This window comes from Coregonus lavaretus (assembly GCF_964263955.1).
Source record: "Coregonus lavaretus genome assembly, chromosome: 40".
Taxonomy (NCBI): Eukaryota; Metazoa; Chordata; class Actinopteri; order Salmoniformes; family Salmonidae; genus Coregonus; species Coregonus lavaretus.
In genome coordinates, this window is record NC_140027.1 from 4917849 (window position 1) to 4988763 (window position 70915).

The 70915-nt window shown below is 44.0% G+C and overlaps 4 protein-coding genes across 8 annotated transcripts; 3 read left to right on the plus strand and 1 right to left on the minus strand.

Annotated features, from left to right (window-relative positions):
* The first annotated feature begins 4395 nt into the window (after positions 1-4395).
* On the plus strand, positions 4396-20473 carry LOC311113601 (keratin, type I cytoskeletal 13-like). Of its 3 annotated transcripts, XM_084156855.1 has the most exons (9): positions 4396-4770; positions 5120-5217; positions 16479-17239; positions 17797-17879; positions 18206-18362; positions 18600-18761; positions 18901-19026; positions 19329-19549; positions 19851-20473. In XM_084156855.1, exons 3-9 carry the CDS (start codon positions 16694-16696, stop codon positions 20017-20019), a joined length of 1464 nt encoding a protein of 487 aa, XP_084012981.1. In that variant the 5' UTR covers positions 4396-4770; positions 5120-5217; positions 16479-16693; the 3' UTR covers positions 20020-20473. The 3 variants fall into 3 exon arrangements, with proteins under 3 accessions (XP_084012981.1, XP_084012980.1, XP_084012982.1); XM_084156854.1 differs by lacking the exon at positions 5120-5217; XM_084156856.1 differs by lacking the exon at positions 5120-5217 and having other exon boundaries at positions 16614-17239.
* Positions 20474-22933: 2460 nt separating this feature from the next.
* LOC311113603 (keratin, type I cytoskeletal 13-like) lies at positions 22934-28408 on the plus strand. Of its 2 annotated transcripts, XM_084156859.1 has the most exons (8): positions 22934-23817; positions 24256-25037; positions 25570-25652; positions 25968-26124; positions 26362-26523; positions 26663-26788; positions 27091-27311; positions 27613-28408. In XM_084156859.1, exons 2-8 carry the CDS (start codon positions 24486-24488, stop codon positions 27761-27763), a joined length of 1452 nt encoding a protein of 483 aa, XP_084012985.1. In that variant the 5' UTR covers positions 22934-23817; positions 24256-24485; the 3' UTR covers positions 27764-28408. The 2 variants fall into 2 exon arrangements, with proteins under 2 accessions (XP_084012985.1, XP_084012986.1); XM_084156860.1 differs by lacking the exon at positions 22934-23817 and having other exon boundaries at positions 24168-25037.
* A 29640-nt stretch (positions 28409-58048) lies between these two features.
* Positions 58049-61840, plus strand: LOC311113600 (keratin, type I cytoskeletal 13-like). Of its 2 annotated transcripts, XM_084156853.1 has the most exons (8): positions 58049-58379; positions 58419-58648; positions 59182-59264; positions 59592-59748; positions 59986-60147; positions 60287-60412; positions 60739-60959; positions 61261-61840. In XM_084156853.1, the coding sequence occupies exons 1-8, from the start codon at positions 58097-58099 to the stop codon at positions 61430-61432; spliced, it is 1434 nt and encodes a 477-aa protein (XP_084012979.1). In that variant the 5' UTR covers positions 58049-58096; the 3' UTR covers positions 61433-61840. The 2 variants fall into 2 exon arrangements, with proteins under 2 accessions (XP_084012979.1, XP_084012978.1); XM_084156852.1 differs by having other exon boundaries at positions 58049-58648.
* A 502-nt stretch (positions 61841-62342) lies between these two features.
* LOC311113606 (keratin, type I cytoskeletal 50 kDa-like) lies at positions 62343-66995 on the minus strand. The gene is made up of 7 exons (XM_084156863.1): positions 66557-66995; positions 65949-66031; positions 65227-65383; positions 64141-64302; positions 63710-63835; positions 62665-62896; positions 62343-62462 (listed from the first exon to the last, which is right to left on the minus strand). Exons 1-7 carry the CDS (start codon positions 66908-66910, stop codon positions 62386-62388), a joined length of 1191 nt encoding a protein of 396 aa, XP_084012989.1. The 5' UTR covers positions 66911-66995; the 3' UTR covers positions 62343-62385.
* Between the last annotated feature and the right edge of the window lie 3920 nt (positions 66996-70915).

The window sequence follows — 70915 nt, forward strand, 5'->3', positions numbered from 1 at the left end:
ATTCCAGGGTTTTTCTTTATTTTTACTATTTTCTGCATTGTACAGTCGTGGTCAAAAGTTTCGAGAATGACACAAGTATTGGTCTTCACAAAGTTTGCTGCTTCAGTGTTTTTAGATATTTTTGGTACTGAAGTATAATTACAAGCATTCCATACGTGTCAAAGGCTTTTATTGACAATTACATTAAGTTTATGCAAAGAGTCAATATTTGCAGTGTTGACCCTTCTTTTTCAAGACCTCTGCAATCCGCCCTGGCATGCTGTCAATTAACTTCTGGGCCACAACCTGACTGATGGCAGCCCATTCTTGCATAATCAATGCTTGGAGTTTGTCAGAATCTGTGGGTTTTTGTTTGTCCACCCGCCTCTTGAGGATTGACCACAAGTTCTCAATGGGATTAAGGTCTGGGGAGTTTCCTGGCCATGGACCCCGAGCCACTTAGTTACCACTTTTGCCTTATGGCAAGGTGCTCCATGATGCTGAAAAAGGCATTGTTCGTTACCAAACTGTTCTTGGATGGTTGAGAGAAGTTGCTGTCGGAGGATGTGTTGGTACCATTCTTTATTCATGGCTGTGTTCTTATGCAAAATTGTGAGTGAGCCCACTCCCTTGGCTGAGAAGCAACCCCACACATGAATGGTCTCAGGATGCTTTACTGTTGGCATGACACAGGACTGACGGTAGCGCTCACCTTGTCTTCTCCGGACAAGCTTTTTTCTGGATGCCCCAAACAATCGGAAAGGGGATTCATCAGAGAAAATGACTTTAACCCAGTCCTCAGCAGTCCAATCCCTGTACCTTTTGCAGAATATCAGTCTGTCCCTGATGTTTTTCCTGGAGAGAAGTTGCTTCCTCGCTCCCCTTCTTGACACCAGGCCATCCTCCAAAAGTCTTTGCCTCACTGTGCGTGCAGATGCACTCACACCTGCCTGCTGCCATTCCTGCGCAAGCTCTGCACTGGTGGTGCCCCGATCCCGCAGCTGAATCAACTTTAGGAGACAGTCCTGGCGCTTGCTGGACTTTCTTGGGCGCCCTGAAGCCTTCTTCACAACAATTGAACATCTCTCCTTGAAGTTCTTGATGATCCGATAAATGGTTATTTTAGGTGCAATCTTACTAGCAGCAATATCCTTGCCTGTGTAGCACTTTTTGTGCAAAGCAATGATGACGGCACGTGTTTCCTTGCAGGTAACTATGGTTAACAGAGGAAGAACAATGATTTCAAGCACCACCCTCCTTTTAAAGCTTCCAGTCTGTTACTCTAACTCAATCAGCATGACAGAGTGATCTCCAGCCTTGTCCTCGTCAACACTCTCACCTGTGTTAACGAGAGAATAACTGACATGATGTCAGCTGGTCCTTTTGTGGCAGGGCTGAAATGCAGTGGAAATGTTTTTTTTTGGATTAAGTTCATTTTCATGGCAAAGAGGGACTTTGCAATTAATTGCAATTAATCTGATCACTCTTCTTAACATTCTGGAGTATATGCAAATTGCCATCATAAAAACTGAGGCAGCAGACTTTGTGAAAATTAATATTTGTATCATTCTGAAAACTTTTGACCATGACTTTAGAATAATAGTGAAGATATCAAAACTATGAAATAACACATATGGAATCATGTAGTAACCAAAAAAGTGTTAAACAAATGAAAATATATTTTATATTTGAGATTCTTCAAATAGCCACCTTTTGCCTTGATGACAGCTTTGCACAATCTTGGCATTCTCTCAACCAGCTTCACCTGGAATGCATTTCCAACAGTCTTGAAGGAGTTCCCACATATGCTGAGCACTTGTTGGCTGCTTTTCCTTCACTCTGCGGTGCGACTCATCCCAAACCATCTCAATTGGGTTGATGTCGGGGGATTGTGGAGGCCAGGTCATCTGATGCAGCACTCCATCACTCTCCTTCTTGGTCAAATAGCCCTTACACAGCCTGGAGGTGTTTTTTGTCATTGTCCTGTTGAAAAACAAATGATAGTCCCATTAAGCCCAAACCAGATGGGATGGCGTATTGCTGCAGAATGCTGTGGTAGGCATGCTGGTTAAGTGTGCCTTGAATTCTAAATAAATCACAGACAGTGTCACCAGCAAAGCACCCCCACACCATAACACTTCCTCCAATACACATACGGAGATCATCCGTTCACCCACACTGTGTCTCACAAAGCCACGGCGGCTGGAACCAAAAATCTCCAATTTGGACTCCAGACCAAAGGACAAATTTCCACCGGTCTCATGTCCATTGCTCGTGTTTCTTGGCCCAAGCAAGTCTCTTCTTCTTATTGGTGTCCTTTTAGTAGTGGTTTCTTTGCAGCAATTCGACCATGAAGGCCTGATTCACACAGTCTCCTCTGAACAGTTGATGTTGAGATGTGTCTGTTACTTGAACTCTGTGAAACATTTATTTGGACTGCAATTTCTAAGGCTGGTAACTCTAATGAACTTATCCTCTGCAGCAGAAGTAACTCTGGGTCTTCCATTGCTGTGGCGGTCCTCATGAGAGCCAGTTTCATCATAGCGCTTGATGGTTTTTGCGACTGCAATTGAAGAAACTTTTAAAATTCTTGAAATGTTCAGTTTTGACTGACCTTCATGTCTTAAAGTAATGATGGACTGTTGTTTCTGTTTGCTTATTTGAGCTGTTCTTGACATAATATGGAATTGGTATTTTACCAAATAGGGCTATCCTCTGTATACCCCCGCTATCTTGTCACAACACAACTTATTCAATCAAGCGTGTTAAGAAGGAAAGAAATTCCACATATTAACTTTTATGAAGACACACCTGTTAATTGAAATGCATTCCAGGTGACTACCTCATGAAGCTGGTTGAGAGAATGCCAAGAGTGTGCAAATCTGTCATCAAGGCAAAGGGTGGCTATTTGAAGAATCTCAAATATAAAATATATTTTGATTTGTTTAACACTTTTTTGGTTACTACATGATTCCACATGTGTTATTTCATAGTTTTGATGTCTTCACTATTATTCTACAATGTAAAAAATAGTAAAAATAAAGAAAAACCCTTGAATGAGTAGGTGTGTCCAAACATTTGACTGATAGTGTATTTTAATACTTTTTTTATTGTGATTTATCAGGGGGTGCTGTAGCACCCACAGGACCCCTCCTTCCCACGGCAATGTCGCAAACCTCTACACACAGCCTACATCGTTGTCAATGTCACAATATTAACTAACGTCATAGTCAACATACTGTAGCTACTAGAGCTAACGTGTTAGTTAACCCGCTACAATCACACAGTACAGTGTTCAGCAAGCAGTTTAGCAGTTACACCGGCGGGCCCCAGTGGCAATACATTAATAAAACCGAAAGCTTACCTTGACTTGGAAGAGTTCCAGTGTTCAGCAAGCAGTTTAGCAGTTACACCGGCTGGCCCCAGTGGCAATAAATTAATAAAACCGAAAGCTTACCTTGACTTGGAAGAGTTCCAGTGTTGGATAGCCTTAGCCAGCTGGCTAACATAAATAGCTTTCCTCTCTGTTTTAGCTGGGTGTTTGAGTCGGCTAAACTAGCTAGCTGCATTAACTAAATATCTCTTTCTCTCTCTCCTGCTGCTTTACCTTAATTTTTGAAGAAAATAATTTGTTCAAAATTGTTCAACTATTGTCTTTCTCTCTCTGAGTCAACTACTCACCACACTTTATGCACTGCAGTTTTTGCTATCTATAGCTTATGTTTTCAGTACTAGATTAATTATCTGATCATTTGATTGGGTGGACAACATGTCAGTTATAGGTTGGTGGAAGTCCTCCAGAAGTAGTCATAATTACTGTGTAAGTCTACGGAAGGGGGTGAGAACCATGAGCCTCCTTGGTTCTGTATTGAAGTATATGTACCCAGAGGAGGGTGGAAAAAGCTGTCCTCCGGCTACACCATGGTGCTACCCCAGAGAGTGCTGTTGCTGCTACTGTAGACCTTCATCGCAAAACAGTGTGTTTTAATCAGTTATTTGGTGATTTAAATATATTTAGTATAGTTTTATCTAAAAAGGATAACTATTTTAATGTTTCATTATCTTTATCTTAATGACATTCACTGAGAAGGATGGTCCTCCCCTTCCTCCTATGAGGAGTCTCCACTGGTGTGTTCTCATTGTATTTATAGGATGACGACTTTGGCTCAATACTAGTTTGAGTTACAGGAGAATATTAAACATGCCCAGTTGAAAACCAAAATACAGTATATTCAGATCCTCCCCTTAAGCTTTTAAGTGAACATTTGAATCTTGATTTCATTAATTTAAAGTACAATTCCTCCCCACTGTCACGCCCTGGCTCTGGGGACACTGTTATGTTGAGCCAGGGTGTGTAGATCATGTGTTTTGTTTGTATGGGTGCTATTTCTATGTTGGCCAGAGTGGCTCCCAATCAGAGGCAACGAGTGTCAGGTGTTGCTGGGTGTCTCTGATTGGGAGCCATATTTAAACAGTCTGTTTTTCATTCGTGTTTGTGGGATTTTGTTTCTAGTCTGTTTATGGTAGACTGTGAACTGTCACGTATCGGTTGTTGTTTTGATCGTGTCTCTTAATAAAGAGTATGTTTGCCTGCAACGCTGCGCCTTGGTCCTCATCTGTTCCTGACGATCGTGACACCCACTTCACTTTCTATTGTATCTCTGCAAGTAGAAACAACAGTAGATCTGGGTGTGGATTTGCTGTTCAAGTGTTCAACCTCATGTGGGCGCACTGAAGAGCAGGGTGTGTCCTTGTGACTGACTGACGGACTGGCTGATGATCGGAACACAAGTAAGATGTTAACTTTCATAAAAATTGTTTTTTTTATGTGACGTGCATACACCTAGGGCTGTTGCGGTGACCGTATTACCGCATGAGTCATCACCGCAGTAAAAATCTTTGACTGCTGAGTCACGGTAATCTCCTCTTATGCATTCTGGACATGTGTTATTAGTACCCAACTTGCTAATGGTCATCAGGTCACTAATTACCTGTACTCAGAGCTCTATTGTTAGAGGGACAATAGTATTGTCCCTCTAACCATTCTGACATCAATGCAAATGCATTGAAAATCACATTAAATAATCAAAACAGTATCATGCTTTTAAAACTCCCCTCCCTGTGATTGATCAATTGGAAGAAAGAAGTTCAACAGCAGGTTGAAACTGAGGGGAAAACATGGTCATTGTGGACGTTGTTTCAAAGCTTAACACAACAAAATGGACAGTGCTTTCCAAGGTAATGATTAATTCAATACACCCATATGCATATTAGAGCTAATGCATAGGCCTATATATGAGCTGAAGCTCGAAAAATTCCCTGAATTAAAATATTGATTGTGCCATTATACAATACATAGCATACAACATATTACACAAGGCAGAAAAACATTACAAAAAAAATCTGATTTAAGATATATTTGGTACATAATTGGTCTAGCCTAAATTAAACAAATTCAGAGTTAGCCTACAATTATAGAGAATTTGTATTTGATTTTGAATAGCCTAGTACTGGAGCATTTAATTAACAGGCTGACATATTACCTTTTAGCTACAGAATATCTCACCACCATGCGTTTCCATCTCCTTCCCGCTCTCCTTCATTCCTTTCTCCAGCTCGCAGAGTGAAGGGCTGTCAACAGTTTAATTAAATATGTTTCACTGTGAAAACATGTTACTATCGTTGTTCCGGAACAGATTTCACTTGGTTTCCCAAATTAAGTAACAGGGTTGGAGAGCATATGGCATACAGAGTTTGGGCGGAATATCACCTGTTGCATGGCGAAATAACTGGTCTAGCCTACCAAACATGAGTGAAAGGAACTGGTGGGAAAGTAGCCTCCATTCTCTATTTGAGTGCAAATGGATGACATGTCTTTTTCCTCTTGCCCCTGTTCCTGCCCATTTGATAATGGGTTATTCTAAATCGAAACAAATGTTACATATTAGTAAAGACCAGATTACATTGAGAATAGTCTGATGGGTGAAAATAGGATCACTTGATGAGAGAACAGCGTGTGCAGCCAGAGGCAAGGAACAGAGCGCAAGTTTTTTTGCTACTTTCTCAAATCATCAATAGCCTATAGTCGCATCATGTAGCCCATATATATTTTGTTTTCTAAGGCATTCTATGGTTTATATAATTCACAATTAAAGTTGCCAAATAACTCTAGATCTAGCATATAGAACCTGTTTCAAATGGTCCCTTTTACACTCAACATGGCTGTCTTTATCATGGCTGTCTTTATCATGGCTGTCTTTATCATGACTGTCTGTATCTTGACTGTATCTTGACTGTCTGTATCTTGACTGTCTGTATCTTGACTGTCTGTATCTTGACTGTCTGTATCTTGACTGTCTTTATCTTGACTGTCTTTATCATAAAAGACATTACACCTCAAGTGTCATTATACAAACAGAAAGATATATGGAAGTCAATGTTCAACCATATAAAAAGTCCTGTCGGTGTTCCAGCAGTGGTACATTCTAATAAATTATACAATTTATGACCTAATGTGGCACCAAAGCAAACAATATTAGTGGGAAGATCTGTGTGTTCTAGATTTGTTTTAGTCTATATTTTGTACTCTGTAGAAAGTTGATCCGAAACCCTTATGCTAAGCTTTATTGTATGTTAATCTGAAAGACTAATGTTTCTATTCTGTCTTTACTGCTGAAGCGTTACAGATTGAGTAATAGAAATGTAAAGGTAATTTCCGATTGTGCCGACATATGCAGCGTTTATGTCACGCCCTGGCTCTGGGGACTATGTTATGTTGAGCCAGGGTATGTAGTCTATGTTTGTATATCTATGTGGGCCTGAGTGACTCCCAATCAGAGGCAACGAGTGTCAGCTGGTTGTCTCTGATTGGGAGCCATATTTAACTATCGGTCTTTTCACTTTGTGTTGTGGTTTCTTGTTCTCATTTTGGTTGGTGTATGTAACCAGAGACATCACGTTTTCGTCAGTTATTTTGATCGGGTGATCAGTCTAATAAATACTATGTTCACTTTCAACGCTGCGCCTTGGTCCTCCTCATTAGACGATCGTGACAGTTTACCGTGAATGCAATCTCTGATAACGCCGGAACATTGCCTTTAAATTTAAATCACGCTGTAACGCTGAACTTCCACAATACAGATTGAATAGAGCTCTAACTCCCTCCTTTATGATTTGAATTTAGATTTCTATTCACATTCACAGTGCTATGTAGTTCTGTTTGCACACAACAGCATGTGATGCATCATTCCATTGCATCCAGATTATTTAGCTTACATCAACTGCATTTGTGTGATACCATGTGCAAAATTATGAGGTACTGTAAGCAACACCATAATTAAAACGATTTATATACTAATAACTGCCAATAGTACCGTTGTGTGTAATCAACCGCCCATTTAATACTTCTGAATGTGACTCATTGAACTAATGTGACTCATTGCTATAAAAGCTATAACATAACCCTGAATACAGTAATTGGTAGTAATACCTTTGACAGTACTTTAATGAATTGAAAGAAAACCTACATACAGTACATAGAGTGGGAACCATTACAGCTGCACTATAACTTAGACTCAGAGCAAACACTGTTACTCTTTAAAAACATGTATTCTATTTGACCTACATACAGCTGCAGAACAAAGGTGCCTCTATGGGCTTATAGTCAGGTACTTTCTGGGTCAGGTAGGGTGTGGCCAGGCAAGCCAATAGCTGTGGGGCATATGCAGACGAAGCAGAAACCAGTCCTGACCTGACACACATAACACAATGGAACAGATACACGGCTGTGGAACCAATGCTGGCAGTGAGTCTTAGTAGCTTTAAACTCTATAGAACCTGAGTGGGTAGAGTGTGAGAGTTACAGAATGTGTGAGAGAAACAGGCTTTAACTACACAATACAGCCCTGATGCCCCTCTGACAGATTGAATAAAAGGTGTGGTCCTACCAGGAAGGAACAGGGTAGTTTAGTTAAATTTACACAATACACAACATCAGTTGGCATTGGAGTTAGAGGGTTGTACAGTTAATGTTGCCAGATATGACTGTTGGAGAATTGAGAGACTCATACAAGGCTTGAAAAGTAGAGTGCTCTACTCACAGTGGTGCACAGCCATAAATCATGATGCAGACCACATAGGGTGCCCGCCGTAATTATTGGGACAGTGAATCATTTTTTATTATTTTGGCTCTATACTCCAAAAGGTTGGATTTGAAATCAAATGACTATGAGGTTAAAGTGCAGACTGTCAGCTTTAATTTGAGGGTATTTTCATCCATATTGGATGAACCGTTTAGAGCTCGTGACTCTACAAATATGTGCATTTGCTTTTTGTTTTGGTTGTGTTTCAGATTATTTTGTGTCCAATAGAAATGAATGGTAAATAATGTATTGTGTCATTTTGGAGTCACTTTTATTGTAAATAAGAATATAATATGTTTCTAAGCACTTCTACATTAATGGATAATCCTAAATGAATTGTGACTAATGATGAGTGAGAAAGTTAGGCACACAAATATCAACTCTCTCTCTCACTCATCATTCAATCAATCAAATGTATTTCTAAAGCCCTTTTTACATCAGCAGGTGTCACAAAGTGCTTATACAGAAACCCAGCCTAAAACCCCAAACAGCAAGCAATACAGATGTAGAAGCACGTGGCTAGGAAAAACTCCCTAGAAAGGCAGGAACCTAGGAAGAAACCTAGAGAGGAACCAGGCTCTGAGGGGTGGCCAGGCCTCTTCAGGCTGTGCCGGGTGCAGATTATAAGAGTACAAGGCCAGATCGTTCTTCAAGATGTTCATAGGTGACCAGCAGGGACAAATAACAATCACAGTGGTTGTAGAGGGTGCAACAGGTTAGCACCTCAGGAGTAAATGTCAGTTGGCTTTTCATAACCAAGCATTCAGAGTTCGAGACAGCAGGTGCGGTAGAGAGAGAGAGAGAGAGAGAGAGAGAGAGAGACAGCGAGAGAGGGAGAGTCGAAGAATGCAGGTCCGGGACAAGGTAGCACGTCTAGTGAACAGGTCAGGGTTCCATAGACGCAGGCAGAACAGTTGAAATTGGAGCAGCAGCACGACCAGGTGGACTGGGGACAGCCAGGAGTCATCAGGCCAGGTAGTCCTGAGGCATGGTCCTAGGGCTCAGGTCCTCCAGGAGGGGAGGGAGAGAGAGAGAATTAGAGGGAGCATACTTAAGTTCACACAGGACACCAGATAAGACAAGAGAATTTCACCAGATAGGACAGACTGACCCTAGCCCCCCAGTACTTAGACTATTGCAGCATAGATACTGGAGGCTAAGACAGGCGGAGTCGGCGGACGCTGTGGCCCCATCCAATGATACCCCCGGACAGGGCCAACCAGGCAGGATATAACCCCACCCACTTTGCAGAAGCACAGCCCCAACACCACTAGAGGGATATCAACAGACCACCAACTTACTACCCTGAGACAAGGCTGAGTATAGCCCACGAAGAGTTCCTACACAGCACGAGCCCGAGGGAGTTCAAGACCGGACAGGAAGATCAAGTCAGTGACTCAACCCACTCAAGTCAAGTATACTGTAGCGCAAAAAAGCCTGGCACGACGTGACGCACCCCTCCTAGGGATGGCATGGGAGAGCACTAGTAAGCCAGTGACTCAGCCCCCGTAATAGGGTCAGAGGCAGAGAATCCCAGTGGAGACAGGGGAGCCGGCCAGGCAGATACAGCAAGGGTGGTTTGTCATTCCAGTGCCTTGCTGTTCCCCTTCGCACCCCTGGGCCAGACTACACTCAATCATAGGACCTACTGAAGAGATGAGTCTTCAGTAAAGACTTAAAGGTCAAGACCGAGTCTGCATCTCTCACATGGATAGGCAGACCATTCCATAAAAATTGAGCTCTTAGAAATTCTAGGGACAATAAGGAGGCCTGCGTCTTGTGACCGTAGCGTACATATAGGTATGTACGGCGGACCAAATTCAGAGATAGGTAGGAGCAAGTCCATGTAATGCTTTGTAGATTAGCAGTAACGCCCTAGCCTTAAAAGGAAGCCAGTGTAAAGACGCTAACACTGGAGTAATATGATCACATTTTTGGTTCCAGTCAAGATTCTAGCAGCTATATTTAGCACTAACTGAAGTTTATTTAGTGCTTTATCTGGGTAGCTGGAGTGTAGAGCATTGCAGTAGTCGAATTTAGAAGTGACAAAAGCATGGATTATTTTTTCTGCATAATTTTGGGACAAAACGTTTCCTATTTTTGCAATGTTACGCAGATGGAAAAATGCTGCCCTTGAAATAAAAATAAAAAGAGAGATCAGTGTCCAGAATAATGCAGAGGTCCTTCAGTTTTATTTGAGACGACTGTACAACCAGATTAATTGTCAGATCAAACAGCAGATCTCTTTATTTCTTGGGACCTAGAACTAGCAACTCTGTTTTGTCCGAGTTTAAAAGTGAAACATTTGCCACCATCCACTTCCTTATGTCTGAAACACAGGCTTCCAAGGTAGGCAATTTTGGGGCTTCTCCATGTTTCTTCGAAATGTACAGCTGTGTGTCGTCCACATAGCACTGAAAGTTGACCATGTGTTTCCAAATGACATCACCAAGAGGAAGAATATATAATGAAAACAATAGTGGTCCTAAAACGGAACCAATGAGGAACACCGAAACGTACAATTGATTTGTCAGAGGACAAACCATCCACCGAGACAAACTGATATCTTTCCGACAGATAAGATCTAAACCAGGCAAGAACTTGTCCGTGTAGACCAATTAGGGTTTCCAATCTCTCCAAAAGAATGTGGTGATCGATGGTGTCAAAAGCGCCACTAAGGTTAAGGAGCACGAGGACGGATGCAGAGCCTTGGTCTGACGCCATTAAAAGGTAATTTACAACCTTCCCGAGTGCAGTCTCAGTACTATGAGGGGTCTAAAACCAGACTGGAGCATTTTGTATACATTATTTGTCTTCAGTAAGGCAGTGAGTTGCTGCGCAACAGCTTTTTCTTACATTTTTTAGAGGAATGGGAGATTCGAACAATAGTCTTTTACATTTTCTGGGTCAACGTTTGGCTTTTTCAGGAGATGTTTTTTACTGCCACTTTTAGTGAGTTTGGTACACATCCGGAGGATAGGGAGCCGTTTATTATGTTCAACATAGGAGTGCCAAGCACAGGAAGTAGCTCTTTCAGTAGTTTAGTTGGAATAGGGTCCAGTAGGCAGCTGGAAGTTTTAGAGGCCATGACTATTTTCGTGAACGTGTCGAGAGATACAGGATTAAAAAACTTGAGTGTGTCCATTGATCCTAGGTCCTGGCAGTTTTGTGCAGACTCAGGACAACTGAGGTTTGGAGAAATACGCAGATTCAAAGAGGAGTCTGTAATTTGCTTTCTAATGGTCATGATCTTTTCGTAAAAGAAGTTGGTGAAGTGAAGGCCATCCTCTGTTGGGGAATGCTGCTTTTTAGTTAGCTTTGCAACAGTATCAAAAATACATTTTGGATTGTTTTTATTCTTCTCAATTAGGTTGGAAAAGTAGACTGATTGAGCAGCAGTGAGGGCTCTTCGATATTGTACGGTACTGCCTTTCCAAGCTAGTCGGAAGACTTCCAGTTTGGTGGAGCGCCATTTCCGTTCCAATTTTCTGGAAGCTTACTTCAGGGCTCGGGTATTTTCTGTATACCAGGGTGCTAATTTCTTGTGACAAAGGTTTTCTGTTTTTAGAGATGCGACTGCATCTAGGGTATTACTCAAGGTTCAATTTAGATCCTCGGTTAGGTAGTTAACTGATAGTCCAGCATCCTTGGGTAGGTGGAGTCTGGAAGGTTAATCCTTGGTTGAGGTCTGAGCATATTATTTTTTTGTGATTGCAAACGTAATAAGATGGTGGTCCGATAGTCCAGGATTATGAGGAAAAACATTTAGATCCACAATATTTATTCCACGGGACAAAACTAGATCCAGGGTATGACTGTGGCAATGTGTAGGTCCGGAGACATGTTGGACAAAACCCACTGAGTCGATAATGACTCCGAAATACTTTTGGAGTGGGTCTGTGGACTTTTCCATGTGAATATTGAAGTCACCAAAAATTTGAATATTATCTGCCATGACTACAAGGTCCGATAGGAATTCAGGGAACTCAGTGAGGAACGCTGTATATGGGCCAGAAGGTCTGTAAACAGTAGCTATAAAAAGTGATTGAGTAGGCTGCATAGATTTCATGACTAGAAGCTCAAAAGACAAAAATGCAGTCATTTTTGTTTTTGTAAATTGAAATTTGCTGTCATAAATGTTAGCACCTCATTAACACTTCATTATTCATCATTATTCACAATTCATTCAGGATTACCTGTAATCATGGTAGCATCCACATTAATGTAGAAGTGTTTAGAAGCATATTCTATTCTTATTTACAATACAATGACTCCAAAATGACACAATACATTATTTACCAGTACTTTTGGTCCCCTAAAATGGAGGGAATATGTACAAAAAGTGCTGTAATTTCTAAACGGTTCACCCGTCTGCACTTTAACCTCATAGTCATTGTTTGATTTCCAAAATGTTGGAGTATAGAGCCAAAAGAAAACTTGCTTCACTGTCTCAATAATTACAGAGGGCACTGTATATGATAGATGATATAGTAATTCATGCATTCAGATGAATTGCTTTTATCTGAATTGATTGCATTGGCCTGGCACACCTTGTGTGAACATGTTAATGCAGACTGCACCCTTCTGATTTAGCATTGCTCATAAAAGCCCATAATTTTACAATGATAGTAAAACAGATTAGATTGGAATCTATTTCAACTGGATTGTGGTCTAGAAATAATTGCTTTAGCATGTCTTCGTTTTGACATACAGTATGTGTTCATGCAAAGGGTATGTTTGTGTCTACAATGGGGACTTTGTGTGTCTAAAGAACCAGTTACGGAATGCCAGTGGACATGGGTTGAGTTTCGGGTCAATCTAGAGACTGACAGCAGCTCCATGTTGTGCTTTTTTGCTTGGCTCAGCTCTGTGTGACTGGGTTGTATGCAGCTACAAACAACCAGGACATGTTAAGAATGGTAAAAGGGTGAGGCTGAGGTGAGGAGGTATATTTTAGTTAACACACAAACAAACTATTGCATGCTCTATTTATATAAAATGTAACTAAAACTACGGACAGCATGCCACTAGCTGAATATCAGTGTAAAGTACATTCTAGTAGGAGGAAGAATGATAAAGCTATTGTTTTACTTTTAAAAGGCTTGTGAAATGATGTTTGTCTTCCTAGTCAGTTTGAGTTTATATAGTTTTATGGGTGATTGCACAGTGGGCACATCCTGCAATCCAAACTGAGAGGTGGGCGTACACCATTGTTCTATTTAACCCTTATTCTACCAAGCGAATTGACTGAGAAGAGAACACATTCTTATTTATAGCAACAACATGGGGAAGAGTTGCAGGGGAGAAGAAAGAGTCGATTGGAAAGCTGGAATGATTAGATGGCCATTATGACAGTAGGAGGTCCAGATTGGGAATTTAGCTAGGACACAATCTTAGTACACTAGATTGTGTGGTCTGTCTTTTTGTAGGGAAGAGGACAGGCAGAGGTCACTTTATATAGTTCATGCTTCAGACGTTTTCTCCTTGGGGTTACTGCATGTTCATTCCTGTCAAACGTGCACATTCTTTGCTAAATGCAAAGAAGGAGAGACAGACATAAATTGTGATAAATACTGAAATTCATACATTGCAGTCATTGTCAGGGCATGAGATAGACACTCCTGTGGTTTTATCTGGGTGTAGATCTATCCTTTGAAGAGGAAAGCTGCAGGAAGATAAAGTATCTCTCTCGCTCTCTCTCTCTCTCTCTCTCTCTCTCGCTCTCTCTCTCTCTCGCTCTCTCTCTCTCTCTCTCTCGCTCTCTCTCTCGCTCTCTCTCTCTCTCTCTCTCGCTCTCTCTCTCTCTCTCTCTCGCTCTCTCTCTCTCTCTCTCTCTCTCGCTCTCTCTCTCTCTCGCTCTCTCTCTCTCTCTCGCTCTCTCTCTCTCTCTCTCGCTCTCTCTCTCCTGCACAATGAAGGTATAGTTATGAGAGTATTTTGCACAATGTTATGTCATAGCATCTGTTATTCTAAGTGATTGCACAACAATAGAACAATTGAGATATACACATTATATACAAATGTTTGACTACTGCAAATGTTCAACTTTTGTGACCAGAGGCAAAAACCACTCCTCGCATGATTTTACTCATCTGAGTAAGAAAGTGGGGACTAGAGGGATAAGAGTGGGACATAGCTATGCCATTTACCCGCCCCCCTTCTCATTGGTCAGAAGCAGAATTAGGTTCAATGAGTTTCTATGGCTAAACCCTGAGTTGCGTTTCAGACACACTGGTAATACGTAGAGTATATGGCGAAAAGGCTGAAGTTTTGTCAAGAAGAGAGGAAATCACTCATATGAGTGAGAAGGAGTATCAGGTAGATGACCTCAGTTATTTTCTCACTCATTCATTTATAACTTACATATCAGCAACTTGGACTGATACATCTCATCTGCCATGTAACTAATACCAGCCTATATTTACATTTAAGTCATTTAGCAGACACTCCTATCCAGAGCGACTTACAGTTAGTGTGTGCATACATTTTTTCACACTGGCCCCCTGTGGGAATCAAACCCACAACCCTGGCGTTGCAAGCGCCATGCTCTACCAACTGAGCTACACGGGACATGTGCCAAGAGAAAGTCTAAAAAAGGATTACATTGGATTTTATTCCTACCAATCTACATAACCTACTCCACAAGTGAAAGAAAATTTACAGAACATTTTGTGTCTTCACACCCCAGAGTTAATATTTGGTGGAAGCACCTTTGGCAGCAATTACAGCTGTGAATAATTTGGAATAAGATTCTACAAACTTTAGACAACTCTTAGGGCAACGTTTATCCATTGTTTTTGGACTGAGACTGGAGCACTCAGGAACACTCAACACCTCTTGGAAAGCCATTCTGGAGGATCTTTGGCATTAAAATATGTGTAATTGTCCCTCTGAAAAAGACAACTTTTTACCTAGGCATTGCACCTTTCATATTAAATGTGATCCTGACAAACTCCCCAGTCCCTGCCGGTGACAAGCATACCCATAACATGATACTCCCATCACAATGCTTGAAAATACAGAGGGTTTCAACCTGTGTTGTGTTGTCAGGATCAAAATAAATATGAAGGGAGCAACGCCCAGGTGAAAAGTTAGATTTAGATTCAGTCTTCTGAAAACCTAACCGTTGGATAGTTTTATTTTTCAGCGGGACAATTGCAATTTTTCTTTCACTTTTAAAAAGTAGATTAGCTTGTGTATATCCATAGAATAAATATAATTTGATCCACATTTAGATTACATTTTAAGGCAGCAAAATGTGAAGACTGTGCAAGGGGTGTGTAGACTTTTACTAGGCACTGTAACTACAATGGTTAAATGTCACTTTTAGATGTTGACATATTCTAATAAGACCATGTTGACTGAGAGTTAGCTAGCCATTGTGCTTTCAAACATCTTCACCAATGTCACAATATTTAATTATACTGCAAATCATTAACATAACTTGCATTGGCTTGAACAAATCTCTCACAAAATGTGAGACTCTGGAGCGTGACAACAAAAATCTGCAAGACATGTTCTGGATATATGGAAATATGCAAACAAGCAATAGCTTGTTCTTGCACATTGCAGATGCCAAGTACCCTGCCAAGGTGTTAAGGGGAAAGAACAGTACTTTAATCCCTTCTGGGATGGGTTTTCATGGGGTACAATGCACGGTGTAATGACTCATCCCATGGGTGCTATAAAGTGGTAAAAGCAAGGAAAAACTACTCCTACTATTTTGTCAGTCCTGCAGACTCCTACATGACATGGAAAATGCATAAAGTTGAGTGAAACTTATGACAATGGTACCTTAGTCTGTTCATAAAATCACAAAAACTATGAAGCAACAATGGACTGTTGCATTTAAGGAAAAGGACAGGAGATTTTCTTGCGAGAAATCAGTGTGTGAGACAAAGACAGGTCTGTTCGGGGAGAATGTTGTATGTGTGTCAAGCGAAAGATCATATTGTACCGTGAAGTTTCAATTTACTGCTTGCATCTTTGCAACTTGTTTCTTGGTAAGATAACATCCATAGGTAAATAGCCATTCAGTGTGTCAATCTATATGCTCAGGAAACATGGCGAAGCTCACCAGTCACAGCATGTCAAAGTTATACTGTGTGTTGACTGATTGACTGACCTACCTTGGGCTAATAGAAGAAGGCGTGTCCACTCTTTAAACCAGACGCTTTCATGGGAGAGGAATTCCTGTTTATGGGTGTGTGCACTTTTATATGTTTGTGTGAATGACTGCACGCACCCTGCAGGCAGAAACCATATATAGAATGAGATGGGTGGGACTGTAGTTGCGCAACGATAGTTTATTTTCAATACATATCAATCTATCCTCTTCCATCTCCTTCTGCATCCTAGTGTCTGTCCGCAGGGTGTCAAAGTGGGTGGAGGAGTCCTGTCCTACATGAGGTAACACCTCCCTGTATTCCTCCCTTCTGCCTCTCCCACCCATGTCCTCCTCCCACCCTCCCTCCCTCCTTCTGCCCTGTGCAGCATAAAAAGGGAACAGTGGCTGGGCCGTGCACCACATTCTCTCTCCTCATCCCAGGCAGGCAGACTCCCTCTCAGCAGCCATGTCCTTCTCCAGATCTAGCATGTCCTACAGCAGCAGTGGTGGTGGAGGCGGAGGTGGCACCATGTCCATGAGGTCTGGAGGTGGTGGTGGAATGGGCATGGGCTCCTCCCGCTTCTCCTCGATGGGTGGTGGTGGCGGTGGAGGAGGCCGTGTCACTGCCATGAGGGCCGGCAGTGTGTATGGAGGTGCAGGAGGATCTGGGGTGCGCATCTCTAGCTCCTCGTTCGGTTCCGGTGGCGGCGGTGGTGGTGGTGGTTATGGTTTCGGAATGGGAGGGGGTGGCGGCGGCGGTGGTTATGGTTTCGGCATGGGAGGGGGTGGTGGTGGCGGCGGTGGAGCCGACTTTAATGTGTCGGCCAACGAGAAGGCCACAATGCAGAACCTGAACGACCGCCTGTCCACCTACTTGGAGAAGGTGCGCTTGCTGGAGGCGGCCAACAGCGAGCTGGAGCTGAAGATCCGTCAGTTCATGGAGAGCAAGACCTCCCCCAGCGCTCGCGACTACTCTGGCTTCTACGCTACTATCGCCGACCTGCAGGACAAGGTATGTGACATGTCTCCTAAATGGCAAGAGCACTCAATGATGACATCACAGCATGTCAAAACAATGGTAATGTCTGCAGAGTGACAATGTTATGCTTTGTTAGAGATGGAGTACAGATACATGGTGAACACATGTTATCAGCTTGTTTTTCCAACAAGTTACTGAGAGTTAAATATGGCTATTGGAAAATGCTAAGTTACATACATTTGTTATAATTGATTCAACCAATATATGGCACCAAACAAATGCAAAGACAATATGCATATTTGCAGCTGAAGCATTGAAAATAAAGCAGATCATGGAAGCTATTCCATACTATTTTTTTAACAGCCCCAAGGCGACTGCAAAAGGTAAAAAAAAAATATTTGTGCCATGCTTTACAATGATCATAAAGACGACAGGTTCCCTGTAATGCTTCTATGAGCTATAATTTACAGTGCAGCTGAAACTCAGAACTCAGTGATTACAGTGTGGTTTCACAGTTTGTGCGTACTGCATTTGTGTGAAATTCCATGCATGCTCCATCCTGAAATGTTTTGCCATCCTCCACATCTCAGATCCAAGCTGCCACACGCTTGAACGGAAGCATCTATCTCAGTATCGACAACGCAAAGCTCGCTGCAGATGACTTCAGAACCAAGTAAGTATATCCAACACCATCCACATATACAGTACACTGCTGGTGCATTCCATAAACCAAATGGAATACTTCCAAATCTGTAAACACCCTAAAACTGTTTTCTTTAATTTAATTTTCTATTGAATCTATAAAAAAGGAAAGAAAATTACATTACCCTTCACTTCCATCATAACCACACCCTCCCAACAGACATATCAGAAGCCTGGTGTTACTTTCTGTTATTTTCCCAAAATTAAATGGAATACTAGAATCTATAAACCCTCTGCTTTTCTCACAGAGGAACACATTCAGGCAGTTCGTTGACCTATGCTCTCTCCATCTCTCAGGTTTGAGAACGAGCTGGCCATGCGTCAGTCGGTGGAGGCGGACATCGCCGGGCTGAAGAGGATGCTGGACGAGCTGACCCTGGCCAGATCTGACCTGGAGATGCAGATCGAGGGGCTGAAGGAGGAGCTCATCTATCTCAAAAAGAACCATGAGGAGGTGTGTGTGGGCTGATGGAACATATACATACAGTCCCTTAATGTATTACATCTATTGACCATGTCAACCTGCTATGGGTCTTCGTTAGAACAACATTGCTGGCTTTCAAGCACATCTGTATCAAACAATGGTGTTCACATTTATAATGAAGACCGAGGGCAGGTCAAGTTGTTACCATCAGGCAGAGGTTAGTCACTTCTTAATAGTTTAAACTCACCTCTATGTGTTTCTCCACAGGAGCTGCTGGCCATGAGGACGCAGATGACTGGACAGATCAACGTGGAGGTGGACGCAGCACCACAGGAGGACCTGAGCAGAGTCATGGCTGAGATCCGTGAGCAGTACGAGGCCGTTAGTGCCAAGAACCAGCGCGACCTGGAGTCCTGGTTCCAGACCAAGGTAGAACCTCTAGAACCTCTAAACTATATTCATGGTGTAGATGTTCCTTTAGTTCTAGTTGGTAACATTGTCACATTCTATCATGAGTTGAAATGTTGTTTTGTTCCTGTGATGACTGACCAATTATTGTGTTTTACAGACGGAGACGTTGAACAAGGAGGTGGCGTCCAGCACAGAGGTTCTCCAGACCTCTAAGTCAGAGATCTCAGAGATCCGTCGCACACTGCAGGGCCTGGAGATCGAACTGCAGTCACAGCTCAGCATGGTGAGCCTTAATTACTAACATCTGACCAAGGACCACATTTTAGGGGACATTACTTACATACCCTTTCTGCAACTTTCTTCAGTAATAAACATTTATTATCAAGTGTCTCACTTTCACCTGGTCTCATCCACTATCACTCAAGTTGTTATAGCCAGGCACCACTACATTACTATAGCTAACCTCTACCTGTCTACACATTCAATTACTAGAGCTAACCTTTTCAGTATGACAGTAAACATTCCAAATTCCAAACCTACTCCCACTGTTTTTGACCCATCTTCTCTATCTCTCCCGGCCAATAGAAAGGCTCCCTGGAGAACACGCTGGCGGAGACGGAGGGTCGTTACTCCATGCAGCTGGGACGCCTCCAGAGCCAAGTGACCAGTCTGGAGGAGCAGCTAATGTCTCTCCGCAGCGACATGGAACGCCAGGGCCAGGAGTACAAGATGCTGCTGGACATCAAGACACGCCTGGAGATGGAGATCGCTGAGTACAGGAGGCTGCTGGACGGAGAGGCTAGCGGGTAAGGCAGGATGCGATTGGACAGAGGGAGGCCAATAAGACAGACAGGGATGTGGGAGGAGAGTGTTACATCTTTGTGGGTTGGGAAGAGGGGTGACATGGGACCTTGAAAGAAGTGAAAATGAATTGATTCTTCCTTCAACGTTTGCCTTTAAAAACAATGTTCATTTGAATTTGACCTTAGTATGAGCCATGGTTACTTTTGACATGAATCTACAGCTATGTGACCTTTAATAGATACGTATTATGATCATAGATCATAGATGCTAACTATGCTAACCATGGGTTTCCCTTCCTCACAGTCTTGGCCTCAGCTCCTCGAAATCCGGCCACAGCTCCTCTAGCTCCGGCCTCAGCTCCTCCAAATCCGGCCACAGCACCTCCTCCACCACACGCAAGGTGGTGATTGTCACAGAGGAAATGGTGGACGGCAAGGTTGTCTCCTCAAGTGAAACCAAACACACCTCTTAAGGTCCCACACACACAGCGAGCACTGCAGCAAGCAACAGGTTAACCCCATAGAAATATAATTACTAGAATGGGTATAGGAAATGAGAGGCCAGCACATGGAAAATTACTGCTCTCCAGTGCTCTATTCATGCAACCTAAAATACAACGTTTCAACTTATACAAAGTCTTTGTCAGATGAAAAATCCCTATCTTTGTTATCTGTGTTATTTGTTTAGGCCAGCTCTGGTTTACTCTCGTTTAGGGTGCATACCAACCTCCTATTCTTTGTAGAATTGCTAAAGCCCCTCAGACAACCATCATGGAACATTGACTTGAATGAGGATTTCTTTTCTGGTAATTCTATTTCTATGGTTAACACCTCCAGAACAACACGTTCTACTACATCTGGATGGAACACTAACAACACACCCAATTGTGAATGCAATAAAGATGCTCTGACTTGCTGACACCGTCATTCTGTCTTCTGTGTCTTTCAACTTGATTTATCTGATTTGGCGTGCTCCCATACATCTGACTATCATATAGGTTGTTATGTTTTGCATATGAGGCCAATTCTATGGTCTTGAGAAATCATGTGTCAGTATGATCTTGAATAGTGTAATTTATGACATTAACTTGTACAGAGTTTAATACTTTGCAAAAAAATTGAAATGTTAATAGTAGAAATTTGAATGTAAGTTGTCAGCAAAATGATCTAATTCTATCTCTGAGTTTTGTAATTCAGAGTTATGTACTGTATTGAGAGTGTTTGTGGAGGCAACTTTAGAGCTGGACACCATGTTTTGGTGGAAAGATGTAGATTTGAAAACAATTCATTTGAAATTAGATGACACAATGTATCTGCTATGACATCGATACTCAGTTTCATATAGTCAGTCTATTATAAAGCATGGATATCTCTGAAACAAGTGAAACCACACAGTCCATTCTCATTCAACCACTTCATCTTTATTGATGGTTCTGTTGGCAAAGTATTACTTGATCTCATCCACATCAACATTCTGGGTGGTCTCCATCATAACTTCCATGTAGGTGTATGGAAGTAGGTGAGGAGCACGAGCCTCCTAGGTTTTGTATTGAAATCGATGTAGCCAGAGGAGGACGGAAAATTGCTGTCCTTCGGCTACACCATGGTGCTACCCTAGAGGGTCCTGTTGAGACTACTGTAGACCTTCATTGCGAAAGTGTGTTTTAGGTCATCAGGCATTTGGTGACGTGAGTATATTTGGTATAGTTTTATCTAAAAAGCATAACTTTTGAATTTTTTATTATTTTGTATTTTTCTGAAATTCACTGAGTAGGGTGGTCCTCCTCTTCCTGCTCTGAGGAGCCTCCACTGTTACACAACATCAGTAGGCATTAGAGTTAGAGGATCACGTTGCCAGATATGACTGTAAGAGACTTAGGGAAATTGAGAAACTCATACAAGGTCTGGAAAGTAGAGCACTGTACTCACAGTGGTGCACAGCGATAAATCAAGATGTATGTGGACACCTGCACATCAAACACCTCGTTCCACAATCATGGGCATTAATATGGAGTTGGTCCCCCCTTTGCTACTAAAACAGCCTCTACTCTACTCTTCTTAGAAGGCTTTCCACTAGATGTTGGAACATTGCTGAGGGTACAAGCTTCCATTCAGCCACAAGAACATTAGTGAGGTCGGGCACTGATGTTGGGCGATTAGGCCTGGCTCGCAGTCGGCATTCCAATTCATCCCAAAGGTTTTAGATAGAATCCCAAAAGTGTTCGATAGAATGTCATTGTATGCTGTAGCGTTACAATTTCCCTTCACTGGAACTAAGGGGCCTATCCCGAACCATGAAAAACAGCCCCAGACCATTATTCCTCCTCCACCAAACTTTACAGTTGGCACTAGGCATTCGGGCAGGTAGTGTTCTCCTGGCATCCGCCAAACCCAGATTCGTCCGTCTGACTGCCAGATGGTGAAGCGTAATTCATCACTCCAGAGAACACGTTTCCACTACTCCAGAGTCCAATGGCGGCGAGCTTTACACCACTCCAGCCGACGCTTGGCATTGCACATGGTGATCTTAGGCTTGTGTGTGGCTGCTCGGTCATGGAAACCCATTTCATAAAGCTCCCGACTAACAGTTTTTGTGCTGACGTTGCTTCCAGAGGCAGTTTGGAACTCGGTAATGAGTGTTGCAACTGAGGGTCCCGTTCTGTGAGCTTGTGTGGCCTACCACTTCACGGCTGAGCCATTGTTGCTCCTAGACATTTCCACTTCACAATAACAGCACTTACAGTTGACCGGGGCAGCTCTAGCAGGGCAGAAATTTGACGAACTGACTTGTTGGCAAGGTGGCATCCTATGACGGTGGCACGTTGAAAGTCACTGAGCTCTTCAGTAAGGCCATTCTACTGCCAATGTTTGTCTATGGAGATTGCATAGCTGTGTGCTCGATTTTATACACCTGTCAGCAACGGGTGTGGTTGAAATAGCCAAATCCACTAATTTGAAGGCGTGTCAACATACTTTTGATCATGTAGTGTATGATAGATTATATAGTGATTCATGCATTCAGATGAATTGCTTTTATCTAAATTGATTGCATTGGCCTGTCACCTTGTTTGTGTAAACAAGCCAGTGCAGATTGACTGACTGACTGCACCCTTCTGATTTAGCATTGCTCGGAAATGCCCATAATTTCACAATCATAGTAAGACACAGATGATAGCACTTTGCATTTGAATCCATTTCAACTAGATTGTGGTCTAGAAATTACTGCTTCAGCATGTGTTCTTTTAGACATATTTGTTCATGCGAAGGGGGTCTGTTTGTTTCTACGGTGGGACATTGTGTGTCTGGAAGAACCAGTTACAAAATGCCAATGGACAGGGGTTGAGTTCTGTGTGAATCTAGTGACCCTCAGTGGCTCTATGTGCTGTTGTGCTTGGCTCGGCTCTCTGTGACTGGGTTTTGTACAGCCACAAACAACCAGGAAATATGTTATGAATGATAAAAGGGCGAGGCTAGGGTGAGGAGGTACATTTTAGTTTCTACAAACTTTAGACAACTCTTAGGGCAACATTTATCCATTGTTTTTGGACTGAGACTGAACCGCTTAGGAATACTCAATACCTATTGGAAAGGTTCACCCTGTGAACATTCACCCTGTGTTATGTTGTCAGGATCAAAATAAACATGAATGGAGTAACGACCAGGTAAAATGTTAGAGGAAAACATGCCTCAGCAAAATGTGAAGACTGTGCAAGGGGTGTGTAGACATTCACTAGGCACTGTAACTGCAATGGTTAAATGTCACTTTTAGATGTTGACAAAATGTTGACTGGGATCTAGCTAGCTCTAGTGCTTCCAAACATCTTCACCAATGTCACAATAATACTTTCTACTGCAAATCATTAACATAAGGACGTGTCGCATTGGCTTGATCAAATGTAAATCAACTTTTCAATGTTCAAAACGTGGGACTACAATGGCAACCTCTGGAGAGTGAACAGAAAAATCAGCAAGAAATGCTGTGCTTATCTGGAAATATGCAGATGCCAAGTACCCTGCCAAGGTATTAAAGGAAAATAACTGTACTTTAATCCAATCTGGGGTGAGTTTTCCTGGGGTACAATGCCCGGAGTAATGACTCATCCCATGGGTGCTGTAAAGTGGTAAAAGGGAGGAAAAACAACGTTTGTCGGTCCTGCAGACTCCTACAGTAGATGGAACTTGCATAAAGATGGAACTTGCAGTCGACTGTTGCGGTGAAAGAAAGCACAGGACACTTTCTTGCGAGATATCAATGTGTGAGACAAAGACAGGTATGTTTGGGGAAAATGTTGTCTGGGTGTCAAGCCAAATATCATATTTTACCATGACGTTTCTTTGCAACTTGTTGTCTTGGTAACATAACAGGTACAGGTAAATAGCCATTCAGTGTGTCAATCAATATGCTCAGGAAACATGGCAAAGCTCACCTGTCACAGCATGTCAAAGTTATACTGTGTGTTGACTGATTGACTGACCTACCTTGGGCTAATAGAAGACGCTGTTATGGGAGAAGAATTCCAACTGTTTATGGGTGTGTGCACTTTTATATGTTTGTGTGAATGCTTGCAAGCACCCTGCAGGCAGACGCCATATATAGAGTGAGATGGGGGAGAGTGGAGCTGCACAACACTAGTATATTTTCAATATTTGCATATCAAGACATAAAGTAAATATCTATCTATCCTCTTCCATCTCCTTCTGCATTCTAGCGTCTGCCAACAGGGTGTCAAAGTGGGTGGAGGAGCCCTGTCCTACATGAGGTAATACCTCCCTGTATTCCTCCCTTCTCTATTCCTCCCTTCTGCCTCTCCCACCCATGTCCTCCTCCCACCCTCCCTCCCTCCTTCTGCCCTGTGCAGCATAAAAAGGGAACAGTGGCTGGGCCGTGCACCACATTCTCTCTCCTCATCCCAGGCAGGCAGACTCCCTCTCAGCAGCCATGTCCTTCTCCAGATCTAGCATGTCCTACAGCAGCAGTGGTGGTGGAGGCGGAGGTGGCACCATGTCCATGAGGTCTGGAGGTGGTGGTGGAATGGGTATGGGCATGGGCTCCTCCCGCTTCTCCTCGATGGGTGGTGGTGGCGGTGGAGGAGGCCGTGTCACTGCCATGAGGGCCGGCAGTGTGTATGGAGGTGCAGGAGGATCTGGGGTGCGCATCTCTAGCTCCTCGTTCGGTTCCGGTGGCGGCGGTGGTGGTGGTGGTTATGGTTTCGGAATGGGAGGGGGTGGCGGCGGCGGTGGTTATGGTTTCGGCATGGGAGGGGGTGGTGGTGGCGGCGGTGGAGCCGACTTTAATGTGTCGGCCAACGAGAAGGCCACAATGCAGAACCTGAACGACCGCCTGTCCACCTACTTGGAGAAGGTGCGCTTGCTGGAGGCGGCCAACAGCGAGCTGGAGCTGAAGATCCGTCAGTTCATGGAGAGCAAGACCTCCCCCAGCGCTCGCGACTACTCTGGCTTCTACGCTACTATCGCCGACCTGCAGGACAAGGTATGTGACATGTCTCCTAAATGGCAAGAGCACTCAATGATGACATCACAGCATGTCAAAACAATGGTCATGTCTGTTAGAGAGTACAGGTACATGGTGTACACATCATCAGCTTGTTTTTCCAACAAGTTACTAAGAGTGATATGAATATGAATATTGGAAATGCAAAATTATATGCATTTGTTATAATTGATTCAACCAAGATATTGCACCAAAGATAGATGCAAAGACAATATGCATATTTGCAGCTGAAGCATTGAAAATAAAGCAGATCATTGAAGCCAATCCTTCCTCTCTCTTAACATTCCCAAGGCGATTGCGAAAGGTGCAATTTGTTTCTTTGTGTCATGCTTTACAATGATCATAAAGTCGACAGGTTCCCTGCAATGCTTCTATGAGCTATCATTTACAGTGGAGCTGAAACTCAGAACTCAATGATTACAGTGTGGTTTCACAGTTGGTGCGTACTGCATTTGTGTGAAATTCCATGCATGCTCCATCCTGAAATGTTTTGCCATCCTGCACCTCTTAGATCCAGGCTGCCACCTGCTTGAACGGAGGCATCTATCTGAACATCGACAACGCAAAGCTCGCTGCAGACGACTTCAGAACCAAGTATATCCAACACCATCCACATATACAGTACACTGCTGGTGCATTCCATAAACCAAATGGAAAACTTCCAAATCTGTAAAAACCCTCACACTGTTTTTATTTTTATTTTGTGTTGAATCTATAAAAATGGAAACCAAATGACATTAACCTCCACCGCCACCATAACCACACCCTCCCAACAGACATCAGATACCTGGTGTTACTTTCTGTTTTTCACAAAATTAAATGGAATACTAGAATCTATAAAACCCCTGCTATTCTCACAAAGGAACACATTCAGGCAGTTCGTTGACCTATGCTCTCTCCATCTCTCAGGTTTGAGAACGAGCTGGCCATGCGTCAGTCGGTGGAGGCGGACATCGCCGGGCTGAAAAGGCTGATGGACGAGATGACCCTGGCCAGATCTGACCTGGAAATGCAGATCGAGGGGCTGAAGGAGGAGCTCATCTATCTCAAAAAGAACCATGAGGAGGTGTGTGTGGGCTGATGGAACATATCCATACAGTCCCTTAATGTATTACATCTATTGACCATGTCAACCTGCTATGGGTCTTCGTTAGAACAACATTGCTGGCTTTCAAGCACATCTGTATCAAGCAATGGTGTTCACATTTATAATGAAGACCGAGGGCAGGTCAAGTTGTTACCATCAGGCAGAGGTTAGTCACTTCTTAATAGTTTAAACTCACCTCTATGTGTTTCTCCACAGGAGCTGCTGGCCATGAGGACGCAGATGACTGGACAGATCAACGTGGAGGTGGACGCAGCACCACAGGAGGACCTGAGCAGAGTCATGGCTGAGATCCGTGAGCAGTACGAGGCCGTTAGTGCCAAGAACCAGCGCGACCTGGAGTCCTGGTTCCAGACCAAGGTAGAACCTCTAGAACCTCTAAACTATATTCATGGTGTAGATGTTCCTTTAGTTCTAGTTGGTAACGTTGTCACATTCTACCATGAGTTGAAATGTTGTTTTGTTCCTGTGATGACTGACCAATTATTGTGTTTTACAGACGGAGACGTTGAACAAGGAGGTGGCGTCCAGCACAGAGGTTCTCCAGACCTCCAAGTCAGAGATCTCAGAGATCCGTCGCACACTGCAGGGCCTGGAGATCGAACTGCAGTCACAGCTCAGCATGGTGAGCCGTAATTACTAACATCTGACCAAGGACCACATTTTAGGGGACATTACTTACATACACTTTCTGCAACTTTCTTCAATAATAAACATTTATTATCAAGTGTTTCACTTTCACCTGGTCTCGTCCACTATCCCTCAAGTTGTTATAGCCAGTCACCACTACATTACTATAGCTAACCTCTACCTGTCTACACATTCAATTACTAGAGCTAACCTTTTCAGTATGACAGTAAACATTCCAAATTCCAAACCTACTCCCACTGTTTTTGACCCATCATCTCTATCTCTCCCGGCAAATAGAAAGGCTCCCTGGAGAACACGCTGGCGGAGACGGAGGGTCGTTACTCCATGCAGCTGGGACGCCTCCAGAGCCAAGTGACCAGTCTGGAGGGGCAGCTAATGTCTCTCCGCAGCGACATGGAACGCCAGGGCCAGGAGTACAAGATGCTGCTGGACATCAAGACACGCCTGGAGATGGAGATCGCTGAGTACAGGAGGCTGCTGGACGGAGAGGCTAGCGGGTAAGGCAGGATGCGATTGGACAGAGGGAGGCCAATAAGACAGACAGGGATGTGGGAGGAGAGTGTTACATCTTTGTGGGTTGGGAAGAGGGGTGACATGGGACCTTGAAAGAAGTGAAAATGAATTGATTTTTCCTTCAACGTTTGCCTTTAAAAACAATGTTCATTTGAATTTGACCTTAGTATGAGCCATGGTTACTTTTGACATGAATCTACAGCTATGTGACCTTTAATAGATACGTATTATGATCATAGATCATAGCTGCTAACTATGCTAACCATGGGTTTCACTTCCTCACAGTCTTGGCCTCAGCTCCTCGAAATCCGGCCTCAGCTCCTCGAAATCCAGCCTCAGCTCCTCCTCCTCCACCACACGCAAGGTGGTGATCGTCACAGAGGAAATGGTGGACGGCAAGGTTGTCTCCTCAAGTGAAACCAAACACACCTCATAAAGTCTGACACACACAGAGAGCACTGCAGCAAGCAACTGGTTAACCCCATAGAAATATAATTACTAGAATGGGTATAGGAAATGACAGTCCAGCACATGGAATATTGCTCCTCCTCAGTGCTTTATTCATGCAACCTAAAATACCACGTTTCAACTTATACAAAGTCTTCGTCAGATGAAATATCCCTATCTTTGTTGTCTGTGTTGTTTTGGGTGACAGGTAGCTTAGTGGTTAAGAGCGTTGTGCCAGTAACTGAAAGGTTGCTGGTTCTACTCCCCGAGCCAACTAGGTGAAAAATATGTTGATTTGCCCTTGAGCAAGGCACTTAACACTAATTGCTCCTGTAAGTTGCTCTGGATAAGAGCGTCTGCTAAATGACTTAAAAATGTTTAAAAAAAGAAATTGTTTATGCCATCTCAGGTTACCTCTAGTTTAGGATGTGCATACCATCCTCCTATTCTTTCTAGAATGGCTAAAGCCCCTCAGACAACCATCATGGAACATTGACTTGAATGAGGATTTCATTTCTGGTAATTCTATTTCTATGGTTAACACCTCCAGAACAAAATATTCTACTACATCTGGATGGAACACCAACAACACACCCAAATGTGAATGCAATAAAGATGCTCTGACTTGATGACACCATGATTCTGTCTTCTGTATTTTTATTTATGTTTTTGTATTTATTAGGGATCCCCACTCTTCCTGGGGTCCAAACACATTAAATCACTTACATTACATATAAAACAAAAGATAAAACAGTACATCATATAACATTATTACACCACTACATATCTACAATACATCATGTTGAATACCACCATACAACAATATCACAATGTGTGCGTATGCGTGTGTCCTTACCTTTGTGTGTGTCTCTTCACAGTCCCCGCTGTTCCATAAAGTGTATTTTTACCTATTTTTGAAATCTGATTATACTGCTTGCATCAGTTACCTGATGTGGAATAGAGTTCCATGTAGTCATGGCTCTATGCAGTACTGTGCGCCTCCCATAGTCTGTTCTGGACTTGGGGATTGTGAAGAGACCTCTGGTGGCATGTCTTGTGAGGTATGCACGAGTGTCCAAGCTGTGTGCTAGTAGTTTAAACAGGGAGCTCGGTACATTCATCATTGTCAACACTTCTTACAAAAACAAGTAGTGATGACGTCAATCTCTTTTCCACTTTGAGCCATGAGAGATTGAGATGCATATCATTAACGTTAGCTCTCCATGTACCTTTAAGGGCCAGCCATGCTGCCCTGTTAGAGCCAACTGCAAAGTCTCTCTTTGTGGCACCTGACCACATTACTGATCAGTAGTCTAGGTGCGACAAAACTAGGGCCTGTAGGACCTGCCTTGTTGATAGTGTTGTTAAGAAGGCAGAGCAGCGCTTAATTATGGAGATACTTCTCCCCATCTTAGCTACTGTTGTGTCAATATGTTTTGACCATGACAGTTTACAATCCAGGGTTACTCCAAGCAGTTTAGTAACTTCTGTGTCCTTCAACTTGATTAATCTGATTTGGCGTGCTCCCATACATCTGACTATCATTTAGGTTGTTATCTTTTGCACAAGAGGCCAATTCTATCGTCTTGAGAAAACATATGTGTCAGTATTTATAACATTAACTTGTACTAGTTTAATACTTGGCAATATTTTTTTGAAATGCTGATAGTAGAAATCTGAATGCAAGTTACATAATTCTATCTCTATTAATCAAACTCTTAGTTTTTTAAGCATTAGATTCAGAGTTATATACCGTATTTAGAGTGTTTGTGGAGGCAACTGTAGAGCTGGACACCATGTTTTGGTTGAAATATGTAGATTTGAAAACATTTCATTTGAAATGAGAACGCAAAATGTATCTGCTATGAAATCCATACTCACATATTCATATAATCTGTCTATGATAAAGCATGAATTTTTCTGAAACAAAAAACCACACAGTCCATTGTCATTCAAGCACATAATCTTTATTGATGGTTGTCTTGACAAAATATTACTTGACGTTCTGGGTGGTCTCCATCATAGCTACCATGTAGGTCAATGGAATGGGGTGAGGAGCCAGAGCCTCCTAGGTTTTGTAGTGGAGTCAATGTAGCCAGAGGAGGACGGAAACTAGCTGTCCCCCGGCTACACCATGGTGCTACTCTAGGGGGTGTTGTAGACCTTCATTGCAAAACCAGTTTGTTTTAATCAGGTACAGTATTTGGTTACGTGAATATATTTAGCATAGTTTTATCTAAAAATTATGACGTTTTAATGTTTAATTATTTCGTATTTTTCTGAAATTCACTGAGTTCGATGGTCCTCCTCTTCCTCCTCTGAGGAGCCTCCACTGTTACACAACATAAGCAGTCATTGGTGTTAGAGGGTTAGTGTTGACAGATATGACTGTGGGAGACTTGAGAAACTCATACCAGGCTTGAAAAGTAGAGTGCTCTACTCACAGTGGTGCACAGCCATAAATCAAGATGCAGAACACATATAAGAGAAAGGGAAAGTGATTCTGTCACGACTTCGGCCGAGGCTGCCTCTCCTCCTTGTTCGGGCAGGCTTTGGCGTTCGTCGTCACCGGCTTACTAACCACTGCCGCCCCAATCATCATCACAATTGTCTTGTCTTGTCAATCACACCCACCTGGTTCCTATCCCCTAATTAGTCCATGTATAAGTGTTCCCTCTGCCCCCTTGTCCTTGTGGGTGATTGTCATTTGTGAGAGTAGTGTAGCTCGGTGGAGCTACTTGTAACGTTGTGTTGCCAGGGTAGATTTTCCCCTGTGCCCTATGTATTGTTGGATATCCGTTACAGTGTATTTGCCAGGGTGATAGTTTCCCCTGTGGCTGTTTCGTTGATCGCTATTGGAGCGCATTTGTGTATCAACGAAGGAATAAAGTCTGTATTCGGTGATTACCCTCCTGCGCCTGACTCCTTTCACCACACTCATCACAGATTCATGCATTCAGATGAATTGCTTTTATCTAAACGGATTTCTTTGGCCTGGCTCCTTATTTGTGTGAACAAACAAGTCAGACTGACTGACTGACTGCACCTTTCTGATTTAGCATTGCTTGTAAAAGAGATAATATCTCTAGATTGTGGTCTAGAAAATATTGCTTTATCATGTCTTCTTTATGACATCTTTGTTCAGGCAAAGGGGGTCTGTATGTTTCTACATTGGGGACATTGTGTGCCTGGAAGAACCAGTTATGGAATGCCAATGGACAGGGGTTGAGTTTCGGGTGAATCTGGTGATTGACAGGGGCTCTATGTTGCACAGCTGTGCTTGGCTCCGTGTGACAGCCACAAACAACCAGATAATGTTGTTGCTTCTTTTTGTAGTCTGTCGGTGCAAAGAAAAGTGTTTGTGTGTAGCTTGCCTGGTTTAGGTAACAATTACGACAGTCAGTGGATGGTTTGTTTTAACACTGTAGGAGAGAAACCAGACAAACCGACAACAACATCTACAACCTGTTTATTCAGAGAAGATGCTAGTGTTAAATGCTGTAGTATCAAACGGTATCTGGGTGGAAACGGTTCTCTGACAATGGCTAAAACCCAGAGTTAGGATATCTAAATGTGAAGGAGACAACCAACCTGTCCGATTTGCAACAAAAATGGGAAATGTTTTGAAATAATCCTTTGTTGTCTCTTCAGGGTGTATCTCTCTCGCTCTCCTGTCTTGTCAACGGTTGTGTGAGCTGCACTGAATCCCCCACAATTCATTTCACTAAGCAAAACGGTCACAATTATGGTGTTCGAGAGCATCAAAGCGACTGCCGACTGGCTGATCTACAAAGAACCTTGCATCATAAATAATGACTCAAAAAATGTATGCACTGTAAGTCGCTCTGGATAAGAGCGTCTGCTAAATGACAAATGTAAAATGTAAAATGTATAATATGTTCTGAATTATAAAAGGCACAGGTTAAGATGAGGCGGTATACCTTAGTTTACACACAAACAAACTATTGCATGCTCTATTTATATAAAGAATCAAACTAAATGTCAGTGTAAAGTACATTCTGAATGTCAGTGTAAAGTACATTCTGATAGGAGGAAAATAAATAAAGGTATTCCTTTACTTTGCAAAATCTTTTTTTATCTGCTTTCAGTTAGAGTTTATATTAATTTTAAGATTAAGATTAAGATATCTTTATTGGTCAAGTGCACACAAGGTCCAAACTGAAATTTGACTTCTGCTTTTTACCCAACCCCTCCGAAAGACACACACATACAGTTTTTTTGGAGCGGTGTGGGGTGCTGCCACACTGGATGCCCGGGGAGCATTTGTTGTGGGGGGTTAAGTGCCTTGCTCAAGGACACAACAGCAGGCAATGGCATCTAAGATTTGATACCAGTAACCCTCCAGTTGCCAGCTCACTTCTTGTCGGACCCTGGATTCAAACTTGCAACCCATTTGCTGGCTCGCCTCTCTAATCGCTAGGCTACCTGCCACCCTTTATGGGTGATTGCACAGTAGGCACATCCTGCCATCCAAACTTAGAGGTGGGTGTACACCATTAGTTTATTTAACCCTTATTCTACCAGGTGAATTGACTGAGAATAGAACACATTATTATCAGATTGGGAATTTAGCTAGGACACAATGGCACACTAGATTGTGTGGTCTGTCTTTTTGGAGGGAAGAGGACAGGCAGAGGTCACGTTACATAGTTCATGCTTCAGACGTTTTCTTCTTTGGGTTACTGCATGTTCATTCCTGTCAAATGTGTACATTCTTTGCTTGTGTCTGATAAACAGAGTAGCAGCAGCGTATTTGAGGATTGTGTGTGAGTGTATATGCATGTGGGTGTGTGTGTGTGTGTGTTTGTGTGTGTGTGTTTGTTGGAGTATCGATGTGAGTGCGTATGAGTGAGTGTGTAGAGTCCTGTGAGTGTGCACAGAGTCAGTGCAAAAATAAATAAATATATAAAAAGGGTCAATGCAGATAGTCTGTGCAGTGATTTTGTTAGCTTTTTAGTAATATCTCGAGGACTGATTTTCGTGGACAGATGAAACGGCCAGAATCTGTCAAGGCTCACGTAGAATAATGTGATTACCAGCGCCGCTAGTTCCTGGTTTTGGGTTTTCATAATTGATTACTTGGATGAATCAGGATTGGGGCAGTGATTTTCAAGCCTGTGTGCGGATGATAAATGGTTTCCACTAGTTTCCACAGCTACAAAGTAAACTTGGCTATATACATTGTTTTTGCTTTTTGGCCATGATAAGCACGGGTGAAATTAGCGAAAGGGAGGGCTTTGGTCGAAAGTTTCTGTTTGCGAGAAAGGAGACTTCGCTTCCTTCCTTTGCACAAAGGTAATCATAATTGTTAACGGCATCCCCCAGAAGTAAAACAGGAAATTACAAACTTTCAAGAGAAACCTCTGGGTAACTGAGATTAGCTATTTAGCAGTTTTATGGCTTGGGATAGAAGCTGTTCAGGAGCCTGTTGGTGTCACGTACTGGTACCGCTTGCCGTGCGGAAGCAGAGAGAACAGTTTATGGCTCGGGTGACTAAAGTCATCAACAATATTCCTGGCCTTCCTTTCACACCGCCTGATATAGAAGTCATGGATGGTAGGGAGCTCGGCCCCAGGGATGTACTGGGCTATTTGCACCACCATGCAATCGAGGGTGGTGCAGTTGCCATACGAAGCAGTGATGCAGTCAGTCATGATGCTCTCAATGGTGCAGCTGTATAACTTTTTGAGGATTTGAGGGCCCATGCCAAATCTTTTCAACCTCCTGAGGAGGACGACGCGCTGTCACGCCTTCTTCACGAGTGTGTGTGTGGGCCATTTTAAGTCCTTAGTGATTTGGACACCAAGGAACTTGAAGCTTTAGACCCACACCACTACATCCCTGTCAATGTGGATGGTGGAGTGCTCACCCCCCTGTTTCATGTTGTACACATTTACATTTTAGTCATTTAGCAGACGCTCTTATCCGGAGCGACTTACAGTTCATGAGTGCATACATTATTATATTTTTCATACTGGCCCCCCGTGGGAATCGAACCCACAACCCTGGCATTGCAAACACCATGCTCTACCAACTGAGCTACATCCCTGCCGGCCATTTCATCCCCTTCGCTGGACGACGCTGGTACACGATGAGCTCCTTGGTCTTACTGACGTTGAGGGAGAGGTTGTTGTCCTGCCACCACACTGTCAGATCATTCACCTCCTCCCTGTAGGCGGTGTCATAGTCACTGGTGATCAGGCCTACCACCATTGAGTCATCAGCAAACTTGATGATGGTCTTGGAGTCTTGCGTGGCCACTTAGTCATGGGTGAACAGGGAGAACAAGAGGGGACTAAGGATACACCCCTGTGTGGCCCCCATGTTAAGGGTCAGCATGACGTAGGTTATGTTGCCTACCCTCAACACCTTGGGTCAGCCCTTCAGGAAATCCAGAATCCAGTTGCAAAGGGAGGTGTTCAGTCCCAGGTTCCCGAACTAGGTGACGAACTTGGAGGGGACTATGGTGTTGAACGCTGAGCTGTAGTCAATGAACAGCATTCTCACATAGATATTCATTTACAGTTACATTTTACATTTTAGTCATTTAGCAGACGCTCTTATCCAGAGCGACTCACAGTTAGTGAATACATATATATTTTTTTAAAATTATTATTATTATTTTTTTATGCTGGCCCCCCGTGGGAATCAAACCCACAACCCTGGCGTTGCAAACGCCATGCTCTATCAACTGAGCTACATCCCTGCCGGCCATTCCCTCCCCTACCCTGGACAACGCTGGGCCAATTGTGCGTGGGTGAGAGCAGTGTGGAGTGCAATTGAGATTGCGTAGTCTATGGATCTGTTGGGGTGGTATGCAGATAGGAGTTGGCCTGTGGTGTCTGGCATGATGGAGTTGATGTGTGCCATAACCAGCCTTTCAAAACACTTCATGATTACAGATGTGAATGCTGCTGGGCGGTAGTCATTGTGGAAGGTAGTCTTAGAGTTCTTGGGAACAGGAATGATGGTGGTCAGCTTGAGACGTGGGAATTAGAGACTGAGAAAAGGAGAGGTTTGTAATATTCATATGTGTCAGCATACTGAATTGTAATTGGATGCATTATACTGTCATATCATACTGTGCTATGATTGGTTAAGACCACCCAGGTGGTGAGGTCATTCTAAAGACGATCATGGCCAGAGACACATGGACATGCCAGTTATAGCTAGTTAATAAAGAGCTACGTTTATAAATATCCTGTCGTCCTGCATTTTATTATTTTGTACAAAGCATACAAAACAACACATGGTGTCAGAGTAAAAGGACTAAAATATGGATTTAGCTGAAAACAAGACATGGTGTCAGAGTAAAAGGACTAAAAGATGGATTTTGCTGGAGTTCCTTCACCTCGAATGGATTGGGGGTCTACAAATCTACCCGATGCATGGCGTAAGTTCAAACAGCATGTGGAGCTAATGTTCACGGGTCCTCTGAAGGAAAGAGGAGAAGAGCGAAAGTGCAGCTACCTGCTCCTCTGGATCGGTGAAAAAGGGAGAGACATTTACAACACACGGACACTTACCGAGGCTGAATCAAAGGTGCTGAAAACATACTACGATCGTTTTGAAGCATATGTTGTGCCAAAGACCAATACAATTTTCGCTAGGTTCAAATTCCATGAGAAAGTACAAGGCGCTAGCGAATCGTTTGAACAGTTTGTCACTGAGCTGCGTCTGCTTGTGAAAGACTGTGATTATGCAAACAAGGATGAGATGGTCAGAGACCGTATTGTATTTGGAATACACTCACCGCGAGTGAGAGAGAAACTTTTGAATGTTGGATCAGAGCTAACGCTGGACAAAGCTATCGACATAGCCAGATCTCACGAGCTAGCACAGGTTCAGATGAAAACCATTTCAGGCGGCAGCACGAGCGCATCATGTGAACAAGCAGTGCACGCAGTCAGGCAGACATCAAAGCACACCTCCAGTGCCCAGAGAGCATGTTTCAGAACGGAGACAGACAGAACTCCAAAACAGAGCGACACATACTCCAAACGCCCCAAAACATGTGGATATTGTGGATACAAAGTGCATGGCGAACAGGGGAATTGCCCAGCTAAAGGCAAACAGTGTACTAAATGTGGAAAATGGAATCACTTTGCAAAAGTGTGCAGAGTTTACCGTGGAAAAACAGTACATACAGTGAGTGAAGATGAAATGTCAATCAAAGAGTCAAATGCTGATGAACTGTTTATTGATTCAGTGACACAGAAAAGTCAGATATCAGAGACAGAGCAAGCCTTTGCTGACATTGAGATAGGAAGACAAGGCACAGAGCTAAAATTCAAACTAGACACTGATGCACAAGTAAACATTATTCCTCTGAGTAAGTACAGAAGCTTGACATCTGAGTGTGAGCTACAGCCCACCACGCGCAGACTGACTGGTTATGGTGGTGAACAGCTCCCAGTAAAAGGCACATGCACTCTCAAATGCAAATACAAGGAAAGGGACATGATGTTGGACTTTTACGTTGTTGACACTCGAGCACCTGCAGTGCTAGGTCTTAAAGCATGTTTAGACATGGACCTTATCAAGCTAGTTTTATCAGTGACAGCACCAGTAGAGATAGAGAATGTCATGGAGGAGTTTGCTGATGTTTTTACAGGAATAGGACTATTCCCAGGAGAATGTACCATTCACCTTGACCCAGACGCAACACCTGTGGTCTACCCACCGAGAAAGATTCCACTTGCTCTCCGCGCCCGTCTGAAGAAAGAGTTGGAGAGCATGGAGCAATCTGACATCGTCACCAAGGTTACAGAACCGACGGATTGGGTCAAAGCGTTAGTGGTGGTGGAGAAACCACGCACAGGCAAGCTCAGAGTATGTCTCGACCCAAGAGACTTGAACAAAGCTATCAAACGCCCCCATTACCCCTTACCGACGCTAGATGGCATCACACACAAGTGTCATGGACGCCAGATCAGGCTACTGGGCTATCAAGCTCACAGAAGAGTCATCTAAGCTCACAACTTTCAACACACCATTTGGACGCTACAGGTTCCGTCGCCTGCCTTTTGGGATTATCTCAGCCCAAGACAAGTTTCAGCGAAAGATCGACGAGGTGTACGAAGGCCTCGACGGAGTCGTGGCAGTTGTGGACGACATCCTTGTCTATGGTCGAACCAAAGAGGAACACGACAGAAACCTCAACGCGATGCTGCAAAGGTCCCGCGAGAGAGGAGTCCGGCTCAACCCCGAGAAGAGCACAGTCGGCGCTACAGAGGTCAGCTACTTTGGACATCTTCTCACAGCGAATGGAATCAAGCCAGATCCGCAGAAGATCTCAGCCATAAAGGAAATGGAGCCACCAAGGAACCGCGCAGAGCTGGAAACAGTGCTTGGCATGGTCAACTACTTAGCCAAGTTCGCACCCAGCCTCTCCAATGCTAATGCACCTCTGCGTCAGCTGCTAAAGCAGTCCAGTGAGTTCCTCTGGGACAACCAACACGACATCGCTTTCCAGAAAGTGAAAGACTTGATCACGAGAGAACCAGGACCAATCCTTGCCTACTACGACCCCAACAAAGAGCTCAGACTCCAGGTGGACGCGTCAAAGTATGGACTAGGGGCAGTGCTACTGCAAGAAGGAAAACCCATCGGCTACGCTTCCAAATCTCTCACAGACTGTGAAATCAACTACGCTCAAATCGAAAAGGAGCTGTATGCCATTCTGTTCGGATGTAAGCGTTTCCATCAGTATGTCTATGGACGACAAGTCATTGTGGAATCAGACCACAAGCCCCTCGAGTAAATCATGAGGAAACCGTTAGCCGCAGCCCCGCCAAGGCTACAGAGAATGATCCTTCAACTACAAAAATACGACTTCACAATCACTCACCGTCCAGGCAAAGACATCCCTGTCGCAGACACACTCTCCAGGAAGTTTCTTACCTACAAGGACAGCAGCCTCAGTGAAGGCATGGACATGCAGGTGCACACTGTGTACAGCAACTTACCAGTTAGTGACACAAAACTGAAGGAGATCCGAGCAGAAACAGAAAAAGACACACAACTCACACAGCTGAGGAAAGTCATACAGTCAGGATGGCCTGAGGAGAGGAGAAAATGCCCTCAGAGCGTCTCAGAGTTCTGGAACCATCGTGACGAACTATCACAGATCAACGGAATCATTTTCAAAGGAGAGAAAATCATCATTCCTACCAGTCTCAGAGAAGAGATTTTGACAAAGATCCATGCTGGACACATGGGCATGGAAAAGTGCAAACAGAGAGCACGGGACATTTTGTTTTGGCCCGGAATGTGCAAACAAATAGAGGACATGGTTGGTAAATGCCTCACCTGTCTTGAATGACGCCCCTCAAACACCAAAGAGCCAATGTTACCTCACCGTATCCCAGACCGACCCTGGCAGGTCGTGGCAACCGATCTGTTCACGTGGAACAACGAGGACTACATTATAACAGTGGACTACTACAGCAGATACTTCGAACTCGACAAGCTTCACAGCACCACATCTGCAGCTGTGATACACAAGCTGAAAGCAGCCTTTGCCAGGCATGGCATTGTAGAGACTTTAATATCTGACAATGGGCCCTGTTACAAATCAAATGAGTTTGAATCCTTCACAAAAGCATGGGAGTTCACACACGTCACCACAAGCCCACATTACCCTCAAAGTAATGCCTTGCTGAAAAATCTGTGCAGATCGCTAAATCACTCATGGACAAAGCAAAAGCAGACAAGAGAGACCCCTACCTCAGTCTCCTTGAATACCGCAACACTCCAGTTGACAACTTCAAATCACCAGCCCAGCTGTTGATGAGCCGCAGACTTCGCTCAATCCTTCCCAGCACCAACCAGCAGCTGCAACCTGAGGTCGTCAGCTACAAGGAAATGCATGCAAAACGTGCACAGAGGCAACAACAGCAAAAGCGATACTACGACAGGTCAGCCAGACCACTGCCACCACTGAATGACGGAGAGTCAGTTAGAATCCAGGAGCATGGCAACTGGAAGCCAGCAGTCGTCATCCAACCAGCTGACACTGAACGTTCATATCACGTTCGCACCGCAGAAGGAGCGGTGTACCGCCGCAATCGTCGTCACCTACTGAACACAAAAGAACAACACACTGACGAGATGAACTGTTCCCCTGAAAGAGAACGGGATGGACTAAACACAGACACAACACAACATACACCATACTTACCTGCAACACCACAAGAACTGTTGACCGACACAGAAGCATGCTCAGCTTCATATCACACAAGGTCAGGAAGAGAGGTCAAGCCTAGAGCTGTCCTAGACCTGTGAAATGTCAAAGGGTGTAGGCGGATCGCTGCCCTTAAAGAGTTTCCAGACTGTAAACTTGTTATTGAAAGTTAACTTGAAATGCTTTGGTATGGTATTTGTTTGATATGTTGAGATGTCATTGCTACAGTGAAAAGCTGAGTTGCTGAGAAATATTTGTTCTAAAAGTAACAGTATGCTGAATCATTGTTTGTCTGTTATGTTGATGCAGTTGGTGCAGTTTAAATGGTTACTTACCTCGAGTTCAAACTACAGAGCATATATTCAAAAGAAACGCTTTATTGTTCTACATATTTTTCTTTTTTTTAAAGAAGGGGGATGTAATATTCATATGTGTCAGCATACTGAATTGTAATTGGATGCATTATACTGTCATATCATACTGTGCTATGATTGGTTAAGACCACCCAGGTGGTGAGGTCATTCTAAAGACGATCATGGCCAGAGACACATGGACATGCCAGTTATAGCTAGTTAATAAAGAGCTACGTTTATAAATATCCTGTCGTCCTGCATTTTATTATTTTGTACAAAGCATACAAAACAAGACAAGGTTGTAACTGACTGTTCTGTGCAAGCTCTGAGAACGTGCCCTGGAATACCGTCCGGCCTCACAGCCTTGCGAGTGTTGACCTGATTAGCGAGATCACTCAGTCCTCTGGATTGGTGGGGGCCCTCATGCATGGCTCTGTGTTGTTTTTGTCGAAGTGTTCATTAAATGTATTGAGTTCTTCTGGTAGAGAGGCATCATTGGGCAGATCATGGCTGGGCCTTCCTTTGTAATCCGTAATGGACTATAGCCCCTGCCACATGCGGCGGGTGTCGGAGTCTGTGTAATACGATTCCAGCTTGTTCCTATATTGTCCTTTTGCTTGTTTGATGGCTCTGTGGAGATCGTAGCGGGACTTCTTGTACTTGTTTGTGTCCTCAGCCATAGCCTCTGGGTTGGCTGCGATAGCCCTGTGCGCGGTAAACCTTTCGTTTAGTTTAGTGCCAACCTCTGTGTTAAACCAGGGCTTTTGATTGGGGAAGCAGCAAATCTTGTAGACAGGAAGCAGGAGTATAGAGTCATGATCTGATTTTCCAAAGGGGGGACGAGGAAGGGCCTTGTATGCTTGTTTGTGGATAGAGTAACAATGGTCAAGGACTTTATCGCCCCTAGTGGAGAAAGAGACGTGTTGATAATTGGCCCTCTTTCTGGGACTCACCCACAAACAGGACCAAGCCTGACCTGCTGAGGAGTGACGGACTCCATCCTAGCTGGAGGGGTGCTCTCCTCTTATCTACCAACATAGATAGGGCTCTAACTCCTCTAGCCCCACAGTGAAATAGGGTGCAGGCCAGGCAGCAGGCTGTTAGCCAACCTGCCAGCTTAGTGGAGTCTGCCAATAGCACAGTCAGTGTAGTCAGCTCAGCCATACCCATTGAGACTGTGTCTGTGCCTCGACCTAGGTTGGGCAAAACTAAACATGGCGGTGTTCAGCCTAGCAATCTTATTAGGATAAAGACCTCCTCCATTCCTGCCATTATTGAAAGAGATCGTGATACCTCACATCTCAAAATAGGGTTACTTAATGTTAGATCCCTCACTTCAAAGGCAGTCATAGTCAATGAACTAATCACTGATCATAATCTTGATGTGATTGGCCTGACTGAAACATGGCTTAAGCCTGATGAATTTGCTGTGTTAAATGAGGCCTCACCTCCTGGTTACACTAGTGACCATATTCCCCGTGCATCCCGCAAAGGCGGAGGTGTTGCTAACATTTACGATAGCAAATTTCAATTTACAAAAAAAAAAATGGCGTTTTCATCTTTTGAGCTTCTAGTCATGAAATCTATGCAGCCTACTCAATCACTTTTTATAGCTACTGTTTACAGGCCTCCTGGGCCATATACAGCGTTCCTCTCTGAGTTTCCTGAATTCCTATCAGACCTTGTAGTCATAGCAGATCATATTCTAATTTTTGGTGATTTTAATATTCACATGGAGAAGTCCACAGACCCACTCCAAAAGTCTTTCGGAGCCATTATCGACTCAGTGGGTTTTGTCCAACATGTCTCTGGACCTACTCACTGCCACAGTCATACTCTGGACCTAGTTTTGTCCCATGGAATAAATGTTGTAGATCTTAATGTTTTTCCACAAAATCCTGGACTATCGGACCACCATTTTATTACATTTGCAATCGCAACAAATAATCTGCTCAGACCCCAACCAAGGAGCATCAAAAGTCGTGCTATAAATTCTCAAACAACACAAAAATTCATTGATGCCCTTCCAGACTCCTTCTGCCTACCCAAGGACGTCAGAGGACAAAAATCAGTTAACCACTTAACTGAGGAACTCAATTTAACCTTGCGCAATACCCTAGATGCAGTTGCACCCCTAAAAACGAAAAACATTTGTCATAAGAAACTAGCTCCCTGGTATACAGAAAATACCCGAGCTTTGAAGCAAGCTTCCAGGAAATTGGAACGGAAATGGCGCCACACCAAACTGGAAGTCTTCCGACTAGCTTGGAAAGACAGTACCGTGCAGTACCGAAGAGCCCTCACTGCTGCTCGATCATCCTACTTTTCCAACTTAATCGAGGAAAATAAGAACAATCCAAAATTTATTTTTGATACTGTTGCAAAGCTAACTAAAAAGCAGCATTCCCCAAGAGAGGATGGCTTTCACTTCAGCAGTGATAAATTCATGAAATTCTTTGAGGAAAAGATCATGACCATTAGAAAGCAAATTACGGACTCCTCTTTGAATCTGCGTATTCCTCCAGGGCTTAGCTGTCCTGGATCTGCACAGCTCTGCGAGGGCCTGGGATCGGGAGAGACACTTGAGTGTTTTAGTACTATATCTCTTGACACAATGATGAAAATAATCATGGCCTCTAAACCTTCAAGCTGCATACTGGATCCTATTCCTACTAAACTGCTGAAGGAGCTGCTTCCTGTGCTTGGCCCTCCTATGTTGAACATAATAAACAGCTCTCTATCCACCGGATGTGTACCAAACTCACTAAAAGTGGCAGTGATAAAGCCTCTCTTGAAAAAGCCAAACCTTGACCCGGAAATTATAAAAAACTATCGGCCTATATCGAATCTTCCATTCCTCTCAAAAATTTTAGAAAAAGCTGTTGCGCAGCAACTCACTGCCTTTCTGAAGACAAACAATGTATACGAAATGCTTCAGTCTGGTTTTAGACCCCATCATAGCACTGAGACTGCACTTGTGAAGGTGGTAAATGACCTTTTAATGGCGTCAGACCGAGGCTCTGCATCTGTCCTCGTGCTACTAGACCTTAGTGCTGCCTTTGACACCATCGATCACCACATTCTTTTGGAGAGACTGGAAACCCAAATTGGTCTACACGGACAAGTTCTGGCCTGGTTTAGATCCTACCTGTCGGAAAGATATCAGTTTGTCTCTGTGAATGGTCTGTCCTCCGACAAATCAACTGTACATTTCGGTGTTCCTCAAGGTTCCGTTTTAGGACCACTATTGTTTTCACTATATATTTTACCTCTTGGGGATGTTATTCGAAAACATAATGTTAACTTTCACTGCTATGCGGATGACACACAGCTGTACATTTCAATGAAACATGGTGAAGCCCCAAAATTGCCCTCGCTAGAAGCCTGTGTTTCAGACATAAGGAAGTGGATGGCTGAAAACTTTTTACTTTTAAACTCGGACAAAACAGAGATGCTTGTTCTAGGTCCCAAGAAACAAAGAGATCTTCTGTTAAATCTGACAATTCATCTTGATGGTTGTAAAGTCGTCTCAAATAAAACTGTGAAGGACCTCGGCGTTACTCTTGACCCTGATCTCTCTTTTGACGAACATATCAAGACTGTTTCAAGGACAGCTTTTTTCCATCTACGTAACATTGCAAAAATCAGAAATTTTCTGTCCAAAAATGATGCAGAAAAATTAATCCATGCATTTGTTACTTCTAGGTTAGACTACTGCAATGCTCTATTTTCCGGCTACCCGGATAAAGCACTAAATAAACTTCAGTTAGTGCTAAATACGGCTGCTAGAATCCTGACTAGAACCAAGAAATTTGATCATATTACTCCAGTGCTAGCTTCCCTACACTGGCTTCCTGTTAAGGCAAGGGCTGATTTCAAGGTTTTACTGTTAACCTATAAAGCGTTACATGGGCTTGCTCCTACCTATCTTTCCGAGTTGGTCCTGCCGTACATACCAATACGTACGCTACGGTCACAAGACGCAGGCCTCCTAATTGTCCCTAGAATTTCTAAGCAAACAGCGGGAGGCAGGGCTTTCTCCTATAGATCTCCATTTTTATGGAACAGTCTGCCTACCCATGTGAGAGACGCAGACTCGGTCTCAACCTTTAAGTCTTTACTGAAGACTTATCTCTTCAGTAGGTCATATGATTGAGATGATTGAGTGTAGTCTGGCCCAGGAGTGTGAAGGTGAACGGAAAGGCTGGAGCAACGAACAGCCCTTGCTGTCTCTGCCAGGCCGGTTCCCCTCTCCACTGGGGTTCTCTGCCTCTAACCCTGTTGCAGGGGCTGAGTCACTGGCTTGCTGGTGCTCTTTCATGCCGTCCCTGGGAGGGGTGCGTCACTTGAGTGGGTTGAGTTACTGACGTGATCTTCCTGTCTGGGTTGGCGCCCCCCCCTTGGTTTGTGCTGTGGTGGAGACCTCTGTGGGCTATACTCGGCCTTGTCTCAGGATTGTAAGTTGGTGGTTGGGGATATCCCTCTAGTGGTGCGGGGGCTGTGCTTTGGCGGAGTGGGTGGGGTTATATCCTTCCTGTTTGGCCCTGTCCGGGGGGTTCTTCGGATGGGGCCACAGTGTCTCCGGACCGCTCCTGTCTCAGCCTCCAGTATTTATGCTGCAGTAGTTTATGTGTCGGGGGCTGGGGTTAGTTGGTTATACCTGGAGTACTTCTCCTGTCTTATCCAGTGTCCTGTGTGAATTTAAGTATGCTCTCTCTAATTCTCTCGTTCTCTCTTTCTCTCTGAGAACCTGAGCCCTAGGACCATACGTCAGGACTACCGGGCATGATGACACCTTGCTGTCCCCAGTCCGCCTGGCCTTGCTGCTATTCCAGTTTCAACTGTTCTGCCTGCGGCTACGAAACCCCTACCTGTCCCAGACCTGCTGTTTTCAACTCTTAATGATCGGCTATGAAAAGCCAACTGAGAGACCTGAGTCCTAGGACCATACGTCGGGACTACCGGCCGTGGTGACTCCTTGCTGTCCCCAGTCCGCCTGGCCTTGCTGCTATTCCAGTTTCAACTGTTCTGCCTGCGGTTATGGAACCCCTACCTGTCCCAGACCTGCTGTTTTCAACTCTTAATGATCGGCTATGAAAAGCCAACTGAGATTTATTCCTGATTATTATTTGACCATGCTTGTCACTTATGAACATTTTTGAACATCTTGGCATGGTTCTGTTATAATCTCCACCCGGCACAGCCAGAAGAGGACTGGCCACCCCTCATAGCCTGGTTCCTCTCTAGGTTTCTTCCTAGGTTTTCGCCTTTCTAGGGACTTTTTCCTAGCCACCGTGCTTCTACACCTGCATTACTAGCTGTTTGGGGTTTTAGGCTGGGTTTCTGTACAGCACTTCGAGATATTAGCTGATGTAAGAAGGGCTATATAAAATAAAATTGATTGATTGATTGATTGATGGAAAAAACCAACCCAGATACAGGTTTCTGTGATTATATTAGTTATTAATATCAATTATTATACACAACATACAGAACATTTGCAAGTGGTAATGGTTCAGACAAGGAAGTGTAAAAAAAAGGGTTATTATGGACCACATGAACCTCTTCCCCTCCCACCTCCCACCTCCCACAATCCCAGATCCCCAGCCAGCGCCCAGATGCAGGTTTCTGAGGGTTTGTAAAAGGTATAGTCATGAGAGTACATTGCACACTGCTATGTCAGAGCACCTATTATTCTATATAGTTGAAAGATACATGTATGCATGACACAAACTAGGAGAGTTTAGGAGATGTTTCAGATATAGAAATGTTTGACTACTGCAAATGTTCAATGTGTTGTGATAATTGCGTTGTTTGCTCTATAACCTGTTAATTCATATGCCTTGCGACCGTGATATAAGGCCTAAAGGCAGAGACAATAAGAAGAGACAGTGGCAGAATAAATTCAACCTCACCCTTGTTTCATCACAAAACCGGATAGCAACCTCTGTCCAGTGAAGTCCACAAAGCATATTGCATGTACAGTAACAGACAGTTAGATGACCTACAGCATGGTCAAAGGTTTTGAGAATGACACAAATACTAATTTTCACAAAGTCTACTGCCTCAGTTTTGATGATGGCAATTTGCATATACTCCAGAATGTCATGAAGAGTGAACAGATGAATTGCAATTAATTGCAAAGTCCCTCTTTACCATGAAAATGAACTTAATCCCCAAAACATTTCCACTGCATTTCAGCCCTGCCACAAAAGAACCAGCTGCCATCATGTCAGTGATTCTCTCGTTAACACAGGTGAGAGTGTTGACGAGGACAAGGCTGGAGATCACTCTGTCATGCTGATTGAGTTAGAATAACAGACTGGAAGCTTTAAAAGGAGGGTGGTGCTTGAAATCCTTGTTCTTCCTCTGTTAACCATGGTTACCTGCAAGGAAACACATGCCGTCATCATTGCTTTACACAAAAAGGGTTTCACAGGCAAGGATATTGCTGCTAGTAAGATTGCACCTAAATCAACCATTTATTGGATCATCAAGAACTTCAAGAAGAGAGGTTCAATTGTTGTGAAGAAGGCGTCAGGGCACCCAAGAAAGTCCAGCAAGCGCCAGGACCGTCTCCTAAAGTTGATTCAGCTGCGGGATCGGGGCACCACCAGTGCAGAGCTTGCTCAGGAATGGCAGCAGGCAGGTGTGAGTGCATCTGCACGCACAGTGAGGCGAAGACTTTTGGAGGATGGCCTGATGTCAAGAAGGGCAGCAAAGAAGCCACTTCTCTCCAGGAAAAACATCAGGGACAGACGGATATTCTGCAAAAGTTAAAGTCATTTCTCTGATGAATCCCCTTTCCGATTGTTTGGGGCATCCGGAAAACACCTTGTCCGGAGAAGACAAGGTGAGCTCTACCATCAGTCCTGTGTCATGCCAACAGTAAAGCAGCCTGAGACCATTCATGTGTGGGGTTGCTTCTCAGCCAAGGGAGTGGGCTCACTCACAATTTTGCCTAAGAACACAGCCATGAATAAAGAATGGTACCAACACATCCTCCGAGAGTAACTTCTCCCAACCATCCAAGAACAGTTTGGTGACGACCAATGCCTTTTCCAGCATGATGGAGCACCTTTCCATAAGGCAAAAGTGATAACTAAGTGGCTCGGGGAACAAAACATTGACATTTTGGGTCCATGGCCAGGAAACTCCCCAGACATTAATCCCATTGAGAACTTGTGGTCGATCCTCTCAGGCCAGGGGCATAACAATGTATGAATTAATGGTTGGATCAGAATTGCCGTTATAATCATTGGCCAGTACGGAGAATTCAGTAAAACCACAAGTCCAAATCCCTATCTCCATCCATGGCTAATTTAGGAAAGGGCCAAATTTAGCTTGCTAGCTAGCTAGCCACTGGAGGACAACAACACAACGAGATGCAACAGTTCAAGTGTTTCTGTCAATGACGTATGCTCTCAATGGGATTTGATAGGAGTGACTCCAAAAACCAAGCTGGCTTCCCTTGACACTTTTTTTGGTGCACCGGGACCATTCACAGTTGAGCTTGCTTAGTTTAGCTTAACGCTGATTGGCTAATTTCTTATACTTTTTTTGTCAAGGGAGGCCAAATACTCGCTGGCTTCCCTTGCCTTCAATGCTACAGGTGGCAACAATGTCATACTCGTTTGGACCAGACAGCATCAGATAGATGGCCTACATATATATATATATATATATATATATATATATGTAGAGAGACAGAGGGGCGCTGTTTCGCTCGCTCTGATGCTTTCTCCTGGGAAATACAGCCTCTTGCGAATTGAAGGATAATTATGTAACACAGAGAGATGAAAGATAAATTATTGTACGTTTTGTATTTTTTTATTGTTAAATTTTTGGGGGACGCCTGGCTTCCCTTGGCATCCATGAATACATGCCACTGCAGTGAATGCAGTCTCCGCTAACATGGGAACATTGCCTTTACATTTCTATTGCGCTTTCGCGCAGCCCTTCAGTACTATGGATTGAATCAAGCCCTTAGACTACCTTGCCAAAAGGTTGAAGATAGTCAACATGAGAAGATTTCACTAACTGGGTGAATGTGTTAGGAGGAGTATTAGGCAGATAACCTCAGGTAATTTGTTTTGCAATCATTCACTGAGTATCATATCACAATTTACAGTGCTTTCTGAACGTATTCATACCCCTTGACTTGTTCCCCATTTTGTTGTGTTACAGCCTGAATTCAAAATGGATTCAATTGTTGTTGTTTTCTCACCCATCTACACACAGTTCCCCATAATGACAAAGTGAAAACATGTTTTTCGAATATTTGGCACATTTATTGAAAATGAAATACAGAAATATCTCATTTACATAAGTATTCACACCCGTTTGCTATGACACCCCAAATTGAGCTCAGGTGCATCTAATTTCCTTTGATCATCCTTGAGATGTCACTACTACTTGATTGGAGTCCACCTGTGGCCAATTCAATTGTTTGGACATGATTTGGAACGAAACATACATGTCTATAAGGTCCCACAGCTGACAGTATATGTCCGAGCAGAAACTATACCATGAAGTCCAAGGAACTGTCCATAGATCTCCGAGATATAATTGTGATGAGGCATATATCTGGGGAAGGGTATAACACCGTTTCTAGAGTGTTGAAAGTTTCCAAGAGCACAGTGATCTAGTATGGAACTACCCAGACACTGCCTAGAACTGACCGTCTGACCAAACTGAGAAACCGTGCAAGAAGGACCTTGGTCAGGGAAGTGACCAAGAACCCAATGATCACTCTGACAGAACTACAGAGTTCTTTGGCTGAGATGGGAGAACCTGCCAGAAAGACAACAGTCTCTATAGCACTTCACCAATCTGGGCTTTATGGGAGAGTGGCCAGACAGAAGACACTCCTGATATAAAGTCACATGACAGCACACCTGGAGTTTGCAAAGTAGCACGTGAAAGACTCTGAGATCAGAAGGCAAAAGATTATGTGGTCTAATAAGACAAAAATGTATATCTTTGGCCTTAATGGAGAAAACCAGGCACAGCTCATCACCCCGTCTAACACCATCCCTACAGTGAATTATGGTGGTGGCAGCATCATGCTATGGAGATGGTAAAGACTGGGAGTCTGGTAAAGATAAAGAGAACAATGAATGGAGCCAAATACAGGCAAATCCTTGATGATAACCTGCTTCAGAGTGCAAACGACCTTATACTGGGGCGAAGATTTACATTCCAAAAGGACAATGACCCCAAGCATACAGCCAAAGCAATGCTGGAATGGCTTCAAAACAAGAATGTGAAAGTCCTTGAGTGGCCCAGCCAAAGCCCAGACTTAAAAATCAGTGGAACGACTTGAAGATTGCTGTTTACTGCCGCTCCCCATGTAACTTAACAGATCTTGAGAAAATCTGAAGGAAGAATGGGAGAAAATCCCCAAATCCAGATGTGCAAAACTGATAAAGACATACCCAAGATGACTCAAAGCTGTAATTGTCACCAAAGGTGCTTCTAAAAAGTATTCACTCAGGGGTGTAAATAGTTATGTAAATGTGATATTTCTGTATTTCATTTTCAATAAATTCGTTAACATCTAAAACATGTTTTCACTTTGTCATTATGGGGTATTGTATGTAGATGGATGAGATGTATTTTTTTAAATCCATTTTGAATTCAGGCTGTAACACAACAAAATGTGTAATAATTCAAGGGGTATGAATACTTTTTGAAAGCACTGTACATATCAACAACTTACAGATCCCACTGGGCACAAACTGGTTGAATCACCGTTGTTTCAACGTAATTTGTTTAAGTATTGTGACGTGGAATCTACCTGTAAAATACATTGGATTTGCCAAAAATCAACTTCATTTGTTGATTTGAGGTGGGAATTTAAACCAACACCTCCTACCGGAAATTGATTTACATATAGCTATCCCTTTGGTCACCCATCCAGGGTTTTAACCAAGCCAATGCCTGCTTAGCTATGATATTTGTCACTGACTATTACGTGAGAATGATTGTTGAGAAATCTCCACTTAAAAACTAGATGGATTCACTGTTGCTATCAAAGTCATTTTAAAGGGTAGGTTTAACAGAGTAAATCAAACTTAACCATACTTTATTCATGTAATCATATTTCATCAACGTTGCTATTTAGGCCTATAACATTTGTGAAAAGTCATCAACCGCTATTGTTTCAATTTAACCCAGGATAAAAATTAAATTGACAATTCTTATAGGCCTAGGGTTTCAATCTTTTAATTCCAGTTTGTCGACAACTTAATAACGAATGTGTTGGATTCACATCTCCATCTCAAACAAAATAATAGGACTAAGCCGTTAGCACAGATCTCATTCAAATGTTGATATCTGGTTGCTCTGACAACCAAATGCAATTCAGTATCACTTTTGCATTACAGTAAATAGCCTATTAACTTGTCGACAACAAGTATTTTGGATTTACTTCTCCATCTCAGCCAAAAATCTATAGGACTGAGCCAGTGGCACAAATGAAACTAGCTAAGCAGTAGATACATCTCCTTCATATGTTGATATTTTGTTGTGTATACAACCAAACACAATTCAATATTACTTTGTAATACAATAGCCTAAAGTGAAGGCTGTAACGAACCCTGCAGTCTGAGTCGGTTCCTGTCTGTGTTATTAGTTTTCTGCTCGGGATCTCCAGTTTCCCGAGGGTTCTGGAACGCTCCCTGCCTGGTTGCCGGGCAACGTTGCTAGGCGGGAGCTCTCTTGATTTCCGCACCTGCATCCCATCAGCAATCTGCACACCTGGTCCTGATCATCACCCTTCTTAGGCTCTGTCCTAACATCCATTCCCTGCCGGATCGTTAGCCATGAACAGTATGTTTATCAGCGGATCAGTCTTAGAGCTTAGAGCATTAGTTTTGTTGTTTTGCACCTTGTTTGCTTGTTGTATGCTTACCTCCGTTTTGTTCCATCTGCAGTTACTCGTCCGGAACCTTCACCCAACCTCTGCCTGATGGTCGGCGGCTGCCGAGCCATTATTGGACCTACTACTGCACCCTCAACAACTCATCCACGCCGCCCGCTCTGTTCCCTGGATTATTCAGCAGCACTCGTGGATCTGTTAAATAAACACTCACCTTTGTTTCCACTTACCTTGTCCTGGTCTGCTTCTGGGTTCTGGCTTAGTAAACCGTGACAGAACGATCCGGCCAGTAATGAACCCAGCGGACCTGGACTCTGTTCGCCATGCCATTACCCATCAGGAGAAGATGTTGGGCCATCATAGCACGGTACTACAGGAGATCGCGTTGTCAGTTCGGAACCTTTCTACCGGTCTGACGGAGGTCCAGAACCAGCGCAAGTTTCCGGTGGAGGATCCACTACCGGTTTCACCCATCTCACCTGCCGCTTCTGGAGCTGTGTCCTTCCGTGAGCCCAAGGTTCCGACGCCGGATAAATATGAGGGGGAGCTGGGAAGATGCCGTTCTTTCCTTATGCAGTGTGGGTTAGTGTTCGATCTACAGCCCTACTCTTATGCCACAGACAAGGCTAGGATAGCCTTTGTGATTGAGTTGCTGCGTGGTCGAGCGCTGGAGTGGGCTTCAGCCGTTTGGGAACGACAGGACCCCTGCATGGCTTCATACCCGGGGTTCACGGCCGAGATGAGGAAGCTCTTCGACCATTCCGTCCGAGGGAGGGACGCAGCTAGGCGCCTGTTTTCGCTTCGCCAAGGAATTCGCAGCGTTGCCGACTTCGTGATCGAGTTCAGGACGTTGGCTGTGGAGAGTGGGTGGAATGAGGAGTCTCTGCAAGCGGCCTTTTACCAGGGTCTGTCGGAGCAGCTCAAGGATGAGTTGATCTCCTATCCGGAGCCTAGTGACCTGGACAGCTTGGTAGCCTTGCCTATTCGGGTGGATAATCGAGTCCGAGAGCGAAGGAGGGAGAAGCAATGGGTTCCGTCCAATCGATCAGCTTCTCAGGTTCCAGTCGGGTCGGGGCTTGGACCAGAATACGTCGATCATCGTCCACCACACAGGATTAGTGGAGAGGTCCTGTCTCCCGATTCTGAACCCATGCAAGTGGGGCGGCACGGGTTAACCAAGGAGGAGCGCCAACATAGACGTAGGACTAACTGTTGCCTCTACTGTGGTGGTTCGGGACATTACCTCGCCACTTGTTCCCGGCGGTCGTCAAACTGCGCGGCTCGCTAAAGTTGGGAGGACTTTTAGCGAGCCAGTTTCGACCTCTCAATACCTCTGTCAGACCCCGTTTCCCGGATACCCTTATGAACAGGAATCAGAGCTTAGCGATTAACGCTTTTATCGATTCAGGTGCCGATGGAAGCTTTATTGATGCCGAGTTGGTGGAACAGCTGGGGCTTTCCAAGGAGCAATTACCGGAAGCCATTGAAGCTACCACTCTGAACGGCAGTAGTCTGGCACGTATCACGATGAGGACTGAACCGGTTAAGATGCTGTTGTCGGGGAATCATTCTGAGATGATTTCATTCTTCATTCTGCCGTCTTCCCATGTTCCTCTGGTCCTTGGATACCCCTGGCTGAAGGAACACAATCCCACGTTCGATTGGGTGACGGGAAAGGTAACGAGTTGGAGCCTTGATTGTCATGCTAACTGTCTCAAGACTGCCTGTTCCCATTCGGTTCCAAGTCAGGTGATTGAGGCTAAACCCCCAGATTTGTCCCTGGTTCCCGAGACATATCACGATTTGGGGGAAGTGTTCAGTAAGCAGAGGGCTCTGTCACTCCCTCCCCACCGACCATATGATTGTGCCATCAACCTGTTCCCTGGAGCTGTCTACCCCAAGGGAAGGTTATACAGTATCTCCCGACCTGAACGTGAGGCTTTGGAGACCTACATCAAGGAGTCCCTAGCTGCTGGTCTCGTTCGTCCCTCGTCATCACCCCTGGGGGCAGGATTCTTCTTTGTGGGTAAGAAGGATGGCTCTCTTCGACCGTGTATTGATTATCGGGGGTTGAATGACATCACGGTCAAGAACAAGTATCCCCTGCCCTTGATGAGCTCTGCCTTCGACTCCTTACAGGGTGCTACGGTGTTCACCAAGCTAGACCTACGCAATGCGTATCACATGGTCCGGATCAGAGAGGGGGACGAGTGGTTGACGGGTTTCAATACACCGATGGGTCACTTCGAGTATCAGGTGATGCCGTTTGGACCGACCAATGCTCCAGCGGTATTCCAGAGTATGGTGAACGACGTCCTGAGAGATATGATCGGTCTCTTTGTGTTTGTTTACCTGGATGACATTCTGATCTTCTCGAAGGAACCTTCCGACCACGTCCAGCATGTCCTGCAGGTTCTGCAGCGATTGTTGGAGAATCGCCTGTTCGTGAAGGCCGAGAAGTGCGAGTTTCACGCCCACACGACATCCTTCCTCGGGTACATCATCTCCAGGGGAGAGATTAGGATGGACCAGGAGAAGGTTAGAGCGGTTCTGGAATGGGCCCAGCCCGGTACGAGATTGCAGCTCCAGAGGTTTTTGGGGTTTGCGAATTTCTACCGCAGATTCATCCGGGATTACAGCCGTGTGGCCGCTCCGTTAACTGCCTTGACTTCCAGTACCAGGACCTTCAAGTGGAATCCGGAGGCGGATCGAGCGTTTCTGGATTTGAAGAGGCGATTCACCAACGCACCGATTCTCTCTCAACCGGACACGGCCCGTCAGTTCGTCGTTGAAGTGGACGCGTCTGATGTGGGAGTTGGCGCCATCCTGTCGCAGCGATGCTCCACGGACAGTAAACTCCATCCCTGCGCCTACTACTCTCGTCGTCTTTCGCCTGCGGAGAGGAACTACGATGTGGGTAACCGGGAGCTTCTCGCGGTGAGACTTGCCTTGGAGGAGTGGCGCCACTGGTTGGAGGGGGCGGAGCAACCGTTTATTGTCTGGACGGACCACAAGAATCTTGCTTACGTGCAATCGGCTAGACGTCTCAACTCCCGTCAGGCCAGGTGGGCGTTGTTTTTCGGACGATTCAATTTTTCCCTGACGTTCCGACCTGGATCTAAGAACGGCAAGGCGGACGCCTTGTCCCGGATGTTCTCCAAGACGGAGGAGAGTGGGTCCAAGACCGAGACGATTCTCCCCCGGAACTGTGTCGTGGGAGCAGTTATGTGGAAGATTGAGGAGGAGGTGATGGCGGCCCTTCGGACGCAGCCCGGTCCCGGTAACGGTCCACCCGGTCGGTTGTTTGTGCCTGATTCGGTTCGTTCTGCTGTCCTCAAATGGTCCCACGCCAGCAAGATGGCTTGTCACCCTGGCGTGGCTCGGACGATGGCGTTTCTTCGCAGACGTTTTTGGTGGCCTGCCATGGCCGAGGATACTCAGGGTTTTGTTGCTGCCTGTCCAGTGTGTGCGCAGAATAAGAGTACCAATCGGCCCAGCTCTGGACTACTTCATCCCCTTCCTATTCCCCGGCGACCATGGTCGCATCTGGCCCTGGACTTTGTCACTGGGTTGCCCTCTTCTGAGGGGAACATGGTCGTTCTGACTATCGTGGACAGATTCAGCAAGTTCGCCCACTTTGTGCCCATTTCCAAGCTTCCCTCTGCCTCGGAGACGTCCGAGATCCTGGTTAGGGAGGTTTTCAGGGTCCACGGTTTGCCCAGTGATATCGTTTCCGACCGTGGCCCTCAGTTTACCTCTGCGGTCTGGAAGTCCTTCTGTTTGGCCATTGGAGCTACAGTCAGTCTCACATCTGGTTTTCACCCCCAATCTAATGGTCAGGCGGAGAGAGCCAACCAGAAGATGGAGTCCACGCTACGCTGCCTTGTCTCCTCCAACCCCACCTCCTGGGTCTCCCAGTTGCCTTGGGTTGAGTATGCCCACAATACTCTCCCTACTTCTGCCACTGGGATGTCTCCCTTCCAGTGCCTGTATGGCTACCAACCTCCCTTGTTCCCTTCTCAGGAGAAGGAGCTCTCAGTGCCCTCTGTTCAGGCCCATATTCGTCGTTGCCACCGGACCTGGCATCGGGCCAGAAAGGCACTCCTAAGAGTTTCTGACCGGTATCAGCTCCAGGCGAATCGTCGCCGGATTCCCGCTCCCACCTATACCATCGGAGATAGGGTCTGGTTGGCCACACGGGATCTTCCTTTACGGACTGAGTCTAGGAAGTTGTCACCGAAGTTCATTGGTCCGTTTGTGGTGGAGAAGGTGATCAATCCGGTTGCAGTTCGACTCAAATTACCGAGAACGCTCAGAGTCCATCCCACCTTTCATGTCTCCTGCCTCAAGCCTGTTCTCCTCAGTCCTCTGTTGCCTCCTCCGCCTCCTCCTCCTCCTCCTCGGATGATCGGAGGTGGTCCTGCCTACACGGTGCGACGCATTATGGAATTCCAGACGGCGGGGCCGGGGTTTCCAGTATCTCGTGGACTGGGAGGGGTATGGTCCTGAAGAGAGGAGTTGGATTCCGCGGCGACAGATCCTAGATGCTGACCTCATTCGTGACTTCTACCGCCTCCATCCTGGTGCTCCGGGGAGTCCGCCCGGTGGCGTTCGTCGGAGGGGGGGTACTGTAACGAACCCTGCAGTCTGAGTCGGTTCCTGTCTGTGTTATTAGTTTTCTGCTCGGGATCTCCAGTTTCCCGAGGGTTCTGGAACGCTCCCTGCCTGGTTGCCGGGCAACGTTGCTAGGCGGGAGCTCTCTTGATTTCCGCACCTGCATCCCATCAGCAATCTGCACACCTGGTCCTGATCATCACCCTTCTTAGGCTCTGTCCTAACATCCATTCCCTGCCGGATCGTTAGCCATGAACAGTATGTTTATCAGCGGATCAGTCTTAGAGCTTAGAGCATTAGTTTTGTTGTTTTGCACCTTGTTTGCTTGTTGTATGCTTACCTCCGTTTTGTTCCATCTGCAGTTACTCGTCCGGAACCTTCACCCAACCTCTGCCTGATGGTCGGCGGCTGCCGAGCCATTATTGGACCTACTACTGCACCCTCAACAACTCATCCACGCCGCCCGCTCTGTTCCCTGGATTATTCAGCAGCACTCGTGGATCTGTTAAATAAACACTCACCTTTGTTTCCACTTACCTTGTCCTGGTCTGCTTCTGGGTTCTGGCTTAGTAAACCGTGACAAAGGCAATCTTACAAATGTTTGTAAGTCCCATTAATAGAATTCCCATGCAGCCATGTTTACAAGTTCGAACACTGGAATGTGAGCAGGGCCAGCTCCAGGCAGAAGCGACATAAGCCATCACTTAGTGCCCCCTGACCCAATTATTATTATTATTATTATTATTATTATTATTATTATTATTATTATTATTATTAATATTGTAATTGTATTTTTCTCTTCGCCCCTTTGCTAAATGTTTAGAACTGCAGAAAATGTGCTTTAAACGTACATGTTTCTCTCCACTTCAAGAAGGGGGACACTAAAAAGTTTTGCTCGCTTGGGCCCCCAAAAGGCTAGAGCCAGCCCTGAATGTGAGATGTAATCTACACCTTGATAAAGATGATACAAATCCTCATTATTTTGTTGAATGACTTTTCAATTTGACCGTAATTATTTCTATATAGCCTACATTTACTCGTTCTGGACTTCTAACAAGAGTGGGGCGTGTGGCTTTGTGACAATGATCAATAGAGCAGCTGGTCACCGATTTGACAGCTCCAACGCAGTTCCACCTCCAACACTGCCAAAACATCTCTATGCGGGTATCTGCTATCGCCAGTTAACGCCTTGATCTGATTGAATCTAGGCCTTAACAAATTAAATAAACCGATGCATAACAACTAATATCTCTGCGATGCTTTAGGTTCTATGACATTCAGAGGCTGAGATTTCACAAGTCATAAATCGTTTTTTTTTACTTTACTTTGCATGGGAAATCTGTTGCCATCAATTGAGCTATTCGCTTACTGAAAACTGCACAAAAAACAATGCATTTGGCTACTTTGATAGTGCCAGGTGTTCTGAATAAGAGATTATAATGGCTCATATTACAATATTAAAACATATTTGGTTGGGAGAATAACATCAAATATGGGTTAGACTAGATTTGTTTCATAACTATTTTCATGAAATAGCATACCCAACAATAGATGTCATGTTAAACTAAGTAGAATTGCAGGAACTTAGTTTAAAAACCGAAATGCCAGGGCCAAATGTTTGGTCCTAGTCTGCCTGTGCTTGCGCCATGTACTTTTAATGCAATCTCAACTGCAATTCAGCTCATTTGGTTGTGCTATTAGATGAAGCACAGTGATAACACATTCAGTTGTACAAATACACAAAATATTTGAACTTTGTGCTAAATGGTTGAAAGTGCAGTTATAACACATTTAGGTGACAACCAAACCAAAAATTTGAATCTGATTGTGTTTTTGGATGGTTGAAAGCATAGTGATAACACATTGGGAATTCAACAAACTTTTGGCTGTCTTTTTGAGTGGGTGAATATAGGTTAGAATCTCATTGATCAACATCTCAACCAAACATCACCCTATGCTGACAATTTACCTACAAAGGTTAAATGTTACTTTTTTGTTACATATTCTAATTAGACCATGTTGACTTAAAGGCAATAGCTATATATAGTGCAACATCTCTACCAATGTCACAATAATCCATTCTACTGCAAATCATTAACATGAGAACATAACTGCTGCAATGCTCTTTGGCTTTAACCAAATGCAAATCAACTTTTCCACATACAAAATATGGGACTGAAATGGCAACCTCTGGAGCATGATAAAAAAAAATCTGCAAGAAATGCTCTGGTTATATGGAAATATGCAAACAAGCAACAGCTTGTTCTTGCACGTTGCAGATGTCAAGTACCCTGCCAAGGTGTTCAGGGAAAAGAACAGTACTTTAATCTCTTCTGGGGTGGGTTTTCATGGGGTACGACGCACGGAGTAATGACTGATCCAATTGGTGCTGTAAAGTGGTAAAAGGAAGGGGAAACTACTTTTGTCGGTCCTGCAGACTCCTACAGTAGATGTAAAATGCATAAAGTTGAGTGAAACTTAGGACAATGGTACCTGAGTCTATGCACAAAAACTATGAAGCAACAATGGAATATTGCATTTAAGGAAAAGGACAGGAGATTTTCTTGCCAGATATCAGTGTGTGAGACAAAGACAGGTCTTTTCGGAGAGAATGTTGTCTGGGTGTCAAGCGAAATATCATATTGTACCGTGAAGTTTATTTGCAACTTGTTGTCTTGGTAACATAACAGGTAGAGGTAAATAGCCTGTGTCAATCTATATGCAAAATAGTGTGTCAATCTATATGCTCAGGAAACACGACAAAGCTCACCTGTCACAGCATGTCAAAGTTATACTGTGTGTTGACTGATTAAGAGAAGACGCTTTTACAGGTGAGGAATTCCATCTGTTTATGGGTTTGTGTACTTTTATATGTTTGTGTGAGTGCCTGCAAGCACCCTGCAGGCAAACGCCATATATAGAGTGAGATGGGGGAGAGTGGAGTTGCACAACACTAGTATATTTTCAATATTTGCACATCAACACATACAGTACATATCTATCTATCCTCTTCCATCTCCTTCTGCATCCTAGTGTCTGCCTGCAGGGTGTCAAAGTGGGTGGAGGAGCCCTGTCCTACATGAGGTAATACCTCCCTGTATTCCTCCCTTCTCTATTCCTCCCTTCTGCCTCTCCCACCCATGTCCTCCTCCCACCCTCCCTCCCTCCTTCTGCCCTGTGCAGCATAAAAAGGGAACAGTGGCTGGGCCGTGCACCACATTCTCTCTCCTCATCCCAGGCAGGCAGGCAGACTCCCTCTCAGCAGCCATGTCCTTCTCCAGATCTAGCATGTCCTACAGCAGCAGTGGTGGTGGAGGCGGAGGTGGCACCATGTCCATGAGGTCTGGAGGTGGTGGTGGAATGGGTATGGGCATGGGCTCCTCCCGCTTCTCCTCGATGGGTGGTGGTGGCGGTGGAGGAGGCCATGTCACTGCCATGAGGGCCGGCAGTGTGTATGGAGGTGCAGGAGGATCTGGGGTGCGCATCTCTAGCTCCTCGTTCGGTTCCGGTGGCGGCGGCGGCGGTGGTTATGGTTTCGGCATGGGAGGGGGTGGCGGCGGCGGTGGTGGTTATGGTTTCGGCATGGGAGGGGGTGGTGGTGGCGGCGGTGGAGCCGACATTAATGTGTCGGCCAACGAGAAGGCCACAATGCAGAACCTGAACGACCGCCTGTCCACCTACTTGGAGAAGGTGCGCTTGCTGGAGGCGGCCAACAGCGAGCTGGAGCTGAAGATCCGTCAGTTCATGGAGAGCAAGACCTCCCCCAGCGCTCGCGACTACTCTGGCTTCTACGCTACTATCGCCGACCTGCAGGACAAGGTATGTGACATGTCTCCTAAATGGCAAGAGCACTCAATGATGACATCACAGCATGTCAAAACAATGGTAATGTCTGTTAGAGAGTACAGGTACATGGTGTACACATCATCAGCTTGTTTTTCCAACAAGTTACTAAGAGTGGTATGAATATGAATATTGGACAATGCAAAAGTATATACATTTGTTATAATTGATTCAACCAAGATATTGCACCAAAGATAGATGCAAAGACAGTATGCATATTTGCAGCTGAAGGATTGAAAATAAAGCAGATCATTGAAGCCAATCCTTCCTCTCTCTTAAGAGCCCCTAGGCGATTGCTAAAGGTGCAATTTGTTTCTTTGTGTCATGCTTTACAATGTTCACAAACACAACAGGTTCCCTGTAATGCTTCTATGAGCTATAATTTACAGTGCAGCTGAAACTCAGAACTCAGTGATTACAGTGTGGTTTCACAGTTTGTGCGTACTGCATTTGAGTGAAATTCTATGCATGCCCCATCCTGAAATGTTTTGCCATCCTGCACCTCTCAGATCCAGGCTGCCACCTGCTTGAATGGAAGCATCTATCTCAGCATCGACAACTCAAAGCTCGCTGCAGATGACTTCAGAACCAAGTAAGTATATCCAACACCATCCACATATACAGTACACTGCTGGTTCATTCCATAAACCAAATGGAATACTTCCAAATCTGTAAACACCCTGAAACTGTTTTCTTTAATTAAATTTTCTATTTAATCTATAAAAAAAGGAAAGAAAATGATATTACCCTTCACTTCCATCATAACCACACCCTCCCAACAGACATATCAGAAGCCTGGTGTTACTTTCTGTTATTTTCCCAAAACTCAATGGAATACTATAATCTATAAACCCCCTGCGATTCTCACGTAGGAACACATTCAGGCAGTTCTTTGTCCTAAAATCTCTCAATTTCTCAGGTTTGAGAACGAGCTGGCCATGCGTCAGTCGGTGGAGGCGGACATCGCCGGGCTGAAAAGGCTGATGGACGAGATGACCCTGGCTAGATCTGACCTGGAGATGCAGATCGAGGGGCTGAAGGAGGAGCTCATCTATCTCAAAAAGAACCATGAGGAGGTGTGTGTGGGCTGATGGAACATATACATACAGTCCCTTAATGTATTACATCTATTGACCATGTCAACCTGCTATCGGTCTTCATTAGAACAACATTGCTGTTTTTCAAGCACATCTGTATCAAGCAATGGTGTTCACATTTATAATGAAGACCGAGGGCAGGTCAAGTTGTTACCGTCAGGCAGAGGTTAGTCACTTCTTAATAATTTAAACTCACCTCTATGTGTTTCTCCACAGGAGCTGCTGGCCATGAGGACGCAGATGACTGGACAGATCAACGTGGAGGTGGACGCAGCACCACAGGAGGACCTGAGCAGAGTCATGGCTGAGATCCGTGAGCAGTACGAGGCCGTTAGTGCCAAGAACCAGCGCGACCTGGAGTCCTGGTTCCAGACCAAGGTAGAACCTCTAGAACCTCTAAACTATGTTCATGGTGTAGATGTTCCTTTAGTTCTAGTTGGTAACGTTGTCACATTCTATCATGAGTTGAAATGTTGTTTTGTTCCTGTGATGACTGACTACTTATTGTGTTTTACAGACGGAGACGTTGAACAAGGAGGTGGCGTCCAGCACAGAGGTTCTCCAGACCTCCAAGTCAGAGATCTCAGAGATCCGTCGCACACTGCAGGGCCTGGAGATCGAACTGCAGTCACAGCTCAGCATGGTGAGCCGTAATTACTAACATCTGACCAAAGACCACAGTTTAGGGGGCATTACTTACACAACTTTCTACATCTTTCTTCAATAATCAACATTTGACTCTTTCATCATTATCTTTACGAAACCTCAAGTATCTCACTTTCACCTGGTCTCGTCCACTATCACTCAAGTTGTTGTAGCCAGGCACCACTACATTACTATAGCTAACCTCTACCTGTCTACACATTCAATTACTAGAGCTAACCTTTTCAGTATGACAGTAAACATTCCAAATTCCAAACCTACTCCCACTGTTTTTGACCCATCATCTCTATCTCTCCCGGCCAATAGAAAGGCTCCCTGGAGAGCACGCTGGCGGAGACGGAGGGCCGTTACTCCATGCAGCTGGGACGCCTCCAGAGCCAAGTGACCAGTCTGGAGGAGCAGCTAATGTCTCTCCGCAGCGACATGGAACGCCAGGGCCAGGAGTACAAGATGCTGCTGGACATCAAGACACGCCTGGAGATGGAGATCGCTGAGTACAGGAGGCTGCTGGACGGAGAGGCTAGCGGGTAAGGCAGGATGCGATTGGACAGAGGGAGGCCAATAAGACAGACAGGGATGTGGGAGGAGAGTGTTACATCTTTGTGGGTTGGGAAGAGGGGTGACATGGGACCTTGAAAGAAGTGAAAATGAATTGATTTTTCCTTCAACATTTGCCTTTAAAAACAATGTTCATTTGAATTTGACCTTAGTATGAGCCATGGTTACTTTTGACATGAATCTACAGCTATGTGACCTTTAATAGATACGTATTATGATCATAGATCATAGATACTAACAATGCTAACCATGGGTTTCCCTTCCTCACAGTCTTGGCCTCAGCTCCTCGAAATCCGGCCACAGCTCCTCAAGCTCCCACATCAGCTCCTCCAGCTCCGGCCCCAGCTCCTCCACGTCCACCTCACGCAAGGTGGTGATCGTTACAGAGGAAATGGTGGACGGCAAGGTTGTCTCCTCAAGTGAAACCAAACACACCTCATAAAGTCTGACACACACAGTGAGCACTACAGCAAGCAACAGGTTAACCCCATAGAAATATAATTACTAGAATGGGTATAGGAAATGAGAGGCCAGCACATGGAATATTACTGCTCCCCAGTGCTTTATTCATACTACCTAAAATACAATGTTTCAACTTATACAAATTCTTCGTCAGATGAAAAATCCTCTCGTTTAGGGTGCATACCAACCTCCTATTCTTTGTAGAATGGCTAAAGCCCCTCCGACAACCATCATGGAACATTGACTTGAATGAGGATTTCTTTTCTGGTAATTCTATTTCTATGGTTAACACCTCCAGAACAACACGTTCTACTACATCTGGATGGAACACTAACAACACACCCAATTGTGAATGCAATAAAGATGCTCTGACTTGCTGACACCGTCATTCTGTCTTCTGTGTCTTTCAACTTGATTTATCTGATTTGGTGTGCTCCCATACATCTGACTATCATATAGGTTGTTATCTTTTGCATATGAGGCCAATTCTATGGTCTTGAGAAAGCATATGTGTCAGTATGATCTTGAATAGTGTAATTTATGACATTCACTTGTACAGAGTTTAATACTTGGCAATATTTTTTTTAAATGCTGATAGTAGAAATCTGGTTGCAAGTTGTCAGCAAAATTACATAATTCTATCTCTATCAATCAAGCACTCAGTTTTTCAAGCATTAGATTCAGAGTTATATACTGTATGGAGATTGTTTTTAGAGTCAAATGTAGAGCTGGTCACCATGTTTTGGTTGAAATATGTAAAATTTAAAACAAATAATTTGAAAAGACAACACAAAATGTATCTGCTATGAAATCCATACTCACATCTTCATATAGTCAGTCTATGATAAAGCACGAATATCTCTGAAACAAGTGAAACCACACAGACCATTCTCATTCAACCACATAATCTTTATTGATGGTTCTGTTAACAACTTATTTAACAGACTCAGTCGTTTCCATCACCTTTCCATCCACAATGGTCTGGGTCACGGTGATCGTCTTGGTAACCACTTGGGAGACAAAAATTGACATTAGTCCACTATTCTTCATTAGTCCACTTTTGATACAGTCCAGAATAATTGTCAACATTCAAGTTTTGAAGATACAGTATATTGCTTTCAGCTTAAAATCAAGCAAGACCAAGTCTCATGATCATGCGTTTGGCATAAAGTCTACAAATGCCTACATTGCCAGCTGTATGCAATGGTTTACCTTGGGAGGAACTCTTTTCCTCTCCATCCAGCAGCCTCCTGTACTCAGCGATCTCCAGCTCCAGCCGGGTCTTGAGGTCCAGCAGCATGTCATACTCCTGCTTGTTGTGGGCGATGTTGGCGTGGAGCTGGGAGAGCTGGAGCTCCAGGCTAGTCACCATGCTCTGGAGCCCTGCCAGCTGAGCAGAGTAGCGCTTCTGGGTGTCTGCCAGGGTGCCCTCCAGGGAGGATTTCTATTGGGGTAGGAGGGGTGGAGGGGATTAGTGGGTGTAGGGTGAAGTTGCCCCTAGATGCTGATCTTGGGTCAGTTCTGCATTCGCCCCCCCATTAATGGTTAAGTTTAGTATTGGGGAGGGGAAGTTGATCCTAGATCTGTACCTAGGGAAACTTCACCCTGTGGGTATACTGGTACCTTGTCCAATGATATACTACCACAGTATGTGACACTGTTGCAGTTTTGCTTCTGTTATTCTATTATTGTATAACTCTGTTGTACAAAAGTGAGTGAGAGGTTGTGAAACGTGTGCTCCAATAGACTACACCCCCAGAAAAATGTTGGGTCAAGTCCAGACATGAGGTGGGCATGTTACCAAGTTGAAAATGTCAGTAAGATATTTATGGGTGTCAGAATAACGACAAGCAGAGACCTGGCCTACATGCTACCATCCATGCCTGGGTTTTCACTTCCAATTCCAATATGGCTTATGTTCAGTTTAGTGTGCATGTTTTTATTCCTGTAGTATTAGTGCTGTAACGCCACATGCTGGTCACTTACATCGCTGAAAACTTCTAACAAAAAAGAAGAATAAGAGTGTAAGAGTGTAAGAGTGTGTGTGTGTGTGTGTGTGTGTGTGCGTGTGTGTGCATGTGTGTGTGCGTGTGTGTGTGTGTGTGTGTGTGTGTGTGTGTGTGTGTGTGTGTGTGTGTGTGTGTGTGTGTGTGGGTGTGTGTGTGTGTGTGTGTGTGTGTGTGTGTGTGTGTGTGTGTGTGTGTGTGTGTGTAAAGACCCGATTTGCGTATGGTGCGGATGCTGGGAGATCTTGTACCATGCTCAGATGGGACTGCAGTTCAATCTGAAGCCTCTGGAGTGTGCTCTTGGACTCCTTCAACTCTGTGAGGCAGCTCACCAGCTGCTCATTGTTTGTCACGACTTCAATCTCCACTGTGGCCAGCTGTACAAGTAGAAAAACAGCATTATTCAACACAGTTTACCTCAGAGCCTACTTATTCAGTCTCTAAATTGATTTCCATGCTTCAATAGATCATTGACTTCCTCCTATACAGAGAATATACTTGCTTTAAACATGTTTTGTAATGAACACTTGAAATGTAACACTTTACATTTTAATGCATGTTTTTTGGGGGCAGCTGACATTGTCTAAAGCTGAATTGCATTATTCTTTTGAGAAAAAAAAACTTTAGAGAATAACACTTTGGGGTAAATGACTACATGTAGTGTCTTGGTAACTCAACTCACCTTGCCCTGGTACCAGGCTTCCAGTTCTTTGCAGTTCTTGGCAGCCACAGACTCGTAGTGCTTCCTGATCTCAGTCATTGCTGCGTTCAGGTCCTGGGATGGGGCAGCATCCACCGATACATTCACCTGGCTGCCCACCTGGGTCTTCACCAGGGCAATCTCCTATAGGTCAAAGGTCAGAGGACGTAACCTCAGTTAGTAACCGTAACAACCAACAGTAGCTTGACGGCGAGTAAACAGGTCTCAATGTTTTAGATAAGTCTGAGTATTTTCTATTACAGTGCAGCACCACACTTGTGATTACATGTGTTTCAACCAGAGGACTTTTAACCTGAGGGACAAAGTTATTGTCAACTAATCTAATGTCTCCTACTGGTCAAGATATTACCCATTATGCACCATACATGAACTGTCATTTGTGTGTTTGTGGATGTAAGAGTCCCACAAAGGGTAATAGTGAGTTAATGGAAGAAATTAAGAATAATAGGAAGTGTGAGGAGGGGAGAGGAACTGTGTTGTAAAAAAAACACACCCATCCATCTGTGTAAAGGAAATCCTGGTGTGATATCAGCAGAGGTTAGGTAGATGTCATATTTGTGTGCAAAACATTAACTGCTTCAATAACACCCCATGCAAAACAGGGCTAAGTACTCCTCAGTGGCCAATGATATCCTTCCACCTAGCAACTGTCATGTGGATGCCTACTGAAGTGAGTTATTTGCTGCTGTAAGTGGAATGCAATACATGTAGGGCCTATTGTATGTCATCACTGAATACTAAGCAAATAATAAATCCCTTTTTCTACTACTGTTTGCACTATTAGGTCAGTATTAACAAGTAAACATATGCATGCCATTCCTATTCAGATTCACTAGCACCAACATGCCATGGTACATATCTGTTTTAGGTGTGGATGCGAGGAGGGAGGTGACAAGGTGTGGGCGTTGGTGGACATCGTAACTTGAGTGAAAGATATGACGGTATGGCATTTTGGTTTTGAATGGGTGTACTGTGGAAAAACAGCTCCCCTGTGCTATACAGTGTGGTTGTACTGTGAATAACCGTTGCCCCTGAACGATCCGTTACCTCCTGGTGGTTCCTCTTGAGCATGATGAGCTCGTCCTTCAGACCCTCGTAATGCATCTCCAGGTCAGAGCGACCCAGGCTCATGTCATCCCGGACCCTCCTCAGACAACTGATGTCTGCCTCCACTGCCATCCTCATGGCCTGCACATTCTCATACCTGAGCAGGGCAAAGGTCAAAGGTCACGCAAAGGTCACACAGGCTACCATTTTGTTTTCAGAATTGTAATCTTTTGCTTTGTCTATCGAGTAGGGATGGCTAAACACTGGCCGTGTCCGAATACCCCTACTAGCGTACTAAATAGTGTGGGACAAATTAAGTCTTATAGTATGTGAAATTTGAAAATAGTACTCAGAATGTGTCATCTAATGCGAGATTGCATTGACTCCCGCCATTCATTCATTTTGGTACAGTGTCTGGTTTAATCTGATTATCAGCTGTTGTCAAACAAGTGAATTCTACTAGATCAAACACCGAAATGAGTATGCAGTTTAAGTATGTAGTACGCCAGTATGGGTATTTGGACACGGTCATTGATCTAAGGTCAGTTTTGCCTTTTCCTCACTAATAGTTATGGACAGGATTTAGCTTGGGTAGGCTGATTCTAGTTCTGTGTCTAAAAGGTTAACTTCTACTCAGAGTGTGTTGTATAGAGCCTTGAGTGAAAGACAAATGTTTTATATAAATAGTGTGTCGTGATTCATAGTAGTTAGTAGCCCCTTACATCATCTTGAAGTCCTCAGCAGCAAGCTTGGCATTGTCGATGCCCAGCACAGTCTTGGCATTGGACCTGGATGCCAAACTGATCTGTGGAACAGAAATCCCGATGGCACTGTGTTAATTTTCACCCACATCATTATACACATATTCTCAAGTGACTGTGACCTGCAGCAGGACTGCAAAAATTAGACTTGGGCTGTATCATAAATCGCACCCTATTCCCTATATAGTGCACTACTTTCGACCAGGACCCATAGGGCTCTGGTCAAAAGTAGTGCACGTTTTAGGTAATAGTGTGCCATTTGGGACGTGGCCTTGGTTGCAAATCTGGTATGTAGCTATAGTCAGATAAGATGACATATGAATATTGATGTATGAAGTTGTAGTTAATTACATTATTTTAGTACGTAACCTGCATTGGCCTTCAAGGAACAGAACAAAAACGTTCTCTGACAGAATTCCTTTTAGCTGAAACACCCCCATCCCATCCCACACACATGATGGAGTTAGTGCTTTTGGAAATAAATTAACATTTTCAGGTGTCACACTACCCTAATTCTAACACACACACACCCTTCCCCCTCTCCCTCCCCCTCTCCCTCTCCGTCTTACCTTGTCCTTCAGGCCAGCGATGGTGGCGAAGTAGGCTCTGTGGTCGTGGCAGATAACCGTGCGTGAAGCATACCAATCCTTGATTTTCTTCTCCAGCTCTGCGTTCTCCTTCTCCAGAAGCCTCACCTTCTCCAGGTAGGAGGCCAAGCGGTCGTTCAGGTTCTGCATGGTGGCCTTTTCGTTGGCTGACACGTGGAGGTCCAGACCGTCAGCCAGATCTAAGCCACCCCTGGAGGAAGCGGTGCCGTAGAGTCCCCCAGCCTGGGAGGTGGAGATTCGGGAACCGCGGCCACCGGCACCCCCATACATGCTGAGGGCCCTGGCAGAGGTGTAGGATCTGGAGGTGAATGACATGGTGGAGGATGGAGGATGCTGGCTACTAGTGGCTAGCACAGGTATGTTAGCAGGTGCTGGCTGGATCAGACTTGGACAAAGGATCTGCAGTGACAAGCATCACTCTGGTGTCATGGTTATATACCTGAGGAGGAAGAAAGTGGGCTTGGACAGGAATTTGTTGATGACAGTGGAAACCCCAAGAATGTGAACAACTTGCTCACTCTCTCCCAACTCCTTCCGTTCCACCTCCTTCAGGGTGGTGTGGTTCAGCCCCATTTTCTGGTGGAACTCGCACTTCAACATTTTCTCGTTCCTTAACAAGCATTCCTGGAATAGCTCTTGTTACGCTTATTTACCTGGAGTCCCTCTGCGTCTCACAATGGAGTTAAGAGAGGGGGCGGGGGGTTAGCACTGAGTGCAGTCTAACATGTGACACTTTTACTCATGCCCATTAACCCACTTATCAGTAAGTGAAGTTGGCCAGTAAAATTACTTAGGCTAATGGTAAAAGCTAAAGCTTGATATTGTGGGTGGTGTTGTTTGACATTCTTACCAGAAAATCTAAAGTATTGAGAAAAGGTCATACTGTGGTATTAACCTCCATGTGTCGCAGGAGAAACATAGGTGTTTCAAAGTATATTGTCATCAATTATTTCATAGTAAGAAGACACTTTTGTATTGATAACATTTTGTGTGTTTGCATTGCAATGGTCAAGCGGACGTATTGAGGTCAGTGGAGGCTGCTGTGGGGAGGACGGCTCATAATAATGGCTGGAATGGAGTGAATGGAATGGTATCAAACACACGTGTTTGATATATTTGATACCATTTCACAGATTCTGCTCCAGCCATTACTACGAGCCCGTCCTCCCCAATTAAGGTGCTACCAGCCTCCTGTGATTGAAGTTGCATATACTGTACCAGATGTACAATAAAACAAATATTTTAATAGGTGACAAAAATAGGTGAACACTCAAGTTGTACACTAGATTCACTTTCATCTTTAAGTCTACTGTAAATTACACACATTGAAATAAGACACAAGACACATGAACATGTTTTTGGACTATGAATGCATTGACAATGAATTCACATGTTGAAAGATGTACATTTTGGTGCACAGTTGTCTGTCCAACTAACCTGATACCTACTCAGTCAACCAACCACTTCACAGGTTCCTATTTTCTACATAAGCATCCATTTCATGTTCCTTTATTTATTTTATTTTTTTAAACAAAGCATATCATTATTTGTATGACTGTCTGGAGGATTAAGTGTGGGTGGATGGTGTTCACCAGCATTGCTGCCAACATCTCAGGAAGATAAGATTTAAAAGGGATGTTTACACATCCAGTTGGATGGGTTTTCTCTCTGAGACATTCTGTTCTTTGCATAACAACAAAGGGTTGTTTGTATGACACAGCTTGTGATCAACAAACGTTTGAGACAATATTGTAATGAAAGGAGAGGGAGAAGCATGAGGCCAGGGTTATTACAATATAGAGAACAAACATTCAGTTATTGTACATACTGTAAGGTGCATGTTCCTTCAAATGTAGGTAGTAACATGCATTAATCATCTTAGAATTTTTCCAGTTTCTGATGCAGGGTTTGCTATTGTTTACTTTATTATTGATATTGCAACTTTCATTAGACTTAGCCTACAGTAGATTACTTACTATATTACTTAAGCACTTACAGTGTCTCCAGAAAGTATTCACACCCCTTGACTTATTCCACATTTTATTATGTTACAAAGTGGTATTACAATGGATTGAATTGTCAACGATCTACACAAAATACTCTGTAATGTCAAAGTGGAAGATTAAAAAAAATATATTATGAAAAATAAAACATTAATATATCTTGATTAGATAAGTATTTAACCCCCTGAGTCAATACATGTTAGAATCACCTTTGGCAGTGATTACAGCTGTGAGTCTTCCTGGGTAAGTCTCAGAGTTTTTCCACACCTGGATTGTGCAACATTTGCCCATTATTCTTTTCAAAATTCTTCAAGCTCTGTCAATATGTGGATTTAATGTTTTTTAAACCAATAAAGTAATTAGTGACACACGCCACATTTTCAACCATCTACTCCAGGTGCATCTCATCATGTCAACCTCAAATAGTAGAAATAGACCACATGTATGGATAACCACCTCCTTCAAACAAAGGACTGCAGGTTGCAGAATGGGGTCCTCCCATCTAATCACTTTAGATCGACTCTACTCTGTCGCCAGCGTTGCAGATAAGAAGAAGGATGAAGACAGAAACACATTGATAGGCAATTGATAAGTAAGCGAAATGCATTAAAACATTTCTATAAAATCGGGGGAGAACCCCCAGACCCCCCACCAGATTTAATACTCCCCAATATCTAACACAGAGTTACTCCCCTGAGTGAATCACAAAAGACTGTGATTATGAAGTTGATAAATGTTACCGAATGTGATGTGAAAGTTAAAGCTACCCCTTCAAAGTGATTCCAACGCCGTTTAGTGCATTGACCTGCCAAAGAAAGGCAGCTTGCAGACAAAAAGTTGCTATGGTTTTATTAATGTGTTCTACATCAAAGCATCATTGTGTAACAAGTCCTGTTGATCTAGCTCCAGCAGCTCTGATCTGTTCAATCTGTCACTCAGGAAAGCTATGTGCACCTGTTTCCAGCTTGACAAGATAAGGGAATGCAGTTTGTGCTGAGACATTAATAAGGGCTGTAGATTTGAAACTTAGAAACATTTTTTATGTAAGTTAAATCACATTGTGCTTTGTGCTAGGGTACAAACCCAAATTCATACATGTATACAGTATATTCTGTGACATGTTTTTTTGTTTCTGTTTCTATATTTATAGGCAATAGTGGGAGTTCAGGGGTGAAAGTTGTTCAGTCTGTTGGGAAGTACTGATGTAGGATCTGATTTTGAGACAGTTTGCTACAGCAGGAAAATAATCCTGCAGCAACAGGAAATGTGAATTATTATGTGGATTATAATTAATGGGACTTTTTAGGGGGGATTGATCCATTTTTCGTTAGGGCAAATCAAGTCATTTTAAAGTGGAAATTACAAACTTTAGAAGCATTTTTAAACCTCAAAACCTCTACGTTTGCATTTCCTGCTGGAAATCTTTTATCATCAATTAGACATTATTATACAAATATTTGTTTATGATTATAATTATGAGCAAGCATACACATGGAGATAGGGAGCAAGGAAAGAAAGAAAGGAAGTAAGTTTTCTATGTTTCAGTCTAGGTGTTGTAGATCTATGTTAGGCCGGGTGTGATTCCCAATCAGAGACAGCTGTCGCTCGTTGTCTCTGATTGGGGATCATACTTAGGCAGCCTGTTGGCATGCGTTAGTTGTGGGATCTTGTTCCGTGTTTAGGCTTGTTTTGTGTTCAGCCTTAGGACTTCACGTTTCGTTTGTTTGTTGTTTTGTCGTGTGTTTATCAGTATAATAAACATGTACGCATTTCACGCTGTGCCTTGGTCTGACCCGTCCTTGAACGAACGTGACAAATGATGTAATGATGTAATTATGTCATGTAATTATCAGGAAGCCTAATTAGCCTTTTATTCAACCACCACTTCAATCTAGATGTAATCATTATTTTCGTAGCCTAATTACTATTCAGGTTCAGGCTATTAAGGGCTGTTCTTATGCACGTCGCAAACTTGAGTGCCTGGATACAGCCCTTAGCCATGGAACAGTATGATGGTCATATACCACCAGTTGCGATTTTAGCATGTAAAAAAAAAATGTTTTAGATGCATGCCAGCAAAGCCACTACACAACACAACACTAAACAATACATTAATTGCACTATAACGGTGCCCACAAACTGTTAGGGCCTACATAAAGCTGTCCCAACAGCAGAGCTTTCTTTTCAGAACCATGGAGTGAATCCTTACCACTGCTACACCTGGCTATCAGCGGAGCCTTGTCTGGCAGCGAAACAGTTCATTCAGCCTCATTTACTGCCTTTAAAAAAAACATCGCTGATATGGCTGACTTGCTTA

Coding starts and splice junctions, on each gene's coding strand:
- LOC311113601 (XM_084156855.1), top strand. CDS start 16,694: ATGTCCTTCTCCAGATCTAGCATGTCCTACAGCAGCAGTGGTGGTGGA. Junction 19,027..19,328: donor TGCAGTCACAGCTCAGCATG/GTGAGCCTTAAT, acceptor CCCGGCCAATAG/AAAGGCTCCCTGGAGAACAC. Junction 19,550..19,850: donor CTGGACGGAGAGGCTAGCGG/GTAAGGCAGGAT, acceptor CCTTCCTCACAG/TCTTGGCCTCAGCTCCTCGA.
- LOC311113603 (XM_084156859.1), top strand. CDS start 24,486: ATGTCCTTCTCCAGATCTAGCATGTCCTACAGCAGCAGTGGTGGTGGA. Junction 25,038..25,569: donor TCGCCGACCTGCAGGACAAG/GTATGTGACATG, acceptor TGCACCTCTTAG/ATCCAGGCTGCCACCTGCTT. Junction 25,653..25,967: donor GCAGACGACTTCAGAACCAA/GTATATCCAACA, acceptor TCCATCTCTCAG/GTTTGAGAACGAGCTGGCCA.
- LOC311113600 (XM_084156852.1), top strand. CDS start 58,097: ATGTCCTTCTCCAGATCTAGCATGTCCTACAGCAGCAGTGGTGGTGGA. Junction 59,265..59,591: donor GCAGATGACTTCAGAACCAA/GTAAGTATATCC, acceptor TCAATTTCTCAG/GTTTGAGAACGAGCTGGCCA. Junction 60,148..60,286: donor AGTCCTGGTTCCAGACCAAG/GTAGAACCTCTA, acceptor TGTGTTTTACAG/ACGGAGACGTTGAACAAGGA.
- LOC311113606 (XM_084156863.1), bottom strand. CDS start 66,910: ATGTCATTCACCTCCAGATCCTACACCTCTGCCAGGGCCCTCAGCATG. Junction 64,303..65,226: donor TCAAGAGGAACCACCAGGAG/GTAACGGATCGT, acceptor TTTGACCTATAG/GAGATTGCCCTGGTGAAGAC. Junction 62,897..63,709: donor TGCAGTCCCATCTGAGCATG/GTACAAGATCTC, acceptor CTACCCCAATAG/AAATCCTCCCTGGAGGGCAC.